This window comes from Lepus europaeus, chromosome 19 (assembly GCF_033115175.1).
Source record: "Lepus europaeus isolate LE1 chromosome 19, mLepTim1.pri, whole genome shotgun sequence".
Taxonomy (NCBI): domain Eukaryota; kingdom Metazoa; phylum Chordata; class Mammalia; order Lagomorpha; family Leporidae; genus Lepus; species Lepus europaeus.
Genome location: NC_084845.1, coordinates 49007542 through 49079630, shown reverse-complemented (window position 1 = coordinate 49079630; position 72089 = coordinate 49007542).

Genomic DNA, 72089 nt, shown 5'->3' with positions numbered 1-72089 from the left:
CTGAGAAATAGCAAAAGGACATAATGCCCTATATGACCATAGTAAGACTTGGCAAGGGGTTGGTTGTTTTTTGATAAGACAAAGATAATTATAGAAGTTTAATGATTTGTTCAGATTGCAAATGTGGGGGATGCACTTCAGTGACCTTGCTATTTTATTTTGGATTTGTGAATAATGAATAATTTGTTTTAGGGCATTCAAAGGGTTTAAATGTCACATCTAAGACTCTGACCTTGTCATTTTTAAGTGCCTGGTTAGATAGAATAATCATTAGAAAGGCCAATGGGTGCCTCCTTCAAATTAAAAGGTTTTTTATAATATATTTGAACTTGAAAATATTTCCATAATTGTTTTTGAAAATATTTTAAAGAGCTATTTCTTTAATAAATGTTAAAGATAAAATTAAAATTTGTACTATTATACAAAACGAACCCTGTGGTGAACTGTCTTACAAATGTCACTTTTAATGTAGTCTTCTGTTGAAAAAAAATGTACTTTAAAAATTACATAAATATTTTAGTTGTAAAGATAGTCATTTGTCCTTATTTGTTTCATTTCATTGCAAATATTTTCTTTTTTAAAAATTATTTACTATTTATCCAGTTTACTTATAGAAAGACTTGCAACAAAACAAACAAAAGTAAAATCATGCCATTGGAAATATTGATAAAAGGACTAAAGGCAAACAGCTTAACTGTTGAGAAACATGGTAATAATGGTATCAAAACCTTTTATAAAGATGGCTGCAGGTAAGAAATTAGTATAAAATTCATTACAACCTATTCAAAATGAAAGAAGGTAAGAAGTATTATATCTTGTTGTTATGTTCTGATAATTTTAAAACCAGAGTTCATGTTTCCATATTCTGAGATCTGAGAGCATTTTATTACACAGATTCTTATTTACCAGTTAATGCTGACACACCTCTTAGAGCCCTTTTAGTAGGCTGGTGCATGCATCCCATAGGGGCTGACACCTGCCTGTTTCTCTGCAGGATTTCCTTTGACAAATAGTAAGGACCTAGGCAAGAGATGCAGGAGAATTTATGTTCACTTCTTACTGGAATGTCTCATGTAAAACAATCTCTTGCATTTTAATGGGCAACTTTGTAGAACAGGGGATTCACACTCCAAAGTTCCTTGTGAGGTGAGGCTGGGACTTCTACTGAAACTACATTTTGCCTACTTCTTTCCCCTACTCAACTTATTTCACTTAGTTTCTTAACAAGTTATTCTTGATAATATTTCCTCAATAAATCATTTGCTCAAGAATCCTTCAAAGACAGTACAAATTTTTAAAAGAGAAGTAAATAATTTTCAGTAAAATGTTATTTACAAACTTTTGAGCATTTCTGCTATTTCTTGACCCTTCCCCTAATAAAATCTGAGGAAATGGTATTAATTCATAATGTTTAAAAAGTTCAGTATAAAATACACTTTATTTTGTTTCTAATATTTCCATAGATTTGCTGTACTTGACATTTATTTATTGACTCTATCTGTCTGTCTCTCTGTCTATCTATCTATCTATCTTTGTGAGGGCCTAAGACATTTTTCTGTCTCTGAAAAATGAGAAGATTGTTATGGATTTGTCCAGGAGGAAAATCAATCTGAATACAGAGATCAAATCACAGTGAGAAAAACTAGGGTGAAATGAATTGACAGTGAGGGAGGAAGTGGGTTCTGATCAGAAAACATGTGGAAGGAGACCATGAGACTAGCGTTAAATCTTAGGAATCACCTCCATGTGGCCCAGGATGCTTAGCAAGTAAAACAATCTCAGCATGTTCCATTTTTTTCCACCATCAATTGAGGTGAATATAATACTTTTCTGTGTGGATTGTAGCAAAGATTGAAAATTACATTGCTGCAGTCTCTCATAAAATGGTTAATATTAATAAATATTATCTCAATCATTTCCTGAAACACCTCTTCACAAAAACACCTGGAATACTAAAGAGTAAAGGAGCCATTACAGAAAGTGGTTTTGAAATGAAAATCTATATATGGGAAATATTAACTAAGTCTTTGAGGAAAAAGGGGGCATCTGTATGTGTTATTATAAAAAATGTATTTCATCATCAGCCCCATTTGCTGGTATAGTTTCTTTTTTTTTTTTTTTTTTTTTTTTTACTTTTTGACAGGCAGAGTGGACAGTGAGAGAGAGAGACAGAGAGAAAGGTCTTCCTTTTGCCGTTGGTTCACCCTCCAATGGCTGCCGCGGTTGGTGCGCTGTGGCCGGCGCACCGCGCTGATCCGATGGCAGGAGCCAGGTGTTTATCCTGGTCTCCCATGGGGTGCAGGGCCCAAGGACTTGGGCCATCCTCCACTGCACTCCCTGGCCACAGCAGAGAGCTGGCCTGGAAGAGGGGCAACCGGGATAGAATCCGGTGCCCCGACCAGGACTAGAACCCCGTGTGCCGGCGCCGCAAGGCGGAGGATTAGCCTGTTGAGCTGCGGCGCTGGCTGCTGGTATATAGTTTCTAAAACCCTTGAAATCTCCAGCCTGGTAACAGTGTCTTTGGTATGGCAATGAAGTGATGGGTTGCTGGAGTTCTCTATATAGCAAAAACCAAAGCATGAGTAGAGGGCTGGGCCTTTCAACCTCACTTCCAAACCACCTCTGGGCTAATGGCTAAGTTGGTCACCAATGGTAAATTATTATATATATATATATATATATATATATATATATATATATATATATATAAAATGAAGCCTCCATAAAAATCCAAAAAGACTAACTTCAGGTAGCTCTAAGGTTTTTTTTTATTTTTATTTATTTATTTTAATTTTTTTGACAGGTAGAGTTAACAGACAGTGAGAGAGAGACAGGGATAAAGGTCTTCCTTCCATTGGTGCACTCCCCAAATGGCCGCAACGGCCAGAGCTATGATGATCTGAAGCCAGGAGCCAGGTGCCTCTTCCTGGTCTCCCACAAGGGTGCAGGAGCCCAAGCACTTGGGCCATCCTCCACTGCTTTCCCAGGCCACAGCAGAGAGAGCCGGGCTGGAAGAAGAGCAACCTGGAATAGAACCGGTACCTATATGGGATGCTGGGGCCACAGGCGGAGGATTAGCCTAGTGCTCCATGGCGCCAGCCTGGCTCTTAGGTTTTTACAAAAGAATATAGTCACCTGTCAAGAGGATGACACACTGGACTCCACGGGAAAGGAAGCTCCTGTCCTCAGAAGCTCCTGTCCTCAATCTACTTGTGTTTTTATCTTATAACTCATTTGTATTCTTTATAAAACCACTTGTAATAAATGGGTAAACATACAGTTTCCCTGAGTTCTGTGAGACTCTGGGGAATTAGTGGAACCCAAGGAACTCCCGTTTACAGCAGATCAGTCAACAGTTGAGAAATCTTGGATTTGTGGTTGGCATTGGATGTGTGTTTATGTGTGTGTATGTTGGGGGGGGGCAGTAGATTTGCTGAGACTAAGATCTAAAATTAGGAGATCTACCTCTCAGTAGATAGGGTCAGAACTGAGTTGACCTAAAAGACACACAGTTGGTGCTGGCTATAAAACTGCTTGCTTTCTTAGTGTATGGGGAAAGCTCTTGCACATTTGGTCACAAAAGCATTCTGTGTTGTGAGAGTATAGGAGAAGCAAAGATGGTTTTGAGTTCTTTCTGTTTAATGTGTATGCATTTGTAAATGTGTGTATTTCAGTGTGTGAAGGAGGAGGAAGGAAGGAAGGAAAAGACAATTCTTGTATGAGCTGGTTGTTTTTTTCTTTGTTTGTTTTGTTTTGTTTTTTAGTGAGATAGTAAACTCTTTGTTCAGCAAATGAAACTACTTATATCTAGTTCTAAGTGAAAAGGCTATGGTGAAAGGTACCTGACTAGTTTTACATCAATGGGAAAGACAGAGAATGAATGAATGAATAGCTAAGCCTGAACAGGTTCCAGACTATTGCTGAGGACACAAAGTACTTCATAATCTCATCAATCGCTTATGTAGAACTCGAAAGAATAATGAATTAAACACTTTCCAAAATTTCTCTCATGATTTGCCTTTGAAAAAGAAACTCCAGGAGAACATTCTTGGAAATATAGCATAATTTATATGTGGTATTTGCAAGGCATGTTAGCATGTTGAAGGCACTGAAAATATCCAGTATTAAAGGTAAACTGGAGGTTGACTGTTTACTTTATAGTTTGGGATAAAAAATTAGGGGTTGGAGTTGTCGTACAGTGGGTTAAAACTCTGTCTGCAGCGCTGGCACCCTATGTGGGCACCAGTTTGAGTCTGGCTGCTCCATTTCCCATCCAGCTCTCTGCTGATAAGCCTGGGAAAGTAGTGGAGGATGGCCCAAGTGCTTGGGCCCCTATACTCACATGGGAGAGATGTGAAGAAGCTTTGGCTCCAACTGTTCCACTGCTTGGTGAGTGAACCAGCAGATGGAAGATATATATCTCTCTCTCTCTCTCCTTCTCTATTTCTCTGTAACTCTGATTTTCAGATAAATAAATAAATCTTTAAAAAATAATATTACAATTAATTTTAGAATGATTGTGATGGAAGAGTATCCCCTTCATTATATGTTTTAGATCCTTGAAACCTTACAAGGTCCCCATAAGGAAAATATTCAGTCTGGTTCATCCCAGTTTCAATACAGAGTCTAAGAACAGGGTGCTTAAGTGAGATGTTTTGGACAGTAGAGCTTTAAGGGAAGGAAATGAGTAATCCCTGGCACCTCAGTCATGGAAAGTGATAGAAATATGCAGCATACTGTATTTATAAAGGCTGTCAATTTCCTTGACTGAGATTTGAAAACTTGTTAACTAACTGTTTAACAGTCTTTCAATTCTTTCCCGATATCTCGTGGTCTATTTGCTGACATAGCATAGTTTCAGTATGCTATGTTTATGTCTGTTATCAAAATTTTATGATGTTCTGCAGATGCTTGTTGCATTGCATCAGTGTTGGTAAGTGGTAAAACCCTCACTGTGGGATGAGGGGCTCAATAACCTAGGAGCCAATGAAAGCCTCCAGTAGAGCAGATAGATTGATCAGTGAAGAGGATAGTATTAGGCTTTGTGGTAGAAGCTATGATCTACCAAAAAATGAAGAGTTGAGCATATCTCTGAGGCCTAAAGGGTAGTGCTCCTTTGAGTATCATATCAGAGCCCTTCCAGGGGTAAATGAGGGAAATGCCAACATCAATCAAGTAGTCTGCATGCATAAAAGGTTGACTTTTAAATGACATAGCTCTTTGTACTTAGCACTTGTAGTTCACATGTAAAGCTACTGCATCTGCTGCCAGTCAGCCCTGATACTGTCACCTCAATCTTCAGAATCAGATACAGTAGTTACTTTTTATTCACCTGGGTATATTCCAAGAATCCCAATGGATGTCTGAAACCAGGCATAGGACCAAGCCTTCTATGAATACATGCTAATTTTTGTTTCTTTATCTGTTTCTCCAAATGCCCTGCAGTGTTGCTACACAGCAATAAGAATAATCTTGTGTTCCTTGTTTAATGCCCTGGTACTTCCTCTGCATCATAGCTTTTGTGCTTTGGGGTCACTGTGAAGTAAAATAAGGCTTACTTGAGGACAACCACTGTGACATTACAGCAGTTTATAAGATAATCAAGATACCTACTAAGTAACTAACTGGCACATACAATGTGTGTACTCTGGACCCAGGAATGAATTCAAATCTGCCATGGGATGGCTTGGGAGAGCACAAGATTTCTTCACTCTACTCAGAACTGGGCACAATTTATAATTTTTATTTATTTCTGTAATTTTCCATTAAGTATCTTCACATCACATACGGCCATAATTGAAACTACCAAATATAAAACAGTAGATAAAGAGGGACTACTATACCTTACCATCCCAAAACATCCTCTCTCCACATGTCCACATATATGTTTCTAGCTCTCTGATGACCAAGCTCTGGAAGGTTAGACTCATGCACTAAGTTTGTTCACTTTATCATCTGAAAATTGTTCAGTTTTGACTTGTTAATCTCAGCTAAGTGAAGCCAACTAAACTTATGCTTAAATGTTTAAAAAAGCCATTTGACTTTTTATTTGCAAAAACAGGAAAACAGGAAGTCTATTTCAAGGTTATTTTCTGTCCTTGCCCATCTGTGAAGTCTTTCCAACTCTTTTAGCTAAGAAAGATAAAAAGCAATTCAATCTAGCATATCTTTTCTTAGGACCCCCCACATGAGAGTTTAATTATATTTATCCTAGAGTTTTTCAGACTTATTTTGGCCTTTTAATATTCCGTCAAACTGAGGTTCTGCAGAGCATAATCTTTTAAGTGCTTGACTGCAAGGTGCATTATTTGGTATTTGCATCTTATAAAACTACATAAGGTAAAAAATGAGAGCAGATAACTAAAATTTCCCATGCCTCATTTCCCCCATCTCCTAAATTGAATTAATAGATTCTGTCATATATTTTTCTGTCTGTGACCTTGAGGAGTTCTAAATAGAAATGACCTGTAAAAAAGTTTCTATAATTTGTATATTCACTTTCTGTTTCAGACAGGAAAATTAAGGTTTTTTTTTTTATATATAGAAGGTGCTATTCCCTTAGTAAAGTTTTCTTTTAATCCTTATTAAATCTTGAATTACTGTTCAGACAGATTTCTATTAGAATGATTTTATTAGGGAAACTGAGGGAAAGAGTATTTCCATATTCATGCCAATCTCATAATTGTTAAAGAAAGAATAGATAGAATGAATCGGATTATATCCTAAGGCTCTTAGTGAATTCCAAGTGTCAGTAATTTGAAGTATGTTCAAAACTGAAAACTCAAACAAAAACAGATTTTCCAATCCATCTCTAAAATCTTTTCCTTGTTTCCTAGTGTTAACACTCCTACAGGTAGAATTGTGACAGCAAAGACTCCTTTATCCCAATAGCTGTATATAACAGTATTTTGGTGAATCTGAATGTTGAAAATTCTTATGTCCACTATATATGTTATGTAAGCTAAGATATTATTTTTGTAGCAAAGTCCCTAATATTAATGTCGTGAAGAAATGTGTTATCTTCCTTGAGTGAGATGAGTGATATCCAGACAGGTGTTCAAAGAACCATATATTTTTCTTCATCAGACTTCAGTATAGGTGCTAAGACACATCCTTGAGGGACAAAACTTTCTGACAAGGAAGGCAAGTAGCAGGACCACTTTCATTACTCAGATAAATGCTTGATCATCTGGAACTCTAGACATATTTTGAAAAATCCATAATGACTCCTTTTGGCTCATGTTTAAACAAACTGGGTTTCATAGCTGGTGTTTTTAAAGATAACATAAATGATTTTAAAGAATAATTAACTTAATCTGTAGTTCTATCAGTTATTTTCCTAGAGAAGATCAAGAAAAATATGTAGGAGAATGAACTCTAAACAGGAAGGTTTCATGATTTAAGATCAGTCTCCTCCAAAGACCTAAAATTAATTAGTTTAGATCCCCAAAATATCCCACACTGAGGAACTAGTTTATAGACTGAGATCTAAGAAGTATCATGCTCTGCATTCAACTTTTAAAACTGTAGGCAAATCTTGGCTAAAACTTGAAAAAATTCAGAAAGGTCAACAGCATGCTGACCTTTAAGTGCAGTATCAATGGGAAAATTAGATCTTAGAATCATAATTTTGAAGTTGTGTCATAACTCAATCATTTCCTACTTATGTAACATTGAAGTTTGTAGGCATTGGTAACTTATCCCACTGTCCTCATCTACAAAATGAAGGAAATACAACCGCAGAAGATGAAGTTCTAGCCTATCACTCAATAAAATACAGGCATTATCAACCTTATTAGTTTTTTCAATCTCATTAAAACATCCCTTCCTTTATAAGTTTACATGAAAAAGTCAACGTACCACAAAATTCAAATTTTCCACAAGTTTCAAGATACACAAAGTTCCTTGAAAAAGGATAGGGATCAAGTAAGAACCTGGATTGCAATGAGTAAATCAAGACAAACAAAGCTACAAAGACAAAGGAAAGTCAATGGAGGTATGTAACACCTTACTGTGCAAACATTACTTTCAAACAGAAACATTTTTAGAATATATTTTTAATTTATACATAATAATTGTATATACTTATGGGGGTATAGTGTGGAGCTTTGTTGCACACAAAATGTGTGCTACTGTAAGGGTAATTAGCATTTCTACATTCTTAAACTTCATCATTTCTTTGTGTTTGTATCTTACACACTCTTTTCTTCTAGTTCTTTGTACAATATAAGTTGTAAACTCTTGTCAACCTATGTGTTGAGGAACACTAGAATGTATTTCTCCTACATGACTGGGTTTTGGTGCCCATTGTCCAAACTCCCTGTATCCTCTCACCCTTACTCTCTAGTGATCATTATTCAACTCTCTTATTCTATGAGACCAACTTCTTAACTTCTTATGAGGACATGTGGTATTTGTCTTTCTCTGCCTGGCTCATTCTGCTAAACATTCTGCTCAACATTCTCTACTTCCATTCATTTTGCTACAAATGACAAAATTCATTTTTTAATGGATGAATACTACTTCCTTATATATATATATATATATATATATGTATACATATATGACAATTTATTTATCCATCTATCCATTGATGAATACCTCATCATTATTTTATTTTATCCCATGATTAAGATATAGTTCCAACTTATGGTTATCTAAGTGATTATGAATGATTCAAGGAGGTGAAGCCATGGTGCCAGCCATTATTTTGTGTTTAGGCATTTGGACATCCATTCTCATCCTTAAAAATGATTCTTATACCTGAAATTGTTATAATACACTCAATTATTAAAGCAGTTTTTATGAATTAGAGCATTTTTCTATTTGTTTTTTTTGTTTGTTTGTTTGGTTTTTTTGCTTGTTTGTTTTTGACAGGCAGAGTGGACAGTGAGAGAGAGAGACAGAGAGAAAGGTCTTCCTTTGCCGTTGGTTCACCCTCCAATGGCCGCCGCAGCCGGCGCGCTACGGCCGGCGCACCAGGCTGATCCCAAGGCAGGAGCCAGGAGCTTCTCCTGGTCTCCCATGCGGGTGCAGGGCCCAAGCACCTGAGCCATCCTCCTCTGCACTCCCGGGCCATAGCAGAGAGCTGGAAGAGGGGCAACCGGGACAGAATCCGGCGCCCCGACCGGGACTAGAACCTGGTGTGCAGGCGCCACAGGCGGAGGATTAGCCTGTTAAGCCACGGCGCCGGCCATGTTATGTATTCTAGTTAATAAAACTGTTGAGACAGTATACTCGAATATCATTTATTTGAATCTCTCATTTCATTTTAGTTTCTATTCTCTTTTCCCTGTGACCTAACATTGTACACTATAGTCTGTCATATTTAATACACCTATACTTGTGACTTTTATTTTCCAATGTCTCTAAGTCAAAGTTCCTATTACTGACCACAATTTTACCTTTTCCTAATTCAGTGCAGACAGGTAACACTGAAAATCAGCTGGTTTGGCTCTGTACTATAGCTTTTCATTATGATATTGTGATGTAGTGTCTGGTGTGATGAGAAAGATCCTTAAACACATGTATGCCTTCCAGTTATGACTTCCCTGTTTAGTTTCCAACATTGATTTGATTAAACATAGCATAACATGTCATTTGAACTTTCTTTCTTTTAGGCCATGCTCAGTTTTTTTATTGTTTTGTTTTGTTTTTTGTTTTGTTTTTTTTTAAAGCAGTCTAAGTTTGGACTAACTCTCAAAGACTTGCAATTAGAAATTTCTGGAATGAGTTCTGTTTAACTTTTTCATTGTTTTTGGTTGGATCTTTACAAATCTGCTTAGACCTTATTCTACATGGATTGGACTTATCATGAAGGGCCTGAGCTTTAGAAATAATAGAGAAAGGACTCAACCTCCAGTTTGGTAAATGAACAATACAAAAGAAAGAGGTCACATAATTTGAAATTATATTTAAACCAAACAACTTCTTGTTACAAAAAAGATTGTTAAGTACTAAACCAGTTTCAATGAATATTTATACTCCTGGATACTGAGTGTTCCTCCCTAAATTTCCTGAAATTACATTTCATTTTAATAAATATGTCACCTTTCCCACCTTACTTTTAAGAATCAACAAGTTATGGTTCAATCCTGGAATAATTATCAAGATTTATGTTTTAGCAAGAGAAATTCTGATTTCATGAAATTAATCGTATTTGATTTTTTTACAACTATAAAAAGTATCCTGTGTCCCCCAAATTGTCTGAACACCTCTCTGGAAATGGTTCAAAACTTCTACCACTGCCCAAAAATAAATATGCTTTTATTTTTAATGAAAGTTGACTATATACTATTTCATAGTGTATGTAAATATATGGTATGTTCCTTGGACATATCTCATTAATGTAATGGAAAATGTTTGAAGGCAAGGACCATGGGAGGTATACCTCCATAGTTTTATACAGTATTCTATACAAAGCAAACCGTCAACACATTATTACTAAAATGAAATAACAGTAAGCCTATTTTTTACTTTAGGTAGGTCTCAAATTAGATTTGCAATTGTCACCTAAACTATACTTCATACTGGAAAACATTTCATTTTCTTTTCTTTTTCAGAAAACAATTAGTCATTAGGAATGTCAAACCCCCAAGGGCTGGAAAAATTATTTAAACCTCTCCACATGTGGTTTGAAACAGATTTTTCTAACTGGGGCGTCTAATCAAGCACACTGAATGTCTAAATGTATTTTCTATTAAACAGAGACTGCTGTAAGGCCAACTGCTTCACACCCATGTCTTAGGACTCATTAATTAACTAGCTGCTGTGCAAAATCAATTCTAAAGAAATAAGTTACCTCAAGATAATCCAAAAATGGAAACATCTTTTAGGACTACAGCCTGTCTCCTTATCACATTGTAAAATGGTAATAAAACTGTAAAGTTAGTATCTTATGAAGTAGAGAAGATCATTATGACCAAGACTGTGTATCTTTTAAGACACTGATTTCATTTCCACAGATTTTATCTTATTTGTTGAATTGGTTGTATCAACCAGATTTTCCAACTTGTTTTATTTTCTTAATTTTATACTTCGTTCATCTAAAATGTTACAACCAGCTACATAGTAGGAGTTTTAATGAGTAATACCAAATAAATGTACCAGGAGTGCCCAAGTTTACCTTTATCTTTTTTATAATGCAATATTTCAGTCTTTACCTAAGCTGCTATTTTTTTCCATCATAAATCTAGAGTTGTATCTGTTAGTGAAACTTTTTTCTCACACAGACATACAGACATGAAAGCTAATTCCTGTGTTCAAATCTAATCAGAACAGACAAATCAGCATAGTCTTCTCTTACTGTCTGGAAGATCTGGAAAGAAAGGTCATTATGCCCAAGTGTCTCACTGACCAACCTGGGAGACTTCATCTCAGAAGTCAGTCTTACGGCTTGTGTGACTCTGAAATCATAGTTTTTCTTCTCTTTCTTCCTTGATCATCCATTTTACTGTAAACTACAATGTATTTTGATTCCAGGAATATACCCTAAACTGAAGTTCTCATATCTGAGACTTCAGTAACTGAGTTTTTTTTTTTTTTTTTTTTTTTTTAGAAAATATGTGTTTTATCCTTATAAAGCTTTAACAATCAAATAAAAACTGTTCATATTCTGGAGTACTGTGTGAAGTTTTCTTATATGTGTACATTGTGTAATATCCAGTCAGCATAGTGATATTTAACCTTTCAAGCATTTAACACTTCCGTTTTTAAAGAAGTATTTTTTATTTATTTGAAAGGCGGAGTTAGAGAGAGAGGAAAGGTAGAGAGAGAGACATATTCCATCTGCTGTTTCACTCCCCAAGTGACTGCAGCAGCCAAGGATGGGCCTGGCTGAATTCAGGAGCCAGGAGATTCACCTGGATCTCCCACATTGTTACAGGGACCCAAGTATTTGAGCCATCTTCCATGGCTTTCCCAAGCACATTAACAACAAGCCAGTTGGGAAGTGGAGAATCCAGGACTCAAACCAATACTCATGGGATGCTGATGTCACAGGCGGTGGCTTAAGCAGCTGTCCCACCACACTGGACACTTAACATTTCTTTATAGTGAAAGCATGCAAAATCTTACCTTTTAGCTTTTTAAATAGAGAAACATACAATATATTAACATTATATATAGTCATCCTAGAACTTCTTAATCCTATCTATCTATAACATGCAGGTAATTGAGGTGTCGGTAAGTCTTATTTGAGTCCAATTTTGGCATGTGTGTGTGTGTGTGTGCTGCATGCAGAAATGAGAAGATTAAAGAGTGAATCTGAGTCCTCACAGGTCAGCCATTCCTGGAGTCTTACTGTAATAGAACACTAAGGCCTACACAATGGAAATTCTGATATGTTCAGATGACACTCACAATGCAGCATACTGATGCTATACCCAGAAACTCAAACAGCTGCCAACATACATCACTGCCTTTATCAACTAACTTTGAAATCATATTTCCTTTCTCCTAATAATCATTTCTAATACTGTGCCCACTTAAAAAGCTTACTATTCAAGAGACAGAAAAACAAAGTTACAACAGAACATATAATGTGATACCAGATGGGACCCACTTTCTAGAATGGTGTTTTTCTCATTCTTTGTCCTCACATTGGCATTTAACTCTCCTAGACACAGAGGTGTGAATCACCATCACCATGTGTTATCAGCCTGAGAAAAGTGTGAGCTGCTTTTACATACATTAATGCGTTTATAAGACAGTATACAAAACATTATTGCTGGGTGCTTTTGCATATATTATCTCATTTATCTGGAAATATACAAAGCACTTTTATATGCAAAACTCCTCAAATTTGTAGGAAACCTTGTTTCTTAGCCTCATCTATTCACTTTCCTTGTGTTATTGTCACTCAAGCTCAACAGTTAAGATTAGGAATTGCTACTGTGTGGGCTGTGGCACAGCGAGTTAAAGCCCTGGCCTGAAGCGCCGGCAACCCATATGGGCGCTGGTTCTAGTCCCGGCTGCTCCTCTTCGATCCAGCTCTCTGCTGTGGCCTGAGAAAGCAGTAGAAGATGGCCCAAGTGCTTGGGCCCCTGCACCCGTGTGGGAGACCTGGAGGAAGCTCCTCGCTCCTGGCTTCAGATAGGCGCAACTCCGGCCGTTGCGGCCATCTGGGTAGTGAACCATCGGATGGAAGACTCTATCTCTCTGCCTCTTGTCTCTCTGTGTAACTCTGACTTTCAAATAAATAAATCTTAAAAAAAAAAAAAAGGAATTGCTACTGTGGAAGGTACTGTAGGGAGGCAAAAAGGTAAAAAGTAGAGTAGAGGTTTGGATGGCAGAAAGGTAAGAAATATTTGAGACACAGGAGTCAGAAAGTTTGTGAATAAGTTAGAGAATAGGAGTGAGTGTTTTTGGAAGGAGGTGCAACTTTTCTTGCTTATTGCTTTTCAAATGGGATTAGGAAATGTATGATAATGAGCAAAGATTAAAATATTTCATTCAGGGGCCAGCGCAATGGTGCAATAGGTTAATCCTCTGCCTGTGGCGCCAGCATCCCATATGAGTGCCAGTTCTAGTCCCGGATGCTCCTCTTCCAATCCAGCTTTCCGCTGTGGCCTGGGAAAGCAGAAGACAGCCCAAGTCCTTGGGCCCTTGCACCCGCATGGGAGACCAGGAAAAAGGCACTTGGCTCTTCGGATCGGCACAGCTCCAGCCATTGTGACCATTTGGGGAGTGAACCAAACGGAACAACAACCTTTTTCTCTGTCTCTCCCTCTGTTTGTAACTCTACCTCTCAATTAAATAAATAAAATCTTAAAAAAAAAACTATTTAAAAAATATTTCATTCATATCAAGAATTCATGATAATTTACTCTAAAGTATTGATTATCTAAGAATACCTAAATCATCATAGAAAATAATATGTTATACATGAATGTCAGCATAACTCTTGCTAGTATATATGATATGACCATATATATCAGATATGTTACATATAATAATTTAGATTTTAATTCAGTATTTTAAAAAAAGTTTATTATAGGAAGACTTCAATAGCAGCATATCTGTATTAAGAGATGTAAGTTCCTTTTCTGTACCCCCAAATATCAGGCCTATGAAGTTCTTTATGATATCCCCCAACCTGTTTATCCAGTTTCAATCTGTTACCCCAGACTTTGCTGCAAATGTCAATATCCTAAAATGCTAAATCATTCTAGGTAACTAAACAAACTTAGATCTATCTCTCCATCTACTTAAATGTTTTTTCCCATGCCTAAAATTATTTTGCCTTCTTGCTCGACTGGAAATACCTATTTATATTTGAAAGCTCAATTCAAGTGCTACTTTACCTTGGAATCTTTCCTTGAAACCTTGAAAAACACTGAGGTTCTTCTATGCATTTATGCACACATCATATAATAGATCAATTTCAACCAATTAACTGGTGTGCAATGGCTTTAATAGTTACTAATCTATCTTCCTCTTAATGTCTAATCCTGAAACATGAACATTACATTCCTATCCTCACATCTTTCATATCTGATTCTGTCTGTGACATACCAGAAGGGCTTCATGACTTATTTTCTAAATAAATAAAGATCATCTATGCGTGTTTATGTATGTGTGTTTGCATGTAAGTATGTAACAGAGGACTTATAAAAGTTAACTAAACAAGGAATTAAAACATAAGACTACTTTGGTGCAAAAATATTTTTAAACCTATATATTATTTTTCCTTGATACATGTTTCCACAAATTTCTTGAAGGCCCTCCTTGTGGATGGATGGATGGATGAATGGCAAGTCCACCAGTGCAAGTGGCTCTTTCTGACCATAGTTTTTTAGGGAGCAGCCTAGTGATAAAGATGCCTGCCTCTTGTATTGGAACACCTAGATTTGACATCAAGCTCCTGACTCCAATTTCCTGCTAAAGCAGAGGTAGCTGTTATGGCTCTAGTAATTGGGTTCCTAACACCCATGTGGGAGACTTGGATTGAGTTTAGTACTCCCAGCTTTGGAGCCAAGTGTTGACAGCATTTATGGAGTGAACCGGTTTAGATGGAAGCTGTCTCTCTCTCAAATAAGCAAATAAAATTTTAAAAGAAAGTTTTGCAGAATGTGAGATTACTTATTTTTCCCTCAAGAATAGATAGCCCTAAGGTACTGTTATAACATTTTTAACTTGTTCACTGTGCAAAAATGATAGATTTCAACATTATGAGAAAGCGAGAAAAAACAAGAATAAGAAGTATTCTTATTTTCCCTGTCATAGCAATCCCTTGAAATTAAACTTAATTCTACAAAATTCTGTCTTTCTATAAAGTAAACTATTGGGCATTTAAATTTTCATTTTAAATTATTTCAGACTGCACGAGTATTTTTTCTCCTGTAACTGAACTGACATGTGTCTCCTCACCAAAAAGTGTTTTAAAACAGTATCCCCAACTCTTCAAATAGCATATGGCTCTTTTCTTGGAATTAATAATCAATCCTAAAATGCAATTAATAACTGAAAATTACACTTGGGATGCTCATTTCAAATAATGGTGATATACACTGCAATCAAGAATTTTATTCTTTTTTCCCTGATGCATTTTTTTCTCTCTTAAAAATATTGTTTTATTGCCTCTTCGGAAAAAAAAAATAAGTACTCATTTTCTCTATGATTCTTAATTAACTTGCTTTGAAAAACCTTTTTTTCCCCTAACATTCTAGTAATTCACAGTAATTACATGCAGAAAACTGATGTGAAGGTCATTCTCCAACATCTGGAAATGGAAACAGAGATTCCTGCTAATTAGAATAGCAGGGGTGAAGCAAAAATCTACTTTGTAAGCAGATATTTGACAGTGGTGTGGGGCAAGGGAGGGATAATGTACAGAAAAATAGGCCAGAGTGTAACGGTGTTAAGACAAAAAGGGGAGAACAAGTCATCAAAAAAAAAAAAAAAAATGATGCTGTAGACAAAGAAAAGGGATGCTCTTAAAATAAATATTACCCTCCAATTCAGTCTTTACTCCCAAAGAGATGAGGTGCATCTGTAATGATGAGAATGGAATCAGGAGGATTTTGGTCTGTTGGAGACTGTCATGCTGATGTGTGGAACACCAGTAACCCCTCCTTCCTCAGTCCATGACTTTGTTCAAGGCCCCAGGCAAGCCCAGATTCCCAGTGGCTAATGGAGGTGTTTTTCACTTCTGGGCTGTACTCTGCCTTTAGTGCAGCAGCTGTTGTTTAGTGATAGATCAGTGAAGCAAAACATTATGCAGCAATGAAAAATAGGTCTTGAGTCACTGCTCTGTTCTTGCCCTTTGTTGTACATTAGTGACAAACCTCTGGGATTCATTTAGCTGTAAGCATTTGTTACTGAGGGGCAACTGTCTTTCAGACAATGATGATGGAGTCACCTTTGGAACAACTGCAAATGAGAAGAGATCATTTTCCAATATAACCTCACAGGACTGCTTTAGATAAAATGATTCTTGTTCAGAGAGGCTGCCCAGAGAGTGGATTATATTCAACAATTACAAATGAGGAGTTTAGACTTTCTTTCTTTTTCTTTTATTTTTTCCCCTCTCCCTAGGAAGTTGATTGGTTTAGTTTCTAGGATTTCTAAAAGAATTAATTTAGAAGATAAAGGGATCTAGAATAATATGCCAATGGTTAAAAGTTTCAAGAAAGATTTTGTGTAATGATATCCAAATATGTTTTGTCGTATCTTATTTTATTTTGCTTGATTTACTTTTATGAAAAATTTTTCTAGTTATTAAATCTAACACACTCTATTGAAAATTAAGCTTTTGACCACAGTCTTATAATTCCCTAAGGAAAACTGCACGTTTACCAGGAACACTTCCCCTGGTTCCATCTAAAGTCAGCGACTTTGGTACAGTCTTTCAGATCTCAATGTAAGTAATTTCCATCTCAGCCTTGGAACGACGATCAATACTTTGTGATTTCTTCCACATAATTTAATCCATTAGATTTATTGGCAATGCCAATGCCCAACATCAAATCTTTAATGAAAATTAAGATTAATATTTGGCCAAGTAACCTCAAATCAACAAATGTCTGAAGCATTTGTGTTGTGTGAACATTGATTTTTTTTTTTCTCTGAAAAACAATCTCTCACCATGGAAAACACTTTCTTGAATCATATTCCTTTCTACATAAATAAGAAGAAAGTGTTTTGAAAGAGGCTTTGGGAGCAGTTTCTTTGGATATCACCTATGTCTACCTAACAATGAACTTGCATGTCAAGAGCATTTTCCCTTTTGCATACACAGTCCATTTCTCTCCCCAAATATCTGACTTGCAGCATACATTATTGTGTTTCGATTGCTTTGCTGTGTAAAATCCAACAATTTTCATTATACTTAGTACAGTTTTGACAAATATATGTATACATGGTGGTATGATCACTATGGCAAACCTAATAGCTCATTGTCAAGTCTCCAAAATACCGCAACCTGCTCATTGAGTCCTGACGAACCCAGATCTTTGTATCACAATAGTTTTATCCTCTGTAAAATTTTAAATGCATGGCCTCACACAGTACCCAATGTTTATGTCTGTTTTTTTCTGTAAGGCATAATATCCTTGAGATTCCTTATATACTTGCATGTATCAGTGTTTTTTTTTTTTATTTCTATGTGATATTTCTTTGTATGATACCATGGTATTTTTATCCATTCAAGAAAGATTTGATGAATATTTGAATCCAAGTTTTCACAGGGTTTTTGCAAATTTTTATGTATTTAATTGAAAGGCAAAAAGACAGAGACAGATATTCTATCAGTTGGACAATCTAAGTGGGAGACCTGAGTGGAGTTCTGTGCTACTTGCTTTGGCCTGGCCTAGCCTTGATCTGTGTAGCCATTTGGAGAGTGAACCAGCAGATGAAAAATCTCTCTCTGTCATTTGCCTTTCAAATAAATAAAATAAATTGTAAAACAAATGCTTTCCCTAATTTAAGATCATTTACATGGTTTTTTTTAAAGATTATTTTATTTACTTGAAAGGCAGAACAAGAGAGAGAGAGAAAGAGAGAGAAATCTGCCATCCACTGGTTCACTCTTGCCAGAGCTAGGCCCGAGTGAAGCCAGGAGCCTGGAGCTTCTTTCGGGTCTCCCATTTGGGTACAGGAACCCAAGGACTTGGGCCAACCTCTGCTGATTTCCCAGGTGCATTAGCACAGAGCTGAATTGGAAGTAGAGCATCCAGGATTCAAACCAGCATCCATATGGGATGCAGGGACACAGGCTGCAGCTTTAGCAGCTACACCACAACTCTAGCCCCAAGAACACTTAAATTTTCTATCATATTTTCTATGGTAACTTTTATATTTTTCACAATAAAAATTAGGCTTCTGATCCATTTTGAGATTTTTTTCTTACATGCAAAAAACAGGAGTTGAGTTTTACAATTTTTTAAATATTAACATGTAAATGTTACAGAAGCATCCTTGAAACAATTATACATTCCCATTGAATTGCCTTAGCACCTTTGTTGAAAATCAATTAACTATAGGGGCCGGTGCTGTGGCACAGTGGGTTAATGTCCTGGCCTGGGGTGCCAGCATCCCATATGGACGCCAGTTCAAGGCCTGGCTGCTCCACTTTTGAACCAGCTCTCTGCTGTGGCCTGGGAAGGCAGTGGAAGATGGCCCAATCCTTGGGTCCCTGTACCCACGTGGGAGACCCAAAAGAGGCTCCTCACTCCTGGCTCCTGGCTCTGGGTCAGCGCAGCTCTGGCCATTGCAGCAAACTGGGACATGAACCAGCGATGGAAGACCTCTCTCTTTCTCTCTCTCTCTGCCTCTCCTTCTCTGTGTAACTCTGACTTTCAAATAAATGAATCTTTAAAAAAAAAAAAAAGAAAATCAATTAACTATAAATGTTGGGTCTATTTTAGAATTTTCTATTCTGTTACATCATCCATATATCTACCTTAATGCCAGTAGCGTGCTGCCAAAGTTACCATCACAGTATGTCATGAAATCAGATAATCAAAGCACTGGAATACAACAATCAGTCTGTTAATTTCTGTATAAAAACATTCTGGAATTTTGATTGTGATCCAGTTGAAGCTGAGATATTGATTATGACCCAAAATTTCCTGTTTTACTTAGGTCTATTTTTTCTGTCACATCTTGTAATTGTCAGTGCACAAGTCTTGCACATTGTTTGGTAAATTTTCTCTAACATTTCATAAATTCTCAAGCCACTGTAAATTAACTTTAACTCTCTCATTCATTGCAATGAGATAGAACTGTCTTTCTTTTTACCTTTACTCACAGAATCTGACAAACTCCTAAGATCTAGTAGAGTTTTTAGGAGCCTTAAGTATTTTATATGAATGTGAAATTTACAAATAAAGCCAATCTGTATACCTGATTTTCAGTCTTTATCCTTTTTATTTACTTTTCTCATCTTTTACTTTTTACAGTACCCAGTACAGGAAGAGGTTACTGTCATGTTCATTATCATAGGAGGAAAGAATTAAGTTTTCCACTAGTGAGGTGATTTTAACTGTCAGTTTTTCATGGATAACCTTAATTAGATTAAGAAATTTATATTCTTATGTTGAATTTTGTCAACTGCTTTCCCCTCAAATAGTGAAATAGTATATTTAGCCTATGAATGTGGTGAATTCCATTGCTTTTTAGTATTTTTTTTTTTTGGGCAGGCAGAGTTAGACAGTGAGAGAGAGAGAGAGAAAGAGAGAGAGAGAGAAAGGTCTTCCTTTGCCATTGGTTCACCCCCCAAATGGCCACTACGGTGGGCACGCTGCGCTGATCCAAAGCCAGGAGCCAGGTGCTTCCTCCTGGTCTCCCATGCAGGTGCAGGGCCCAAGCACTTGGGCCATCCTCCACTGCCTTCCCAGGTCACAGCAGAGAGCTGGACTAGAAGAGGAGCAACTGGGACAGAACCGGCGCCCCAACCGGGACTTGAACCTGGAGTGCCGGCACCGCAAGCGGAGGACTAGCCTAGTGAGCCGCGGCGCTGGCCTGCTTTTTAGTATTAACCCACTTTTTCTTTCCAGAACAAAACTCACTTGGCCAAGGTTCATCTTATTTTTTTTTAAGATTTATTTTATTTATTTGAAAGACAGAGTTACAGAGAGAAGTAGAGACACAGAGAGAGGTCTTCCACCCACTGGTTTACTCCCTAGATGGCAGCAATGGTCGGAGCTGCGCCGATCCGGGTCTCCCATTCGGGTGCAGGGTCCCAAGGACTTGGACCATCTTTTACTACTATCCCAAGCTACAGCAGAGAGTTGGATCAGAAGAGGAGCAAGCGGGACCAGAACTGGCACCCATATGGGATGCCGGCGCTTCAGGCTAAGGCGTTAACCCGCTGAGCCTCAGTGCCAGTCTCAAGGTTCATCTTTTTTATGTATTACTGGATTTGATTTGCTTATATTTCACTAAATAATTTTTTTATATTCATGTGTAACATATTGAAGTTTTCTTGAATGGACTGGCAAATATTTAGTATGTTATAATAAGCAAACTTCTAGCTTCTGTAAATTTGGTGCTTTAATATTTGCTCTAAATGCCTATGCTGAATAAGACTTGTTATGGACAACCTAATAATAGGCGTGCATCACCTTGCCTCACCCATCTGCATCCCTTGTCCCTCCTTCCCTTCTTAGGAAGGTTTGCCCCTGGCAAAGGCAAACTTGCCAAATACAAGCTATCCAATATTTCAGTCATATCCTAACAATCCACTGTATCAGCCTTTCACTCTTGGGCAACATCCTACTTCCGAAATCACTCAAGGACAGGTACCAGACAACAATGACAATCTCTATGCCCCCAGTGTCCACTGACATTATTCAAACTAGCTATTCCCAAGCCTGCTTTTCCTACCTTACTTGTTCCTTCCTGGAGAAACTGTAACAAAGCTGTTACCCACACCTCCTCCCTCTCCCTCTGCCACCAAACCTCAGTGCTTCCCCATGTTCCTACCCCGGTTGTGAGGCAGGCCCGATCCTTTTTGGAATTGTAACAAATTGTCTCATCAGTAGGAAATATCTCTTGATCTACTGATTTTGCTATACTTTACATTTTGTTGTTGTATTTTAAAACACAGTATATTGGTAGGGAATTAAAAGTTTTCTATTTTCTAAGGAGGAGCACATCTAATCTCTATCATGGCTAGGAGGAAAGAAAGAAACTACTTTACCACCACTTCAAAGTTCAAGAAAATGATGCTCAGAGAATTTTTGAACTATCAAAGTTATAAAACCACTATGTTTTATATTCAACTATGAACATATTTTTTTCAGTATTCTTATTTTAAAAAGCAATCTATCTACCATAGATTCATTTATACTGCTGTTTTAGATTCCTGAATCTGCTACAATAAACTCTCTTAAATTTGTCACTTAAATACCACACATTTATTCTCTTACAGGTCTGGATTCCAGGAATCTGAAATTAGTGTCAATGGATCCAAATAAAGGTGCCGGCAGAACTCACATCCACAGTTGCCTGGAGGCTGTAGGGAAGAATCCTTCCTTAACTCCTTCCAAGTTCTGGTGGCTGCAAACATTTCCTGGCTTGCAGTTACTTCACTCTGTTTTTCCAGGTTAACCTTTCAGTTCTTTCTCTACTGTGCCTTCACAGAGTCTTCTCCTATACCAAATTTCTCTTCCTTTCTTTTTTATAAGTACATTTACACATAGGTATTGCCATGACAATCCAAGATAATCTCTCCATTTCAAGTTTCAAAATGCTCTACGTTTTGTCATGTAAGAGTCACAGTTTATAAGCACAATGGCATAAATACCTTTTGCAAGAGTACTTTTTCAGGGTAGCACAACTGCCTGGTTTTTACGTTTTGTTTTTCTTACACTTACCCTTCCCCATTGTCACCATTACCTACAAAATAAATTTTATTGACTGCCTGAATAGGTAAAATACACAGTAGATAAATCTTTGTAGATTTTTCCACCTTCTAAACTGTAAGAGGGAACAGTCAAAAGGAAGAAGTAAATTCTTCAGTTTGAAAACAGGAAAATTTGTGTCTCCTTCTGAAATGTATCAGACATTATATGAGGGCCGGCGCTGTGGCATTGCAGGTAAAGCTGCCGCACTGCAAAAATCTTCTCTAAGTTTTCAGCAAAATGAAAGCCTAGTACATAGTAGGTAGTAAGCAAATATATGCTAAATATAATAAGGAATGCATTAGTGACTAAATGCATGAATGATTAAAGTGTGGGATACTGCTTTCTGTAAGGTAAGAATATCACATGCACATTCACAAGCATATGTGGCTGACTGTGTAACAATTATTTCTCTAAAGCAGTGATTCTGGTCCCTGATTTTTAAAATTTCCAGGAAATTAGCAATTTACATAAAAATTGTCAAGGTATCTTCAGGTAGACATATGACATACTTCCAAAAAGTAATATTCTTAAACAGAATATATAAATGCTTCCCAGCTAACATTCAGTATTTGTCCAACATTGTTATAGTTATGCGTCGTATATGGGATGCTAAGAATTCTTAATAAATCTAATGATTTGCACTAAAGTTCTAATGGTCTATATATAATTAACTGTGAGTTTTGAAAGTCGTGTTTTCAGGAACCACAAAAAATGAACTCACACATGAAATGACTAGTCAGTTCATGTTTATAAACAGTGTGTGATAGAAACATCTCTCTTGACTTACTGTAGTCTGGAGATAAGACCTTCTGATGGGCACTCTGACCTGGTCAGAAGATCTTGCACAGTCACTTATTGGGCTCATGTCCTTGTACCAGTTGTTTAATCTTTTTGTCAATCTAAATGGTGATGAAAATCTAAGGCTTACAGATGTCATAGAGCTGCTTTTAAAAAAAAGTAGAATCCAACACATTACCTGACTTTGTAGAACTAAGATTTAAGTGCTTCTGTTTCTTTTATCCTAGGAATATTGTACGGTGTCTGAAAATATGGTTGGTATATATGTTACATAGAGGTGTTTGTAAATGATTATATAGATATAAGCTATGATTTTCTGTCACTCCTAAGGATATTTTGGTGGTGGTGGGAGCTCCACGTCTCTGAATTTCTTCTACCATAGGTAAGAGAGTGAAGGTTCAGAAGAAAAGAAAAAAGAACAAAACACAAACATATAAGAAAATGGATTTGCAAATCTGGTAGTCTATTTAGTGATAACTAAAAAAAAATCACATAAAGTCTAAGTCTTTGATAAAGAAGCACAGTGAGAAAAATGGCGGAGCAGACACAGATACTAAATTGAAAAGGCAGAAGCCCATTGTTGAGGAAAAAGACCCACTTCTCCCTCTTCAGCTCAGAATAAAATGTACATTCAACTAAGGGGCTTTTTGTTTTTGTTTAAGGCCTCTTGTTACAGTTACTCCTCACATTTGGTTGGTTGTACTCAAAACAACACCCCCTTCACTCTACTGACTCAGATAACTTCCATCCTGACTGATCCATGCAACCACAAAATCTGCAGAATACCACTGATGTATGCTCCAGTCAATGCAGCCATAGCTCAGAATATGTAAGCACCTCCCGAGCCTGCTAGCTGTTGCTGTTTCTTGAGGCGTAGCTCTTGACAGCCTTTCTTCTGTGAAGTGAAACTTCATGTCTTTCCTTTCCCTTCCCTTTTCTTCTCCCCACCCTTCCTTAACAAAGTAAAACTTTGCCAATAAATTGGTGACAACCAATCTTGGTTGTCTCACATACCTTAGCACACCAATACATGTCACCCATAATATAAGTGGCATATGGGAGTAAAACCCAGAAAATGGATAGAAACTGGGTGAACCAGAGGCAGCACAGAGCAATTAAAGACAGGCATTGCAGTGCAGTGTAGGATTTAGAGGCTGGTCATGGCTAACCTACAATGATGGAAAGATCTTGTGCTACTGAAATACTGCTGGACTGCATTGAAAAGTTAAGGCATCAGGGTAGCTGACGTTATAGATTAGCAACCACCATGAAACTCTGTTTAGCTGGATTTATCTCTGATAGATTAGAAAAGATGGAATTTTGGAGAGTACTGAAGAATAGTATTCCTTTCAAAGTTCAAGTAGCACAGGATAAAATACTTGATGGGGAAATATAATAAAATGTTTCTGTTAAAAGAATTCTCTCCCCCTTTTGTTTCCCTATACAATCTCCTTTACAACTTGAAATAGATAAGCTCTTGTAGAGACATTTTGAGTGGCAGGTTTTGTTGTGCTATTATAGATGGTGGGGGGAAATATCCCCAGTGCAGGTAATGTTTGGTTAGCACATAATGGCCATGCAGGTGAGCAAAGAGTGGGAGATCAATAAGATATCCTGTCATTGCAAAAGCTAGGATACAGGGTAAGTTTATTTTCTTCACCACATGGATTTCAGGTTCAATTCTCTGTATGAAAGGTTTAAAAAAATCCTAGTGCAATAAGTTGCATTGTGTGTGTGCTCTGAAGGGGAGAAACTAACCAAGAAAATGAACAGTTTCCAAATTTAAAAAATGACTATGAATGGGCTATAGTTCTAAGATGAAAATGTCAAAAAAATTTAATACTCAATTACTGAAATAACAGGCCAGTTTTCATAATTTAAAAAAAAAAGATTTTTTCATTCTCAATAAACATTAAAATTCACAGCAATTTATGTGAGGATATGCATTTATAGGCACATATATACTTTTATGCATGTGTATGTGTAAAAACATATTTATTTAGTTTTCTGTGGTTAAATGACCCCAACTGTGGTGAAGCTTATTTATTTACTCTTACAGATTATTAAGTGAAGGATAAATACATGAATATCATGGCAATTAATGTACTTAGGAGAAGAGTTGTTAAACCATCTCCTTATATTGAGGTCATTTATAATTTCATTAAGTGAGTTGAAAACCACCAACATTTTGAAAGTCATTTGAAATACTGCAAATGTGATTCAGACATAATTAGAAATTTTCCTAGGCCTATCAATCCTGTATTCTGCTAAGGTATGTATAGGAAGCTGTGTAAAAAAAAAAAAAAAGAATACATGCTATAAAACGTCAGAGTTCTCCCAGGGTGTGGCCACTTGTAGAATAAACAAAAAGAAATGGCTTCTAATACAGAGGTCAAGTAGATCTGAGTCTTCAAACATTTGAAGATTATCCCTCCCATAATTAAGTGGGAATTATACAACACTAAGTTTTGTAGTTTTTTAACATGAAAGTAATCACAAGGAGAAAAATAAAACCAATGAAATTATGAAACATTCTAAGAAAACAAGTCCTCGCTATTAAAAATTGTCAATTCCATGAAGAAAACAAAAAGTATAGAAAAAACTTTGACTATGACCCTATCGGAATAAGATTAAAGTCAGCAAACTATAAAGGCTTCCATAGCCATGGCAACTCATGACTAGAGCCTAGGGAGATTACTGACGCCATGAACAGGAGTGTCAAATTGTTAAGTCAGCAACAGGAGTCACTGTGTACTTACACCCCATGTGGGATCTGTCCTTAATGTGTTGTCTAATGTGAAGTGATGCTATAACTAGTACTGAAACAGTATTTTTATACTTTGTGTTTCTGTGTGGGTACAAACTGATGAGGTCTTTACTAATTATATACTGAACTGATCTTCTGTATATAAAGATAATTGGAAATGAAAAAAACAACCTGGTGTTAAATTGGAAAGGCATAGAAAATTAATTTTTTTAAAAAAAACTATTATGTAGTATCTCTGTCTTTAATGTGCTGTACACTGTTATTTAATGCTATAATTAGTAATCCAATGGTAGTTTTTTCACATTTTGTTGCTATATGGGCAAACTGTTGAAATCTTCACCTAATATGTACTAAACTGATCTTCTGTATATAAAGAGAATTGAAAATGAATCTTTATGTGAATGGAAGGGGAAATGGAGCGGGAGGGGGGAGGGTTGCGGGTAGGAGGGAAGTTATGGGAGGGGGGAAGCCATTGTAACCCATAAGCTGTACTTTGGAAATTTATATTCATTAAATAAAAGTTTAAAAAAAAAGGATATTTTAGCTAAAAATATACTCAAATAGACCATGTGATCTTTGATTGGACCCTGGATTGGAGAAAAAAATATGAGATCCTGAGGCAGCAATTTGTGTGCAGATAATTTATGTTGCAGGTGATCCCAGGAAGAGAAGGAGACTGGAGAGAGTGAGAGAAAACAGATTGCTCCTAGCAATGGTAGCTTCAGTGGAGCTGTTGACCACAGACACGTGCTTTTCTATTCCCCTGCAAGTTCTCTGTGGGAGAGTTGGATCAGAAGTGGAGCAGCCAAGACTTGAACCAGCACTCATGGGATACTGGCATCACATGCAGCAACTTAACCTGCTGCACCACAATACTGGCCCCCATGCCGGTGCTGCAGCTCACTAGGTTAATCCTCTGCCTGCAGCACCGGTACCCCAGGTTCTAGTCCCAGTAGGGGCGCCAGATTCTGTCCTGGTTGCTCCTCTTCCAGTCCAGCTCTCTGCTGTGGCCTGGGAAGGCAGTGGAGGATGGCCCAGGTCCTTGGGCCCTGCACCCGCATTGGAGACCAGGAGGAAGCACCTGGCTCCTGGCTTCGGATCGGGGAGGGGGGTGAGCCAACGGAAAAGGAAGACCTTTCTCTCTCTCTCTCTCTCTCTCTCTCTTTGTCTAACTCTGCCTGTCAAAAAAAAAAAAAAAAAAGACTGGTCCCAAAATGTGATTTTAACAGAGAGATTTAAAATAGACAATTATTGATTGTAGAAGGTTTAAGAATGAAATGAATGAAAATTTGAGAATTTACAAAGCAGCAAAATGTAATACTGGGTGGGTATTGTTTGGAATTGTTAATCCTAAGTTACAAGAGAAGCTTGAATTTATTTCATAATTAATGATAACCATTGGGTATTTTCAGGAAGGTCAGAAATTGTGTATATGATAAATAATGGTATGAGATGTTCTTTCTCTCCTTCTATGTAAGTATGTGCATGTGTGTGTGGTATGGTCAGAGGCTCATTTGTAACACTGATACTTAGTGCAGGTTATTGGAATATTATAGAAGTGAGAATAGAAGTCCTGAATTTGGACCACTAGCTGTCAGGGAATTCCAAATAAAAACCACAATGAAGTTTCACTTAACCCCAGTTAGAATGGCATTTTTTGTTTATCAAATCCCCTTGTGGTCATAATTTCGTGTCTTAAAATAAGTTTGTCAGTGAGGGCATTACAGAATTTTCCAGAAAATTACATATTACAGTAGGTATAAAAGCATATATATTTATTTCCACATATTCATCTCTTCTGAACATTCCTATAAGTTCAAAACTCTAAATCCATCCATTCTCATAGGCAAATCAGGTCAGGCTCTGTGAGGCAGAGAAACCTGCACTTTCACTTCTGTGAGTTTTCTACTCAGCTACACACCAACTAGATATACTTTTTATCAATTACTTACAGAAGGAATTATCCCATTTTGCAGATGAATTTCATGTCTAACAAGTGTAAATGGACTTGCTTAGTGTCACACAGTCACTCAATTATAAGAAATGCACTTTTATGACACTTCTTTGAACCACAAAATCCCCTTCACATTTATCACAAGAGTGCTTTTCAGAAAGGTTTTGGAGAGGGTACTTTGTAGCATTTGGAAAGTGTATGAGACACAGGCTAATTATTTTGTTATAATTGAAGAATATTCATATGAAATCTAAATTCCAATTGTTATGATATCTCTTTGGCATACCAACTTTCTGACTTTGACATGCAAAGAGACCACCATCACCATGGCCATTCACTATTTACAGGTCAGTTCAGTCTGCACTGATGCTAACTTAAACAATTAAATATGTAGCTGATAGCTGAGCTATTATCATGATGAGATTATGTCTTAGAGTTCTCATGTTAATGTGCTCATCTCCTCACGTTCCTCATCTCAGTCTTGGTAATCTTCATTCCTTCTTTTTTTCTTGACTATTTCATCCTCTGCCTCTCTCATTTACCTAGTTATCACTTGGAACAACGATGTCTGTTTTTTGATTGTTTTTAGGTATGCCATGCTTTGGATTGTTCTGTTTTGACATGCTCTGGATGCAATATTATAGAAAACTTATTGGTCAACTCCAGACAACTGTTTTACAATTATAAAATCAGAAGATATCCATGAATTCCAAGATTTTTCATTAATCAAAACTACCTTTAGAAAGAAAACTACTTTCTGTAGTTCTTAAACACTGAATTGTTTTGTCCAGGAACGAATCTATCTTACAATTGGAATGGAATACATACTGCCTCACCTCTATTTCTGAGTACTCCCTAGTACTTTGATGAGTGCTTTAACTGCTCTAGGAACAGTTCTAGTGACAGATCACTTCTAATCATACTCAGCAGCTGAGTCCCTCTTGAGTGAAATCACAACTTCTCTTGGGATATGCTAGAAATTATCTCCTTATATTTTGTGACTATTGAGGTCAATTTACAATTAGGAATATCAAAGAAATAAGTCTAATCTTTCTAATCAGCTAACATCCTTGATGTTAAAAAAAAAAAGTTGAAAAACTCTTTCCTTTTTCTATATGATTGTTCTTGAAGTCAACCAAACCATGTGACTTACTAAATCAAGTTGCTTTAATTTTTCTCCTATTCTTCCCTTCACACCCTCTGTATTTCATTCGTATTCCTACATTTCTAATGCTCTTTTATTTCTTTTTTATTTTTATTTATTTATTTATTTATTTATTGACAGGCAGAGTGGACAGTGAGAGAGAGAGAGACAGAGAGAAAGGTCTTCCTTTGCCGTTGGTTCACTCCCCAAATGGCCGCTATGGCAGGCGCATTGCGGCCGGCGCACTGTGCCGATCAGAAGCCAGGAGCCAGGTGCCTCCTCCTGGTCTCCAATGCGGGTGCAGGGCCCAAGGACCTGGGCCATCCTCCACTGCACTCCCGGGCCATAGCAGAGAGCTGGACTGGAAGAGGGGCAACCAGGACAGAATCTGGCGCCCCGACCGGGTCTAGAACCCGGTGTGCCGGCGCCGCAGGTGGAGGATTAGCCTATGGAGCCCCGGCACCAGCCACTCTTTTATTTCTAATCCCTGAATAGGAAAATATGCTCATTTAAAGGTACATGTACATTATAATTTCTGCTTGAATATAGTTTCCAGCTAAAAAATTGTAGTAAAGCTTATTGTTTTGTCTTATGTCAAAGGCACATGATTCAATTAGTGATATCTGTCTGCATTCTATCTGCTCCTAAGGTCCCTTCTGAGGAAAGACCAGTACTAGTGCATTAACAAAATGTGAGGAATCTTCAAAAAGTTAAAGGAAAATGCACTCTATGAAAAAACTATGCATGGATTATGAAGTTGTTTTTCACCAAAATATGCTTTTTTAAAAATTTTTGTACCAAATTATATTTATTTTTTAATTGTTTTTTTTCCTCTTTTTTTTCCATTTATTAAACTTTTATTTAATGAATATAAATTTCCAAAGTACAGCTTATGGGTTACAATGGCTTCCCCCCTCCCATAACTTCCCTCCCACCCGCAACCCTCCCCTTTCCCGCTCCCTCTCCCCTTCCATTCACATCAAGATTCATTTTCAATTCTCTTTATATACAGAAGATCAGTTTAGTATATATTAGGTAAAGATTTCAACAGTTTGCCCCATATAGCAACACAAAGTGAAAAAACTACCGTTGGAGTACTAGTTATAGCATTAAATAACAGTGTACAGCACATTAAAGACAGAGATACTACATAATAGTTTTTAAAAATTAATTAATTTTCTATGCCTTTCCAATTTAACACCAGGTCATTTTTTTTCATTTCCAATTATCTTTATATACAGAAGATCAATTCAGTATATAATTAGTAAAGACCTCATCAGTTTGTACCCACACAGAAACACAAAGTATAAAAATACTGTTTCAGTACTAGTTATAGCATCACTTCACATTAGACAACACATTAAGGACAGATCCCACATGGGGTGTAAGTACACAGTGACTCCTGTTGCTGACTTAACAATTTGACACTCCTGTTCATGGCGTATGCTTATTTTTTAAAATTACCCACTTGTTCTCATGTTATATTACAAAGGGAAAATATGACAGTAAGAGAGAAAGAAAGAGAGATAGGGAGAGAGAGAGAGAGAGAGAGATTGATTGAGATTCACTATGGTTCACCAACTAAATGCCCACAACAGTGGACTGGAACAGGCTGAAGCCAGGAGCCAGGAATTTAATCTGGATCTTTCATGTGGATGGCAGGCACCCAAGTATTTGAGCCATCATCATTATCTTTTGAAGTATTTGTTAGCAGGGAGGTAGAATAGGAGTAGGGCTGGAACTCAAACCCAAGCACTTTGATATGGGATGTGGAAATTCCAAGTGGCATCTTAGTACTGCTATACTAAAAACCCACCCCAAAGTAAACTTCACTTCTAATCCCATTTTCCATAAACTCTTAGAAGTACCCTCATAATTTGGATTAAGGTCTGAGGTTGGTTAAAGTGAGAGACTTTGTCGAGCTTAGTGATTCTTATTAGTATCAACTGGAGGGACTGATAAAACCAAGAAGGTTGAGCTTCATGCCCAGAGTTTCTTGGGTATTGTGGGCGATTCCATGAGGCTGCCTGCCTAGCTCATGCAGTTGGCCTGACTGCTGCAGGCAGTGGAACCGCAGGCACATTTCCCCCAACCCTGCCTTCTGCCAATCAGGTAAACTGCTCCCAGGTGTGGCCCAGGCCCATCTGGAAAGCCGCCCTAGCTACATGACCTTCAAGCTGATCAGAAAGGCATACTGATGCCAGGGTTGGTCTGTTCCATAGAGTTAGTGTTCCCCTGAGTTAGTTAAGCTCCTTCTGCCTGCCCTTTAAAAGTGGATGTAGCTGTGAATAAAGGGGACATGTTCACCAAAGCCTGTCCCTGGTGCTTCTTATAGAAGAACACCATTGCCCTGCTCTCCCCAACAGTGCAGCCTCCCAGGAAGAGTCTGCAGGGTATTACATTAGGTATGGGATGTGGCCACAGTTTCCATTTCTAATAAATCCCTCAGATGGTGACCATATGGGTGCTGGTTTAAGTCCCAGCTGCTCCACTTCCAATTCAGCTCTCTGCTAGGGCCTGAGAAGGCAGTGGAAGATGACCCAAGTCCTTGGGCCCCTTCACCTGAGAGCTAGAAGAAGCTCCTGGTTCCTGGCTTTGGATCAGCAGAGCTCCGGCTGTTGCAGACAATTGGGGAGTGAACCAGCTCTCTCTCTGTCTCTCTCTCTCTGCCTCTCCTTCTCTCTGTGTAACTCTTTCAAATAAATAAATATTTTTTTTTAAAAAAAGAACTTATATTATTAAAGGTTCATCTTACTTTTAATAACTAGGAATAATACACATTATTATAAAAATATTAAAATCAGTTAACAAAAAATACAATAGAGGCAGGCAGAAGAACTTAAAATCAACTTTAAAAATCAATAATAGGAGCAACAGCAGAATCTCAGGGTAAGGGAATGAACTTACTGTCACTGAAGTTGACCATGTGGGCTTGGGACAGTCACCTAGAGATAAAAGCCCAGCATGCACAACAACATCTCTCCTGTTGGCCATCTCTCCTGTCAGTACCTAAAGGTACTGAAGATGCATGTAATGTCTCCTCTCTATGGAGTGTGGAAGCTGCAGCAGTTGCTGAGAAGTAAGCATTCATGAGCTTCTCGCATTTCAGTGGCAGAGGCAAGCGACAGAGCTCACACAGAGTGTGTTAGCTCACTTCTATAACTCCTGCAGAAAACCTATCACAGACTGTTCTGGTGTGTGACAGAAACTATTATCTTTGTATCTTTCTCTCAGTGCCTATGGCAGTGAGGTTCTTTGAGCCATCTCTTTCTTAAATTTCTTGGAGGTCCTTAAAAGTAAAAGAAAAAAAAGAATTGACTACTGCTTGTAGGGTAGTTCAAAAAGAATTACCTCCCAATTTGTTTCCTTGGGTATGACTTTCAGAAAGAGTGTCCAACCTCTTGGTGCCCATTTTCAGGAGCTTATTCAGTGTGAGAAGTGTTCTAAATGCTGAGAAAATTGGTGATGCTACTCAGAAAGATATCTAAGAATGTGGATGCGCAGTGATCTTGAAAGTAATACAACATGTACTTTGCTCCAAGTTTATATAAAACATTTTTAAGTAACCTCAAAATAGTTCACCTTTTCCTTCTCCTGATATAAAATGAGAAATGGAAGAAAGGCCTAGAGAGGAATTCAGGTATTGGAGCCAAAAACAAAACCTACAAAAATCAATACTGTATATGAATACTTAGCATTCCAGTTGTGCTTGGAATAGGAAAAATTTGTGCACTAATATTTTATAGCTATGTATGTCTTCTTGTGACTTTTACTGTTCAGGGTATGATAACAGACTTGTCTTTACTCAGGAATGACATTTCCCTCCAGAGTGTCAATCTCTCATCATACACCAGTGACAGCACCTCTGGAATGCAAGCAACATTTAAGTAAAAAAGTGGGTTTGTTCTTTTAATGGTGCTATTTTATAGAGAAAGTGATGTACAAAATTTCATGTCATGAAAGACCATCTTTTGTTCTTCCATCCACTGGTTCACTTTTCAATTGGCCACAATGGCCAGAGCTGAGGCAATCCGAAGCCAAGAGCCAGGAGCTTCTTCTGGGTCTCCCATGAGGGTGCAGGGTCCCAAGGATTGGGCCATCTTCCACTGCTTTCCCAGGCCCTAGCAGAGAGCTGGATCAGAGGTGGAGCAGCCAGGACTCAAACCAGTACCTCTATGGGATGCTGGCACTGGAGTTGGTGGCTTTAACCACTATGCCACAGTGTCGGCCCCACTGTAAGGATTTTTTTAAAAGGAATCTTGAGGTAGCATGATTATTAAAAAAGCTAATTGTTGTAGCCAGCGAGGTGGCATAGTAAGCTAAGTCTCTGTGGTGTTTGCATCCCATATGGGCACTGGTTCATGTCACAGCTGTTCCTCTTCTGATCCAGTTCTCTGCTTTTGGAGTGGGAAAGCGGTTGAAGATGGCCCAAGTGCTCAAGACCCTATACCCATGAGGGAGACCTAGAAGAAGCTCCTGGCTCCTGGCTTCGGATCGGCCCAGCTCTGGCTGTTACCACCATGTGGGAGTGAACCTGCGGATGGAAGGTCTTTCTCTCTGTCTCTCCCTCTCTCTGTCTGTAACTCGGCCTCTCAAATAAATAGATAAAATCTTTTTAAAAAGCTAATTGTTGAGTTATGTGATAAAGGATGTCATCTAAAATCACTAACTACACTGAAATCAACTGTAAAAATCAAATGCATGCAATTGGTAACAGCTTCAGGATTCAAATTAAGTCTGAATTCATAAGTTTCTTCTGTAGTTCACTTGTTCAGCATGGATAGAAATTCAGGAATTCTCACAATCCATTCACTAAATTGACTCAACTTATTAAAGTGCTATACTAAGAACTGTCATCTTATCATGTAGGATACAAATGAGTAAGAAGTTGTTGTCTTAGACATTATGGGTTGCTTTAACAAAATACCAGACAAACATCTGTCTGTCACAGTTCTGGAGACTAAGGAATCTTAGATCCAGAGTATGATAAATCTTGCTTCCTGCTTTGATGACAATCAACTTTTGTTGTATATCCTGATGTTGCAGAAAATAGCAAGCATTTTTACAGCCTATTTATAAAACAGTATTAATCCCATTAATGAAGCTGCCACCTTGATGACAGAATTACATCCAAAAGTTCCCACCTCCAAATACTCTAAGCTTTCAACATATGAGTTTTGGAATCATTGACAGGCAAAGCCTAATCAGACCATCTCAATAGCTGCCAATACTTTTAATTAATTCCATCATCAATTCTAAAACATCCAATGTCTCATTGAAATGTCATCTAAATCAGATACAGTTGATGATTAAGATATGATTTATCCTGAGGCAAATTCTTCTCCAGCTGTGAGCTTATAAAACCAAATAAGTATGTGCTTTTAAATACAATTGTGGGATAGCCATAGGATAGACATTTTCATTGCAAAAGAGACACGGGGAACAATAAAGGGTATGTATTTCAAACAAGTCATTGGAATATTCCATAAGAACTGAATTTGGCTCCATGCTTTGCTCTTTGGACCTGCTAGGATGGTGATCTCACCTTTCATACCCCCATGAACAGTGTCCACCTCCAACAGCTCTAACAGGTAGAATTCCTGTGTCTACTGTTCTGCCAGCCAGGGATTAAGCCCCTACAGCTTTGGAGAGCTCCATTCTCAAGGATGTGGGTAGTAAGAGACAATATGCTCATACGAATGTCACCTTACCCCACCACCACCACGGGAGATCCCATCATGGTCTCTCTCTCTCTTTCTCTTTCTCTCACTCTCTCTCTAGCCATCTGCAAAATGGCTTGCAAAACCAGATAAACAAAAGGCCTCGAGGCTTCTGGACATCCCGTGGTGCTAAGTTCCCTTGGCAACCAGACTGGATAAAAGCCCAGCCCTACATGGGGCCTGTACACAGTGTCTTCAGAGACTGTGTTGTGTCTTTGGAGATTGTCACCACCTCTTTGGTTTAGTAAAGCAAACTGTTTCTGTTGAGGTTGGCTATGTCTCCTTTTTTTGTCTCTCCTATCTGAGGGCACAAAAGGCCAGAATCTTGAGCTATTCCAAACCTAACAGGCAGTCTGTTCAAAGTAAGGTAATTCCCCACTCCTTTTGAAACCCAAGAGGCAGCTCTGATGTTTCCAGAGTCAAATTATCTTTAGGGCCATTCTTCCCTTATTTTAAAGAATAGATATGTTGTGTAAAATGCACTATTTGGTAAAGTTCAGCATGTCTGCAAACCGTCCTGTCTCCCTTCCCTTTAATTAAAATGAGTGGTTTCCCTGCTGGGATAGTACATTAAGTCCATAGTTTACTTCCATACTAAATTTCTTTGCATAGTTGCTTGGCTACATATATTCTCTTCCAAGCACATTTTTCTCAAGTTTTGTAACATAAATATTCTGAGAAATACTCAAATATTTAAGTTCTGATAACTTTTTGCTTAATAATTTCAACTTTGATTCATTTCTCACTTTATACGTTAAGTAGTTAGGCAGAACAAACCAGCTCCTTCCATAGCTGGCCTAAAAATCTCTTCATATAAGTATTCAATTTTAACAGCTAGCAAGTTGTACTCTCCACAACACTGGAAGATGAACCCAATTCAGACAAGTTCTTGCCACATTATGAAAAGGACTGCCTTTTCTTCATATTCCTCCCTTCTGTCTGAAACTCCATTATATTAGCCTTTTACATCCCTATCTATATCAATATGCTATACGTCATTATTTATATATTCTTTTCAATGACAGAAGGCTTCTCTATAGCTCTTCTCTTTCCTTTTCAGGTCCTTATCAGAATTGCCTCTGAAATTCCCTTCATTATATTCTCAATTTCTTCTAGCACTCATTTGAAAACTTTTTCAGTTTCTTATTTCCTAGTTCTGAAGCTTCCTCTATATTTTTTTTTAAAAAGATCTATTTTTGAAAGGTAGTATGAAGAGGGAGGGAAAGAAGGTGGGAGAGTGGGGTAGAAGGGTAGAAGGGTAGAGTGAGAAGGAGAAAGAGAGAGAGAGGGAAGGAGGGAGGGAGGGAAGGAGGGAGGGAAGGAGGGAGGGAGGGAGGGAAGGAGGGAGGGAAGGAGGGAGGGAGAGAGAGAGAAATGAAAATGAATCTTCCATAAACAGATTTACTACCCAAATTCCCAAAACATCCAGGGCTGGGCCAGGCTGAAAGCAGGAGCCACAAACTCCATCCAGGTCTCCAAGAGGGGTGACAGGAAACCAAGACTTTTGGCCATAATCTTCTTCCTTCTGGATCTATTACATGGGAGCTTGATCACAACTAAGTAATAGCCGGGACTCAATCCCAAGCACTCTGATAGGGGATGTAGATGTCCCACAGAGCGGCTAAACCTACTACAGTGTAAAACCAGCCCCTTCTTCCACTTTTAAGACATCTGTTACAGCAGTGCTCAATTTCTCAGTATCAATTTCTGTCCTTGGGCTGCTGTAACAGCGCACCATAGACTGGGTATCCTATGTAACAATCTTGTCTAACTTTTCCAGTTCTGGAGACTGTAAAGCCCACGATCAAGGTTCTAGCAGAACTAGTGTCTGATAATGGATCGCTTTTTGGTATGAAGGGCTGATTTATTGTCTATTGCCAAATGGAAGAAAAAGAGATAGCTAACTCTCTTGTTTCTTCCTAACAGGGTGCTAACCCCATTCATGAGGACATCACCCTCATGATTTTGTTAACCATCCAAAGCCACATTTCTAAATGCTGCCATATTAGAATTATGATTTCAACATATGAACTCTAGGTCATACTAATACTATGTTATGTTTTAACCCACAAAAGTCTTATGACAACAAGTGTATTGTGGGTTTTTCCTCACACCAACCAATTTTCTTTTACCAGTTAGCATCCTACAATTCAATTCAACTCTGACAGAATCTACCTGGAGTTAGCATCAGACTCCACAGTTAAGGGTTCAGTCACAACATACTGCTGTCACTGCAGATGACAATCATGATTCTTGGGACTACAACGCTTCTGGCCAACAAGTTATAAATTGTAGGACCTCATGATGCCCTCTTCAAGTTCAACAATTTGTTAGAACTCAAGGAAAAAAACACTTCAGTTAAATTATTCAGTGTTTTATGAATTATAATACAAATGAGCTAATGAACGATCAGATGAAGTACTGTGGATGAGCACTGAGTCTCTGAACCAGTGTACCTGGATGCATTCTTTAATTTAGACTCTGCCTGAACGCTTTTATTTAGTATTTTTTTTAAAAGTGCCATTATGTAGGCATGTTTGAGTAAATCATAGAATGTGAATAGTTAAAACTTCAGACTTTCTACCCTCCCAGAGGTGGATACAGGGAGGAGTGGAGCTAAAACAGCTCCAACCTTCTAATCACATAGTCGGTTTCTCTGGCAACCAGTTCCCATCCTCAAGCTATCTAGAGGCTTGCCAAGAGCATAAACTAACTATGGTTGAAAGGGGCTTATTATGAATATTTTAAAAAAATCCTATCATTCAGAAAATTTTGGAAACTCTTGTGGTAGGAATCAGTTGTGAACACCGAATGTTATAACAATAGATGCTCCTATAACTCTTATTCAAGAAATTATGAGGGTTTTAAGAGCTCTGTTTTAGGGAGTAGGGATGTGTACCAAATATATATTTCTTAGTACATCAAAATATTACTAGAAGGCACAAACATGCACTCAGTCCCTTGTAAATGCATAGTCTAGAATGATCCTGAGTATAAGAGCTTCTAACACTGTAGAGTTACAGAGCATGATTATTTAGGTGCATCATTATTTTCATCAAGTAAGTAGGTCCAAGCCCCATCCACAGTTGTTATTAAAGGTTTAACTTACACTGGAAAACTTTATGGTTTTTATGATATCAAAATGGAACATTTGAATCAATCTCTCAATCTATTCATTGATCTGTCAATCTACTCTTTTTAAAAAAAAATTTATTTATTTGAAAATCAGAGATACATAGAGAGAGAAGGAGAGGCAGAGAGAGACAGAGACAGAGACAGAGAGGTCTTCCATCCGCTGATTCACTCCCTAATCAGCCTCAACGGCCAGAGCTGAGCTGATCTGAAGCCAGGGGCCAGGAGTTTCTTCCAGGTCTCCCATGTGGGTGCAGGGGCCCAAGAACTTGGGCCATCTTCTACAGTTTTCCCAGGCAACAGCAGAGAGCTGGATCAGAAGTGCAGCATCTGGGTCTTGAACTGGCACCCACATGGGATACCAGCACTGCAGGCAGTGGCTTTACCAGCTACACCACAGCACTGGCCCCCAATCTATCCTTATTGTAAATAAAGTCTCTCCATCTTATGAATCTTTGACCTCAAGTGGCCATAACTATGGTAGAATTCCTGCCAGCACCAGCATCACACATTTCATAGATGGGAGACACGCTGGAGGAAGTACTGGCTGTTCTAAATTTCTACAACTGGAGATAATGTTGAAATTTAGTCTCTGGAACTACAAAGCTTATGATCTTCACACTAAGAATGCCAATGCTCAACACAATTAGCACAAAATTTATGCATTCAAGGTTTTGGTCTTTGGAAAGCCAACTGAAAGGAGGAGAATAAATGCTATTGTGTATTGGAATGTCTTACTGCCTGCTTATCTAGGGATGACTTAACCTCAAAAGTAAGGCAAAATGCAGCAAATATAAAATAAGAAAGATATGATGCCCTCACGTTATGCTTATGATAGAAATAAAAACAAACACAATGTCATATCTCAACTGACAAGTTTAAATAACTCTTAAATTATTACATATATTTGATGTCTTCTATACTTTCTTAGTTGAGTTTTCCTAAGATATTGGTCAAAGGGGAGGAAATATTCAACCTGAAATCCTTCATGGTGTAAATTAAACTGTGATTTTTAAAACCAGATTCATTAATTTGAGAAAATTCTTAATATAATCTATTATTTTGCTGTTAGTTATATGTAGAATTTTAAAATCCATATTGGAATTCCATTAACCTGCCAATTAATAAAATAATTAACTCATTACTTTAATATAATTATCTTTTTGCTGTGTTCTTCCAAGTGAACACGTATGATCTTATCTATGTTCCTTGTAAGTAATTCTCTTTGAACATAATTTTCCTCATTCCTATAAGTACAGCACAGATAAGCTTCTCAAAAATTGTCTCCCCACCCTATCTAGGATAGTCAGTTTCCCAGAGCTAGGATACCTCTAATAAGCAAGGACAAAATAATGTGAAGCAAGCAGCCTCAAAGAGGATTTCCATATGATTACAGCTCTTTTCTGACCTGAGATGTAATACCACACTTTTTTGTGGGAGGTCACAGCTTCTCAGATAATATTGTCATGCAGCATAATCAGCAGTACCATGAAGAAAATATGATGGGTTAACAGTTCAGCTTCCTGGATCCAACTCTCACCTGCTTTTCTGATATCCTAAACATACTGATTCGACTGGCTTTGTATTCCAAAACTGATTTTTGGACAGGAATGAAGGAAACATAATGCTCAAGTTTGATTCAACACATATAATAGAAGCTTCACATAGATATTTAGGGATAAAGCTAAATGGTCAGCAAAGGGTCAATGCTGTTGTCCTTTAAGAAACAGGGAAGACAGTCCTAACAACTGTTTATTGACCAAGTTTAAAGGCTTAGTGTTAAGTGATCTATCTTTATAACAATATTTATTTATTCATTTGCAAGAGGGAGAGGGGGAGGGGAAGAGGGGGTAAGAGGAAGAAGAAGAAAGGGGGGAAGAGAGAGAGAGAGATTCCATCTGCTGATACTTTAATATTTGTGACTGGGCTGGGCCAAAGTATGGAGCTGAGGTCTCAATGCTGGTCTCTCGTATGGGTGTCATGGACTCATTTACTGGAGTAAATAATCTTCCTCCAAGGGTGTACATTAGCAAGATGCCAGAGTCAGGACCTAGAGTGCTTCAATATGGGACACAAGCATCTTAACTAGTAGATGAAAGACCTGCCCCTAAATTATTTGCTTTGAAATGTGTCAGATTTCACAATAACTTTGTAGGTCATGTATGTTTATTTATCATGATATTACAAATAGAGCTGGGAAGACTCAAAGAATGCAATATGCCCTATACAGCACTCTGGCCTCGGAATCAGCCCTTAAGGCATTTGGATCTGGCTGAAAAGTCCATGAGAATATTTCAGGCATGGAAAGCCAAGACACTCTGGCAAAAAAAAAAAAAAAAAAAAAAAGAAATGACCTAAATGAAAGATTTCTGCGAGTGAGATCCCAGTGGAAAGAACAGGTCATCAAAGAAGGAGGTACCTTTCTCTGAAGGGAGGAGAGAACTTCCACTTTGACTATGACCTTGTCTAAATATGATCAGAGTCGGCGAAAACAAAAGGCTTCCATAGCCTTGGCAACTCACGACATGAGCCTAGGGTGATTACTGATGCCATAAACAAGAGTGTCAATTTATTAAGTCAACAACAGGAGTCACTGTGCACTTACTCCTCATGTAGGATCTCTGTCCTTAATATGCTGTGTATCGTGATTTAATGCTATAACTAGTGCTCAAACAGTATTTTACACTTTGTGTTTCTGTGTGGGTGCAAACTGTTGAAAGCTTTACTTAATATATGCTAAATTGATCTTCTGTATATAAAGAGAATTGAAAATGAATCTTGATGCAAATGGAAGGGGAGAGGGAGCAGGATAGGGGAGGGTTGCAGGTGGGAGGGAAATTATGGGGGGAAAAGCCATTGTAATCCATAAGCTGTATTTTGGAAATTTATATTCATTAAATAAAAGTTAAAAAAATAAATAAACTACAATTTAAAAAAAAAAAAGTCTTTCCATAAAAAAAATACAGCTTGGAAAAGTGACATAATCTTCCCAAAATGATGGAGCTACTCGTTGATAGACATCTGGGCAAGAATATTTTTAGGCTTCTTTATAAATGGCAATATCGAGATTCTATCAAGTTCACAGCGAGGAGAATCTAAGTCTATTGAACCTCAAAATCCATCTTTAAATTATTTTTTAAAAAGTCACTTTCCTCGTGTGTGCATTATGGTAAAGTGAGTTGAGCTGCCACTTAGAATACCCATATCCCATATCAGAGACCTGATTAAATCCCAGCTCCTCTGCTTACAATACAGCTTCCTGCTAATGCACCCCTGGAAATAACAGAAAATGACTCAAGTTATTGGGCTCTTGCCTTCCACATGGAAGACCCAGACAGATATCCCGGATTCTGGCTTTGACTTGATCTATACCTGCCTATTGCCAGCATTTGGACTGTGAACCAACAGATTGTTTTCTCTATGAGTCTCTCTCTCTGTTGCTTTGCCTTTCAAATACACAAAAATAAATAAACATTTAAAAAAATCAGATCCCTTCTCCATTTCCACAAACACATGCACATGCATGCACATACACATACAAGCATCCTATAATACATTACTTAAAAAATCAATAATTGGGGCTGGTGCAGTGGCTCACTTGGTTAATCCTCCGCCTGTGGCGCCAGCATCCCATATGGATGCCCAGCTCTCTGCTGTGGCCTAGGAGGGCAGTGGAGGATGGCCTGGGCCCCTGCACCCGTATGGGAGACCAGGAAGAAGCACCTGGCTCCTGGCTTCGAATCGGCACAGCGCCAACGGTAGCGGTCATTTGGGGAGTGAACCAATGGAAGGAAGACCTTTCTCTCTGTCTCTCTCTCTCACTGTCTATAACTCTACCTGTCAAATAAATTAATTAAAAAAATCAATAATCATAGGATTGTTTATCTTTTATCCATAGTCCAGATGATGACAATAGCATTAAAACAACAGATTTATTATTTGACAATTAAGTCATAAGTATATAATTGCCATAGAGGCCATTAAGTCATTAAGTATTTATCTGACTTTTTTATATTTTAGAAACTTAGAGAAAAATTCTACAATCTTAGATCCTCAGCAGTAAATTTACAGATCCTTTAGGTTTGCCTTGATTGATATCTTGGTTGTAAAATAAAAGAGAATTATTAGCTAGTTCAGTGAGTTGAACATTAATGACTATATATTCTTAATATTTGGCTATTACAACAGGATACATTGTCGGAAACATAAGGAGATGAACCTGAAGTTAAGAAAACTGGGGCTGGCACTGTGGCATAGCAGGTAAAGCTGCTGCCTGCAGTGCCGGCATCCCATATGGGCACCAATTCAAGTCCCGGCTGCTCCACTTCCAATTTAGCTCCCTGTTATGGCCTGGGAAAGCAGTGGAAAACGGCCCAAGCACTTTGGCCCCTGCACCCAAGTGGGAAGACCCGGCGGAAGTTCCTGATTCCTGGCTTCAGATCGGCACAGCTTCTGGCCGTTACAGCCAACTGGGGAGTGAAGCAGTGGATGGAAGACCTCTCTCTCTCTTCCTCTCTCTGTGTAACTCTTTCAAATAGATAGATAGATAGATAGATAGATAGATGGATGGATGGATGGATGGATGGAAGGAAGGAAGGAAGGAAGGAAGGAAGGAAGGAAGGAAAGAAAGAAAGAAAGAAAGAAAGAAAGAAAGAAAGAAAGAAAGAAAGAAAGAAAGAAAAGGAAAAAAAAGAAAAGAAAAGAAAAAAGAAAAGAAAGAAGGAAAGAAAGAAAGAAAACTAATGGGGGCTGGTACCGTGGCATCGCAGGTACAATTACAGCCTGCAATGACAGCATTCCATATGGACAACAGTTTCTGTCCTAGATACTCTACTTCTGTGTCAGCTGCCTGGCAATGGCATGGGAAAAGCAGTGGAAGACGGCCCAAGTGCTTGGATCCATGCTATCAACATGAGAGACTTGGAAAAAGTTCCTGCCTCCTGGCTTCAGCCTGGTCCAGTCCTGGCCACTGAGATCATTTGCAAAGTGAACCAGTGGATGGAAGATCTCCATTCTCTATCTCTCCCTGTAACACTTTCAAATAAATAAATAAATAAATAAATAAATAAATAAATAAATCTTTATATATAAATGAAGAAAATAGAATAAGTAGCTGTTAGACACAATATTTATAGGAGAAATCAAGAATGCCTTGATTCATCTGAACTTCAGCCTTTTTCTTGTCTAACTTGATTCCATGTTGGTGTCTTGGGAGATGCATACAAATTTAACTTCTTTGCCGTTTTGCTCATATCTTCTTTCAGATTATCTCTGGTAGACTTCATTATAAGTTCCTTACAAGTAGGAACTCAAATAAAAAAAAATAGCATATTTATAATCATTCTGAGAGCAAAATCAAATGGTGTTTCTGTTGGACAGAGTCAGGGACTACTTGCAGGGATGGAATATTGACATTCTTACTAATATCAGAGCCATGCACCGAAGCAATAGTAGTTATGACAGCACTGTTGCATCCCAGATGCAATGTTGCCATCAAACTTCACTGGAGATATAATGTCTATATTTACCATTGATGGTGAAAAAACATGTCATTGCAAATAATCAGAACACAAATGAAATGCATTAGCCAAAGGGAATAGCCTTGTGTATTGAGACAGGATGTTTAAAGCTGAGGCTGACATTTATGTCTATCTAACTCTAAATCGCATGTCATACTAACTGGGGACTTCAGAAAAGTTATCAAACTAGTCTGTCTCTCAGGTTTCTCAGCTCCATAGTGTCAATACAAAAGGAACTAGAGAAAATTTTAAAATTCTAGCCACTGCACTGTGTGTGTTGTATGCTAATACTCTAAAGACAGTACCTGTTCTTAGCATCATTAGAATATATGTCTAATAGCTTCAGGATAAATTAGAGAAAGGCTAGAAGCCCTAGATGGAAGCAGCTTCAGAATACCAACCTATGAACATCATTGAGTTGTTAATAATTTAGTCAAATATAGAAAAGATCAACTTTTATATGAGTTGGTCTGTTTCCACTAAAACATGAGCTTAATTCTACAGTCCTTCCCTAGAGGGTACATCTTTAAAGCATTTCTTTTCTACTTAATCAGGTCTGTGTTCCAAGTTCCCAGGTGATTGAACATTTTTGGTGACTCAAACAAGATATCTCAGTGTCATTTAGAAACAATTATGGTCTAACAGCAGTTAAGTGTAGTTTTTTTTTTTTTTTAAATGAAGTGAAACTGTTTCTCCTGTGCATTAAGTGTCAGACAAAATGGTTGTTGGTTAACCTCAAGTTAATGAAGTAGCTCTCTTTTATCAGGCAGGTCATGGGGAAAAAAAATAAGATGTGAAGTAGTATAGTATGTCATTGAAGATTTAGCTGAAGGGATGCCTTCCATGAAATGTGCCTTCCCATAAAGCAGGAGGTTATCATGCTCACATGGCCTGACAGTTTGCAAGGATAGTTTTTTTGATGGGAACATGTAAAAGAAAGTGCTCTTGGAAGGTGATCTTCTGCAAACCACAGGTTGATAGGACTGTTAGATCATCTGTTACAAGGTAATTTGGAAGAAAAATTAAGATATCAAGAAGCAGTTAAGGCAACACAAAAGCAAATTTCTGCAGTTGACCTTGGATAAAAATATAGACTGTTGTACCAACTCTTCCAAAAAATGTTATATTCAGTATTTATCAGTGACCTCTGGGCACGTCAATGAGCTCATAGTGATTTCCTTCAGAATATACTTCACACTTGCAAAGTCTAAACAATGTCAGAGAAGCAATACAGATCCATCATAAAAAGCTATCATTCTATCAGGTGAAATTACCTCTTCAGGACAGAAAAAGTACTCACATGGAACAATTCATCTCTGAGCTCTCTCTTCTTCCATATTAAGCAATATGAGATCCAACATAAAATGTGGAATTTTTAGGAGGATAACTGTGTATTAACAATAATTTCAGAATTTATTAAGTGTAAGTTGATGACAAAAATGAATCATCCTTTCTTCCTCATGGCTTTATAGAACCTCTCTCTCCTAATTACAATATTCAGACACCTTTTCTTCTATGGTGTATCACCTAGCTCTGGGATTTAGAATTATTTTCCAAATTTCTAGGAGCACTATGTGAAGATCTGTTAGCTGCCAGCACCCATTGAGAGACTGACTTAATTAAAATAAAAATACTTCTTTGCCCAACTATAGGGCTCCTTTAAGAGAAATCCTGCTGTGAATGATCAACCTGAGGGTACAAACTCATCACAACTCTGAAAGAAACTCCCAGACCCAAAGTTCCCTCTGAATTTGTCTACCCTGGGGACACACTGGCTCTCAGTCACTTTGGCCAGATCATGACTCTGATCTTTCTCTTCCACAATGTCAATCCTCAAATCACTGCCTGATAAATATCCTGAAAGTTAGCCTTCACTTTGTAGGCTGTCTCCAGCAGAACCCAATCTACAACACCCTCTTGGAGTTTTCACAGATTTTTTGTTTGTGTGTAGCTGTGTTTCTATTTCAATTGTTGTATGGTAGCTCCTGGCTAGGCTTGATCTATGTTCTTGTCTCCAAATGAGAAGGAATTCACAGAAGAGACGAAGGTAAAAGTGAACAAAGAAGCAAGATTTATTTAAAGCAAAAGTACACATTCAGGAATGATTGCAAGCAAGCCAGGGAAGAGTGAGCTGCAATCAACAAGATTCAGAACCTTCTTCTCATACCATCTGGAGGCTCAGGCAATGGTTTCTGCAGTGAGACCAAATTGAATAGTCAAATGAGGACCAGTTGAGCACCACCATTCAGTAGCCCTGTTTTAGACATTCTGACGGTGTAATGGCATGAAGTAGAGATGGGAGTGGACGTGTTGACCATATTGATTATATTATAATGATGAGAAGGTCATCGTGGAGATGAATGCTGAAACACTGGGTATCTAACTGGTGCTACTTCTTAAGGTGAAACCCAAGTAGCTAAAGCCTGCATACGTTGGTTGGGGTTGGGTATGGGCAATGCACACAGTACATGTGAGGCTACAATACAGGTGCTTGGAATTCTGAATATCTCTTTGCTAACTACCTCCCTGTCCACATCACAATGATCCACTGTATTTTCATAATGATTTATATCTTTCCAAAAAGTTGGTTTAATTTTCCTGAATTCTCTATGAGGTGTGCATTATTTTCATATACTAAATGAAGCTTGGACAGGTTAACAGCTTGGACAAAGGCAGCATTAAAACCTAAAATAATATTATTTCTTACATAATGAACTCATATCCCACAATATTTGATCTTACACATATCTATTTAACCCAATGGAAAGAAAGACCATCACTTCTCCATCCTTTATGCCTACTGATAAGTGCCTGACCCAGAGTAGGTTACTCTCTTTGGGACTTTTAAATTATATATATATATATATATATATATATATGTATATATAAGAAAATTATATAATCCATTATATAATTATGTAAATTATATAATACATATGTTATATAATGTATAATTACATAATATATAAAATTATATAATTTATATATAACAATTTAAAAATTATTGGGTCAAGCATTGTAGCACAATGAGCTAAGCTTTCTCCTGCAGCCTGTCATCCCATATCAGAGAGCTGGTTCCAGTCAAAGTTCCTTCATTTCTGATCCAGCTTCCTCCTAAGGCACCTTAGGAGACCTGGGTTGAATTTTTGGCTGTTAGCCCAGTCCTGTCTATTGAGAGCATGTAGAGAGTAAGTCAACAGATCTCTCTGTCACTCTGTTGTTCAAATAAATAAATAAATCTTAAAAAAATATATATAGCACCACCAGCATTGTGGTATATCAAGTAAGACTACTGCCTGTGTTCCCAGAATCCCATATGGCACTGGTTTTGAGTCCTGGCTTCACTTCCAATTAAGTTGGTGGTGGCCTGCGAAAAGCAGTGGGAGATGGCCAGGTGTTTGGGCCACTGCCACCCATGTAGGAGACCCAGACAAATTTCATGGTTCTTGGCTTTGGCCTGCCCAGCACTGGCTGATGTGGCCATCTGAGGAGTGGACAGCAGATGGATGATCTCTCTTTCTGTAACTCAGACTTTCAAATAAATAGGTAAATCTTAAAAAAAATATTAACAGTAATTGTACCCATTTATTGGCTACCGCATAACTTTTCAATATATGTATAGTGTTCTATGTGTACTTGAGAACTCAGGAAAGGTAGTAACCTTATTCAATTAAAAATCTTGCCATTAGCAAAAAATGAAGTTAAACTTGAGAAAGATTAAATAACTCCTTCAACCTCCACACTTTGTAATTGATGAAGTAATTATTTGAATCAAGATCTACTTACTCCTTGAGGAGAAGAAAAGGACAGTAAAAATAGAGAAATAAAAGGAAATAAATGGGGAAAGAAATACTGTACTTCCATAAATATATATATGTCTGAAATATTTTAAATCAGTCCTTAAATTTTCATAAAAAAGAGAATCTTAAAACTTTAGTTAATCATAAGCATCCCAGAATCCTTATCATATCAGTTCCTTATTTCTCTCTACTCAAAATGTGCACCTCTCTAAAGAACATGCTTCTCCCTGGATCTCACAATATGCGTGTTGTGATCACCAGAATCCAATTTGCAGAGTTCTTACTTCCTCATTAGATACATATCATCACTTAATGCTCACTGTCAAGAATTCTCATCAGGTTTTTAGAGGTTTTCTACATTGCCTATAGGGTATTCACAATGTTGAAAATTAGCAATCGAGGTACTTTCTTGACTACAGGCATGGTTACAAGACAATTAAAACAACTATCCATGGGGACAATTCTAGGAAATGTGATGGTCATTTCACTGCAGAGTTTTCTCAGTATGAAACAACCTCTATCATGCCATTTTCCACTCCAAGGGGGATGAGGATCCTGATGGATTGTAACTCAAATCGGAAGACTCATTTATTGATGAGACCTGGTTAGAGTGATAAAAGTGTTTGCTTATTAAAAGAAGTTTAGTTTGTATATATTGCCAATCTCTCTGCAGTGTTTTCTACTCATATATTCTCACTGTGTACTCAGCCTATAAAGCATGCCTAACTGTTCAAGATAATGACTAAAATGACAACTGGAGTTTGACTTATACATAAACTGAAAGAGAATTTGTTCCAAAATTTTAACATGAAAATAAAGGAATGATCTAATTGTCCTCCCTGGGTGTTTTCAGCAAACCAAAAATAAGTCTTCCTTAAGGAAATATGTAGGCCTTCATATTTGACTCCTAAAAATCTCAAAGCATGCTACTTGGGAATACAGACAATTAATTAGAATTCTATAATGTTCTTTCAAAAACAATGGTAGTCTACAACACAAACAGAGGTAGACTTTTACATTGGATGCAAAATCAGCAAAAAAAAAAAGTCATGGTTGAAATCAGCAAAAAAAATTCATTGTTGCTACACTGAGCAAAGATGTATATAGTAAACGAACATATATATCCTTAATATCAAACCTTGAATAAAAAAGGTTCATAATTTATTTTATTAGGCAATAATTTATTGTAAGTTATCAAAATAATACATAGTTTGTTAAGCTCAAAGGATCTACAAATGATAAGACAGAAATCCCTGCCTTCTAGACACTACTCACATAATCACATATTAGTCCATTTATTCCTAAATAATGTGAGTGGCTAGCATTACTATATGAGGCAGACACTACCTTGCTGAATGAGAAAAAGCACTGATGCAGATAGAGTTGGTATTCTGTCTATCTAAATACAATAAGAGAGAGAGTCTCTAAATAATAATGACATTTACTTGGGAACAGTAGGGAATTGCAGTGAAAACATACATGTTATAGTAAACTAGGGGGATATTCAAAGAGGTTGAGACAAAAAGAAGCTTTAAAGCTGTAAGTGAAGAGGATTTCACCTGATATTTTTAAACAATAATTTTTGGCCACAATGCTTAATAAACAGGGTGTCATTAGCTGGAGATTGAAGAGACAGTTGCAGCAGATAGCTTTATAGAAGCACTTTCTATATAAATTTGAAGTGGCCTCTGTAATATTGTAGTTTTGCCAGGTTTTTTTCTGATAGTTATTATTAGGCAATCATGCATAAAAATTCTTCTTATATAACCTCCTGGCTTTATTTTTGTTTGTTAAAGTTGACAAAAGCAACTCCATAATTTGAATTTTGATAAATTTTATATTTCTTTTACAATTTTAATGAAAGGGCAAAAATAAATGAAGACTAAACAGCACCAAGTAAAGATGTCTTATACATAGTGACATTTAGTTTTTATAATAATATAAACATTAATATTGACTAATTATAAAATATCTACATAATGTGATAACTACAATGAATACCTTTTATAAATGTTGTCATGGGGGAACATAGGTCTCTGGAAGTACTGAAAGTGAACCAAAGAGATAGTGACATGTAATCTGAGTCCTTGAGCATGACTTTTCAAAAAAAAAGGGAAATCATTGCAGGGAGAAAAGGTACTTTTTAAAGATACAAAGTGTAGAACAAATGGAGTGTTTGTATAAGTGCAAGTAGTTCAGTAAGATCACCATCGCACTTCCTCCTTTTCCTCTGTGTCTCTGGTGAATGTGACACCTAGAATAAACTTCATGACTGCTCTAAGCAGGTGTGCTTCGCTGTGGAAAAACACAAGGTTATGATAAATAACATTTATTTTGATTATAAATGGCAAATGTAATATTGCTCTTAAGTCGACTAGACATTCCTATTATTTTGTCATCCTACTCTCCGTAATTACTTCTTCACACCTTCTCATCTCTCAGCAAAGCTCCCATACCAGTCTTCTTATCCTCAGTCTCATCTAACTATTCAAGTCATAATCTGCTGAGAAAATAGAAACTAACAGAAGCGTCATTCCTATTTTCACCGCATAAAATAACCAACATGCCTTTGTCCCTGCCTTTTCTTTCTTTGAACAGAACATCTGTGTGTGTGTGTGTGTGTATATATATATATATATATATATATGTATTTATATGTGGGTGTGTCTGTGTGTTTGTGCTGGTGTATTCTATAAATATTTTTCTAAATCTCCTGAATATTATGACATCTTGTAATACCTTTTTGATTGAAGGGAAAGACAGCCCTTCCTGGATAGATAAGCAGAGGACCCAGGTAGGAACCTGTTTTCAGTATGTAAAATCAGTAATCCAGAGCCAGATATCCTCTGTCTTGTACACATCAAAAGCCATCATTTCTCTGTCTTAATGACCAAGGATGAAGTTCCAGGCAACTGAGAACCACCCTTTAAGTCCTAAATCAATAGAAATGATTAAAAGGTAACCAATCCTAAAGTATTCATCATGTCCTGCCTTGACTCTTTAATGGAAATCTCGATTAGTTCAGTGACCTAATACTCCCTTTCACCTCCATCTTCTGCCCTGTAGCCCTTGGAGGCATGCCATGCTCAAGTCTCAGGACCTGTAATTATAAGAAATTTTGCTTTTCTGAGCCTCTTCTCTTGGGACTGTACCTGACTTACCATGAAATGAAATACAAAACAATGTATGTAAAGAGAGAGATACTAACCAAAAGTAGAGACAAAATTTTCTGAAATAATCATGTTCTTTTCATTTGCACCTCTTTGTATGAGTCATTGTTAAATCAACTTTACTTGCAAAGGTAAAATTTAAAATTTCTCTCACTTGCATAAGCCTAAGAAATCATGATAGATCCTAACTTATGTATACTCATGACCAATTTTATAATCACAGCCTTTCATTGTTGTCCTCATTTAAAATGATATTTGTTTGGGAGGCAGAGAAATAGGGACAGAAAGAGAAAGCTACCATCTGTTTTGTTCACTCACCAAATGTCTACTTTGGGGCTGTGCTGGAGATGAAGCTAGAAGCCAAGAACTCAATCCAGGTCTCCCCCATGGGTGGCAGGATACCAATTACTTGAGATGTCACTGCTGCAATAGGGGTATGCATTAGTAGGAAACTTGAACTGGAAGCAAAACTAGGACTGGAATCCAGACAATCAAATATGGAATGTGAATATCCCAAGCAGTGTCTTTAATCACTGTACCAAATGCCTGCCTGACTTGTTTGGTGTTTAGGTTAATCTGGGCCTTATAGAATGGGATAGGAAGTTATTTCTCTGCTTCTATTTTTTGGAAAAGACCATGAGGAATTAACATCTTTCTTCCTTAAATATTTAAAAATATTTGTTAGTGTTTGTATGACCATCTGGGAATAGTACTTTTTGAGGAGATTATTAATCATTGATGGGGAATGTCAGCAACATATGTTGGGGAATGTCAGCAACCAAAAACAAAACGACCTGCATCCAAATCCTTAATTTGCCAGTGTTAGTCAATATGATGGTCTTTTTTCATTTTTTCTGTGAAAATCAGAATACATAACTTCACATGGATTTTTATGAAGAATATATATATATGTATATATCTGGATATGACACTGAAATATACCATAAGTACAAATATTCCATGTTACATACTAATTATCTGATAATTTCTATTGAAACGATGCTTATCATACTCAGTGCAAAGGAGATTCATACAGCTTTTTAAAAAAATTATTTATTTGAAAGGCAGAGTTATTTTAAAAGAGAGGAAGAGAGAGAAAGAGAGAAGAGAGAGAGGTATCTTTCATCCACTTGTTCACTCAAAGAAGGATGTACTTTTCTCTCAAGAGAGGAGACAACTTGCACTTTGCTTATGATGTTGTCCAAATACTGATGGAGTTTGTGGACTCAAAAGGCTTCCAAAGCCTAGGCAGCTCATGTCAAAAGCCTTGGGTGGTCACCGACATCATACATAAGAGTGTTAATTGATAAATTAACAACAGGAGTCACTGTGCATGAACTCAATGCAGGACCTCTGTCCTCAATAAGTTGTATTATCAAAGTTAACTGTATAACTAGTTCTCAGTTTTGTTTGTGTGTGTGTATGTGTGCAAATTGTTGAAATCTTTACTTAGTACAGAGTTGGTCTGCTGTGTACAAAGTTAATTGAAAATGAATCTTAATGGAGAATGGGACTGGGAAGGGGACAGTGAAGAGGACGAAGGGTGGGAGTGTGGGTGAGAGGGCAGGTATGGTGAGAATAATAATTATATTCCAAAGTTATACTCACGAAATTTGTATTCATTAAAAAATAGACTTAAAAAAGATGTAATCAGAAAGGGAAAAAAATAAAATATCACAGTGTACTGAGTTGCTTAGTAGAATTTTTGGACCATGTATGACCAATACTTATATCTGGGAAGTAACCTGAATGAGAGCATTTGAAACTTGACTATATCATTTAGGAAATGGGCACTGGACAAGGATTTTCAGACTTTGCTTATAATGGTTGCACTTCCATTTGTGAATTTCAGATCCAGGGAAAATCATAGGAAAAGGGGGAATGTTAGAAAATATCTATCATGAACCTTCTCTACTTAATGACTGAACTGATGTTACTTAAATGTTTGTGTTCTTTTCAGTCTCAGACGTTCTGAGTTGAAGTGGCTGCATTAAAAATGACCACATTGGGCTATTATTATTTTCTCAGGTTCTTTTAGGAGCTAGGGCATACTCAGTGATGCTCATTTCATTAACATTTTAGCTTGGAGTGCTTTGATGTGCCTTGAGTGCACTTCTATCCTAGACTATAGCTGAAAAAGAGGCAATGTGTATAGAAGTGACTCAATTTACTCTTTTGTTCTGAAGTGACTTGTCAGATGACTTGACATTTCCCCTTTCCATTTAAAATGTCTTGATTGCTTTAATCTTGCGCAGGGAAAATTTACAAAAGAAAATGTTACATAACTGGATTTATACAGAAGCAAAAGTGACTTATTTTGAGGATACGGCATATTTAAATATATGATTACCACTTTGATTCTAAGATCTTCATTTTCAGCTACTTAGCCATGGTTGATATAACATTATCACCTCCTTAAAGTCTTTCTTGAACATTCTGAATGAGACTGTCACTGAAAATATTTCTTACAATTGCTACACCACTCCCTCACCACGACCATTCACTCTTAACTTCTTTCCTCTGATTTTTCTCCATAGAACTTAAAATGTTAGTGTCTCTGTTTCTTTTTGCTTGGCTTTGTTTATTGCATGAATCCCCCTAAAATGAGCCTTAGGTGATCAGAACTTTTGCTCAGTAATCTAGCTCCCATGTCTTGCATAATTTTTGCTACAAACTAGCTTCAAAAAAATATTGAGGCCGGCCCCGTGGCTCAACAGGCTAATCCTCTGCCTAGCAGTACTGGCACACCGGGTTCTAGTCCCGGTCAGGGTGCCGGATTCTGTCCCGGATGCCCCTCTTCCAGGCCAGCTCTCTGCTGTGGCCAGGGAGTGCAGTGGAGGATGGCCCAAGTGCTTGGGCCCTGCACCCCATGGGAGACCAGGAGAAGCTCCTGGCTCCTGCCTCCGGAACAGGGCAATGCGTCAGCCGCAGTGCGCCGGCCTTGGCGGCCATTGGAGAGTGAACCAATGGCAAAGGAAGACCTTTCTCTCTGTCTCTCTCTCTCACTGTCCACTCTGCCTGTCAAAAATTAAAAAAAAATTGAAGGAATAAATAAATAAATGGATTTTTTTACCAATGAAAGTTATATTTATCCAGTTTATAAGCATTTATTAATTGACTACACTGGATATAAAGACACATTAAAATAATAAATTCAAGAAATAATAGCTAAGGTCATTTAGCATCTACTAAGGAGCAAGTACTATGTAAGAGGAATTATTCATTAATTTTTCATAATACCTCTACATATTATAGTATTATAATGCTGATTTTCATATGAAGTTTTTGAGGAAAATAAGGATTAATCAATTAACTCAAATTCATACATTTTCATATATGACAGAGTACATTTCAAGCCTAAACTCTGGCCTGTGATCTTATTCTTTATATTCTCATTGAAGGGATTTTTGACTCAACAAGTTAGGTATAGAAGGATGGCTCCTCTGTAAGATACAGGCCATACATGATAAAGCAAATATTTACGATCGTAATCATTGATGGAAAAATGACAGCCATTCCTTTAAGGTCAGGAAGAAAACAAGGATAACCACTTTCACCACTCTTAGCTAACAGACACTGACAGAGAAAATAAAAAAAAGAAATAAAAGGTATTCATATTGGAAAGAAAGAAGTGAAATTTTCTGACTTTGCAGATTATATGATCTCCTACATAGAAAAACCCAAGGACTGAACCAGAAACTTGTTCAAACTAATAAATTGCAGGATATCAAATCAGCATACAAAAGTCAGTAGCATCTCTATAAACTAACAACCACCTGAAAAGAAAATCAAGAAAAAAATAACCTATTTACAAAAGCATAGAAAAAAAAACCTTTTGGGAATAAGTTTAATCAAAGATGTGAAATATCTGTACATTGAAAACTATAAAAAGGATGAAAGAAATTAGAAACATAAATAAATGAAAAGGTTTTTCCATGTCTTAGGTTGGAAGACTATACCATACTAACAAAAGCAATCTACAAATTCATTGTAATCATTACCAAAACACAAATCATGTTTTACAGAAATAAAGTAATCACCCCAAGTCAGCATTTTTTCAAAAAGACGACATACAAATGTCCAAGAAATAAATAAAAGAATATCAATAATCATCATGGAAGGCAAATCATAACCACAATGTGGTATCATTTTACATTTATTTGAATGACTAACATAAAAAAGTTGGCAAAGCTGTGCAAATATATGTTACAATGCTGATGAGAATGTAAATATTATGTACATTCTCCCAAAACTAAAGGGAATAAGTATTACATAATTAAACTGTCCCACTTCTGGGTATATATACAGAGAATAAAATAATTAACTTGAAGAGATATGTGCCCTTCCATATTTATTATAGCATATACACAATAGCCAAGATATGGACAAGGCCAAGTTTTCTTGATTGAGTAATGGACAAATTAAAGTGCACTCTTTCTATCACAGACACACACACACATACACAAACACACACACACAAGCTATTTATTCTTAAAGAAGGAAACAGTGCCCTTTATAACAGTATGGATGTGGATGTACCTGGAAGATAAGTGAAATAAGGCAGACACAGAAAGACAATCATCTCATGTATATATAGACTTTAACCAAGTTGATCTCACAGAGACAGACGTTGGTTGTCAGGAGCTCAGGGCGGAATGGGGAATGCAGAATTCCTGTTAAACAGAACAAAAAAATTCTCCCCCCCCCAAAAAAAAAAACCTTCAAAAAGAGCTAAGACTAATAAATACCACACTGAAATATGGTATATGACTAAAAACAACATAGTACAAAGATTTTTTGGTATGAGAAATAATTAATTGTGGGTATTTGTTTTTTGGAAGTTCGTATGTTTGTGATCTTTCTGAAGATATAGATTTGGCACGTTTGAAAGAAAATTTCTGGAGCTACACAAACTCACATATTTCAGGAAAACTTGCTATATGGTAGGCACTCCAAAAATAGTGCCCAGAGAAGGCTGGACTTGCCATGTCATCAGCAGAGTGTTTAGAAAATTGACATTAAAGAAGAACCAATCTCTTCTTTTATGTATCTAAGGACAGTTAATAATGTCAAATCACCAATTAGAAAGGAATGCATTTGTGAGTCCACATTTAATTGCATTAATTTAAGTAACTTGAAATAAACAGAAATAACAAATGGTTTAGTCACCACTTTTTCACTAAACAAATCTCAATACTTATAACTACTAAAATCTTAATTATCAACTGAGAACTACATGAACCATATTTATTTTAGTAATATATATTTATTATAGGCTTACTAAATTATCTTCAGCTCATTTATTTGCATAAATTTTAGATTATTATCTAAGAAGTACATTCAGAGAGACAAGAAACTGAAAAAATATAAAAAATCTTATTCTCAGTCTGTTCTGCTAAGTGGAGGTGAAGTAAAATTCAACATTTTTGGACAAACTTAGATGCTGCTATAGTTATGAATATCTAAATAAAATTTGAACATGATTGATTTGCAGATGAAATGTTCGAATACACTGCTTCTCAAAATTTATTTTTTCAATGACAATTTATCTTTATTCGATTACTAGCTCATATTATATTGACAATTTAAATATATATTACATATAAATTTAGAAGTACACTTGTTCTAAAAGTAACAACTTTTGCCTAAAGAATATAGCAATATGTGGTGCATTCTAAATGGCATGAATGGTTACTTACAGCTATCAATCACTGATGTTTCCATTTTAACTAGAGTTGCAGGTTTTTTAAAAATTTCTCCTTCTGTCAATTTTACCTTTGGATAGTTCCCTGAGCCACCCTATGCATAACTGGGATTTATAGCACAAAATAAATTTCTTTTGTTATCAAAAGTACTATATGAATGAATTAATAATGTATTTCCACAAAGTATTTCAGGAAATATATAGCTGAGGAGCCCAGCTTGACTAAGAAAATGTTGTTTTCAAGAGAATGTATCATGAAAAAATTCAACTATTTCCACTAAGTAGGATTATCTTTCTTTTTTTGTTCTTCCTTTCTTAAGTATCAACTTGTGGCTAAGGATTTCTGTTTGCTGGGTATCATACTAGAGAGAAAGTGTATTTGATAAAGACTATGTTACATGGGGCTGGCGCTATGGCGCAGTAGGTTAATCTTCGCCTGCAGCACCGGCATCCCATATGGACACCAGTTCTAGTCCCGGCTGCTCCTCTTCCAATCCGGCTCCCTGCTATGGCCTGGGAAAGCAGTAGAAGACAACCCAAGTGTTTGGGCCCTGAACCAGCATGGGAGACCAGGAAGAAGCACCTGGCTCCTGGCTTCAGGGCGCAGCTCCAGCCATTGCAGCCATTTTGGGGAGTGAACCAACAAAAGGAAGACCTTTCTCTCTGTCTCTCTCTCTCACTGTCTGTAACTCTACCTGTCAAATACATAATTAAAATCTTTTTTTAAAAAGACTATGTTACATACATACATAGATACTCAGATAGAACTCATCAATACACAGGGCTGACAGGGGCACTTTTCTTAATAGTATATGCTACAGCTAAAACAGATGAATCATAGCTATCATTTAAGCTTGGGTCTATGGGCTTTTATGTGTTTTTGATTCATGGTTACTTAGAAGACTTACCTCCTGTTGAATGATTTTAAAACATGCCTGCACACACACACACACATCAGTAACAATATATGTTAACACACTGAGGCTTATATACCAAGTCTCCAAATTACTCTCCAGCACAGGATTCCTCCTATTGATTGGCTAATTAATACATGTAATAACATGGTTTAATTATTCATTGCATTTATTATTTGCTGTTGCATTTTGAGGCATCTCTCTTGGATAATATATCTAATTGCTAAAAACTACAGAACAATTTCTTCATAGAACTAAGTATGAAATGATATAATGATGTATAAACCTACTATACAAGATTACCAGATCTCAATGTTACCCTACCTTAGTTTTCAAAGTATCTTTTTCAGGATTTGTTTTACTGCCCTGTGAGCTTTCTAGATCTTCTATCAATATGTATTAAATATAGGTTGAATATGAGATCTTATTGTACTTTCATGAAAGGTTTGTCTCTGCTAATATGCAGATAAGTTACTAAAACTCATTTGATTAAGGAGGATCCTAAAGTTATCAAATGCTAAGAAAGGGACAATTGTTTTTCAAAGGTTATATACACAAGACAAAATTTGATCTTTCCTGAACCCAATTTCTTTTAAAAAATGTTGCCAGTTTTATAATTTTCCAAATACATGTTATCACACATAAGTTTTATGAATTAATTTATATGCTAAAACCTTCTTCATGAAAGAAAAGGAATTAGGAGATACTTGAACATGTATTAATTTAAGAATCTAAGGTCAATCCATGAGAAATTATTCCAAGCATCGACTTTCTTAGGATTGCTTTAATCTTCTATTTTTCCCATCCAAATACCTACTATCCAAAAAATTACTTTGTAAAAAGCTGGATAATAGAATAACTTCATAGCCCTGTAAAATAATTGTCATAATGTGTCTCATTTCTTTGTGAAACTAAAGGTTTAATTTGCTTCTGCTATAGCCTAATTTCTGTTTGAACTTTTAAAGTACTGATCCTCAGTAGGGAAAACGCAGGCTACATGTTAAAATGTCATCAAATCAGTGTTCTATTTTAAAACAAAGACATATATTCTAAGTCCAGTGACAACAATCAAGCACTCCAGGGCGTGCTTTAATGGACCATTAGTTTTCTTCTTGGGTGGTTGAAATTCTTTGGCCTATAGCCTTCTGCTCCCCCTGAGTCCATGGGCCTCTATTAAACCCATTAAAAATCCTCTGGATTGCGGTTTTTGTCTAATGTGATTATTATAAGAATGTCTAAGTTACACATTTATTCACCAATTTGCAATAGTATTGGTATTTCACTTGCCTAAATGTTGACATTGGGGTCTTCACAAAATACAGTGCTGATGATCAATTAGAAAGTAAAAAAGTTGGCAAAGCTGTCCATGAAGGCAGGAGGAAGACAGATGTTTGAGTTACCTACATTAGAGAACTTCTCACACATGCTAAATGTATAGTAGTTTGAACAGTTTTGGCAGATCTCCATGAACCATGGAGAGTTTTATACTCTTCCCAGCTTAGTTTCTCAAAGTATCTCCCATCTTTCTCCTCTGTGATACACTGAACAGCTTCGTATGTGTGTATGTGTTTCTTCCTTCCCACAATACAAACACATTTAATAATACTGTAATAAATTAGAACCCTGTAATAAGAGAAAATTTACTAAACTGACTAACTTCCAGTACCAAAAACAAAAGAGGGAAGGAGTACAAGGTCACTTTTATTTTCCAACAAACTTCTCTTGAAAGAAGCATCCTCTCCTTAATTAAGAATAGTTCTCGTGGAACTATATATACAATCCTCTTTTTCCACTCAGTGACAGAGTTCAAAGGTCAGGTTTGTGTTGCAGAGAGTTAAACCACTGCTTGCAACACTGGCATCCCATACCAGAGCGCTGGTTGAGGTCCTGATTGCTCTGTTTCTGATCCAATTTCCTGCTAAGGTACCTAAGGAAGGCAGTAGATGACTCAAGTACAAAGGCCTTTGCCACCCAAGTGGGAGAACTGAATGAAGTTCTGGAACCTTGGCTTTTTTGTGGCCATTTGAGAAGTAAACCAGTGGGTAGAAGATATATATATATATATATATCTTCCAACCTCTCCCTCTGTCAAGAAACAAAGGATGGACGGACGGACGGATGGACGGACGGAAGGAAGGAAATCTAACAAAACAACATATGGTGGTGATTATATGACTGATCTGTCTGCATACAGTGGTTAAGTGTTAGGATGGTCCAAAACACAACAGAGCCCCTTCTCTGGATTTAAACACCTGATAATATGAAGCAAGAAGTAATGTCTCTGCTTTTGAATTTTAAGTGGTGACATGCAGCTTTAGGATTTTCAGAGGCATTTTCTTTCTTTTTTTTTTTTTTAAAGATTTTATTTATTTATTTGAGAGTGAGAGGGAGAGACAGAGAGAAAGGTCTTCCTTCCACTGCTTCACTCCCCAAATGGCCACAACTGCCGGAGCTGCGCTCATCCAAAGCCAGGAGCCAAGGGCTTCTTCCTGGTCTCCCATATGGGTGCAGGGGCCCAAGCACTTGGGCCATGTTCTACTGCTTCCCCAGGCCACAGCAGAGAGCTGGATTGGAAGAGGAGCAGCTGGGACTAGAACCGGTGCCCATATGGGATGCCGATGCCGCAGGCAGAGGATTACCCTACTGAGCCGCGGTGCCAGCCCTTTTCAGGGGCATTTTGTTGTCTTTGTTTTATGTGTTGGTTTTACTGAAGATATCAATTTTTCCATTATTCTGTGCTTAGATAAGCAGGATTGATGGATACATTAGATAGGTAGGTAGGTAGACAGACAGACAGACAGACAGATACAAAAAATTTTAAGAGGGATTAGAGAGAATGAGAGGGAGAAGGGAGAGAGTGAAGAAGGGAAGGTGAGAGTCCTGATGAGTTTATGTGAGAAAGTGGACTGCAATGCACCTGAGGGAAGATCTGCTTTTGGATACTTCATTTTACTTAAACTGGCTAATTACCTCTTCTGCTTAAGTTACACATTCTAGTTTTCTTTGCTTGAATTGATTAAATATTGGTTACTATGTTAGATTTAGACCCACATACACCCTAGAAACCTTTAGTTTTTACTTAATTATTAGCCCATGAATTTTTTTATCCTAGTGGCTCTTTTATCTCTTTCTTCTGTTATTAGATATCTGCTCAATATTACACACATTTTCTTGTTTGTACAGTTCTGATGCTGTCCAAACTTGCAACTGCAGCCAATAATGGGATGCCCTTTGAGTCAATCAATGTTTAAAGTCCTGGCCAGTAATGCTCTTCAGTACCAGAGGAGTGATGAAAAGTGAGTCACATAGAGCTCTCTTGAGTGACATCGGAAATCATTGTGTTAACTACACTGGAAGCATGAGCCCAGTTGATTTTTCTTTGGAGTTAGTTGAGAAATATGTCACAAATGGCCACATTAAAGCTGTAGCAGGAAGAAGAGAAGAATAAAGGCAAAGAAATGTATTCAATGATGTAATAGCTGAAAATCTCACCAGTTCACAGCAAGATATGGACATTCAACTATAGGAGTCCTGGGCCAAAGGAACTCAAATACACATGACCAGAAGAGATCCTCACCACCACAAAGAATTACAATCAAAGTCTTACTAGTGCAAGGCACAGTAAGTGAATTCTAAAATTTCCAACACAAAAGCACCAGGTTACTTTTAAGTTAACCCCCCCTAAGATTAACAGCAGATTTTTTCATCTGAAACATTAGGAGTTAGGATATATCACAAGGCATGAAAGAAAAGAACTATCAGCTAAGGCTACTTTACCCAAACAGCTGCCTTTCATTAAAAAAGGAGAAATAAATTAGGGTAAGTATAATGCATTCTGGTGTTTTTGCAGCCCAGTGGAGGTGGCTATAACTCACAATGTATTATTTTCTGTATAAAGAACTACAATAGATAATTTGGTAGACTATAAGTATACAGAAAAGATAAAAACAAATGAGTAGGACGATCGCTTTACATGATCAGGCTATATTGTACATGCACTGAAATGTGTGTAGGTATCACTGCAAAATGACCAAGTATCGTGTGTTAATCCAAAATTTAAAAATTAATTTTAAACAGTGAACATTTTTCCTCTGTAGGGAGGAGAGAACTTCCACTTTGACTATGACCTTGTCTAAATAAGATCGGAGTTGGCAAACTCAAAAGGCTTCCGTAGCCTCAGCAACTCATGACAAGCGCCTACGGAGATTACTGACGCCATAAACAAGAGTGTCAAATTGTTAACTCAACAACAAGAGTCACTGTGTACTTACTCCTCATGTTGGATCTCTGTCCTTAATGTGTTGTCCAACGTGAATTAATGCTATAACTAGTACTGAAACAGTACTTTACATTTTGTGTTTCTGTGTGGGTGCAAACTGATGAAATCTTTACTTAATATATACTAAATCGAACTTCTGTATATAAAGATAATTGAAAATGAATCTTGATGTGAATGGAATGGGAGAGGGAGCAGGAGATGGGAAGGGTGCGGGTGGGAGGGAAGTTATGGGGGAGGGGAAAGCCACTGTAATCCATAAACCGTACTTTGGAAATTTATATTTACTAAATAAAAGTTAAAAAAATAAATGAAAAAAAAACATAGCTTGGACTTATGACAATTTTTATCAGTCCTTACAATTAAAAAGCCAGCATTTGTCAATTTATGAATCCCCAAAGTTAAAAAAAAAACACAAAAACAAATAACAAAAACCATAGAAAAAAGTATGCCATAGTTTGGTTTAGTTTGAAACTTTCACCCAGAATTTCAAGTGCTGGGAGCCTAATCTCCAGTTTGGTGGTGTTGAGACTGCAGAATCTTTAAAAGATGGGGCCTCATGGATGTTTATTAGGTCATGGGGCACTGCCATTGGAAAGCATTAATGCTGATCTTACAGACTGGGTAGGCTAGTTCCTTCAAGAATTGCTTGTTATAACGGCTTGTCTGCTCGCTCTTTTGCTTCCTCTTGCATGTAATGTCTTTTTCAAATGCTTCTGTCATTGTGAGGCCCTTATCAGAGCTCCTGAATCTCTAGAACTATGACCTAATAAGTCTCTCTTAATAATTATTAAAAAAAAAAAAACAGTAACCAAGGAAATGCAAGACAACAGGTAAAATATTAAGGAAGATTACTGACAGTTATCCTATGTGTAAATTATTCATGCTGTAGTTTGCATTTTATGATCAAAATAAACAAAATTATATTTCCCTCATTTAAAAAGTTCAAATAAGTTTATTTGTGACAAATTGAGGAAGAAGTAGAAATTAGAAAAAGGGAAAGAGAGAATCTTCCATCCCCTGGTTAACTCCCCAAATGGCCACATAGCTGGGACTGGCTCAGGCCAAGGCCAGGAACCATGAACTCCATGCTGGTCTCCCACATGAATGGCAGAGGCCCAAACACTTGGACCATCTTTTGCCATTTTCCCAAGCACATATAGCAGGGAGCAAGATGTGGAGCTGAGCAACTGGATCCTAAATCAGAGCTTTGATATGGGATGCCAGCATCACAAGCAGCAGCTTAACTTTCTAGGCCACAACCCCAGCCCTCTGATAGTTGATTCTTGCCAATTGTTACCCTTTTAATGATGTTCACTCAATCTTTCTACAACACTCTCCATTTCATCTAGGGCTTCTAAACAGTAATTTCAATGAGTAATAATGTCCCTTTCCTCCACTGTGGCTAAGTATAACCCTTTTACACAGTTATTATTCTATAAATACTCTGCCAATGAAGGGATCACTGAATTTAAATAACTCATAATGGTGATTAGTAAATTACGGGTAATATCTATACTCTACAACAAAGGACTCAAATCTTGAAACAAATCCTGCAATTGTTGGGGGATAAAAGGAGTAACTTAAAATTATTCTCTTTTTAAATTGCAAATTTACTAATATGCTACTGGTGTGGCAGGGCACATATATCCCATTTTGCATGCCCTCAGAAAAGACACACATTAAAAGTCATGTTTTTTGGAAAAAAAAAAAAAGAAACTTGATTCAAAATATTCAAGTAGAAAATCAACAACATGACCCTAATTGATTTCCTTATCCAAAAATGGGGTTTGGGGATCTATACGGTTAGGGTAAACAAAGGCATGACTGAGTGAAACTGGGTGTTAGAAAAGCATAAGTAAGGGCTACAGGAGTGTAGAAAGTTCCAGGCATGGCCTTCTACATAAATTGCATGCTTGAAGATGGCTGCCAAAACTACATCATGGGTGTGTCTGAGTCTACCCATGCAGACTATAGTTGCTATCTTGGTTTTGGATAGTTATGACTAGCTCTGTAAGTGACTTTCCTAAAGATCAGATCAGCAGAAACTTGGAAAAAAAAAAAAAACTACTATGGGATAGCTGGTTACTATGGAACAAGCTGGTAAATAACTATTATGGGATGTTAAAATGTAAGTTAGCTAAGGGAAGCAGTTAATGGTAATCAAGGGAGAGACACTGTCCTTGATGGTTTCATATAGATCAAAGATTACTACAGTTCTTTCTAAACTACATATTCAATGGCTACTTTCCCTGAGTGATTTTTCTTCATTAATGCATGGACCACATGAGTCTCTTCTGTTACTTTTTACCAGTGCACACCACTGGTCTTCTTTAATATGCTGCTTTTGAATACATGAATGAATGAATCAATCAATCCTATTTATGTTTTCACATTAGTACATTGAGCAATAGTTTAGTAGAAATGGTTTACAGTTATGTTCTCTTAAAAAAGAACAAAACCACATGTGGAATTAAATACCCCTTTCTGGACTTGAACAAAATTATTTTGTGTTATTATAAATTAGTATAATTTCTTATTATTTGACAATCTTTGACTCAAAGCAAGAACACTACCATAGAGAAATGAAATTTCAACTGTTTTAGTTGCAACTTATAAGAACAATATATTAGAACTATGTTTTAAATGAGTCTATACATTTTTTTTTTCTGAGGAAATGTTCTTCACAATTTTCTGATGTTATCATGTCCTCTGCTTTGAAATGACTGGCATTGTAGATAGTGATGGTTTTAGAAATTTCATGTGCTGTTATAAATATATGCATTTGTACTTTTGCATTGGCCTTTAATTTTATTTTCATAATCTATGTAAAATTCCTTAACATCATTAAAATTCTCTCCAAAACAAATCAGTTAGCTTTACTAGCAAAGAGCCCAACTATAATTTGCACTTTAATGGTCCTATTACTGAACTGTTTAGCCAGTTGAATCTTAGCTTGTTTATTTTTAATTGAAAAAGTCTATTTACTTGAAAGGCAAGAGAGAAGGAGAGGGAGAAGGAGTGGGAATCTCTCTCTCTCTCTCTCTCTCTCTCTCACACACACACACACACACACACACAGCTCCCATCCACTGGGACACTCCCCAAAGTAGCCCTGGCACAGTAGCCCTGGCAAAACCAGTTGAAACACAGGAGTCAGGAATTCCATCTTGGTTTCTCACATGGGTGGTAGGGACCCAAGTAATTGGACTACCCTCTTATGCCTTTCTAAGCATATCAGCAGGAAATTAGATCAGAAGGAGAGTAGCTAGAATTTAAACTGGCACTCTTGATATGGAATGTGGGTATCATAAGTTTCAACATAACCTAATATACCATAATATCATTGGTGAGGATTTTCGCAACATTCATCAGCTATAACAGTCTGTAGTTTTCTTGTAGTATCTTTGTCGAGCTTTGATATCAGGGTAATGCTGATCTCATAAAACAAATCTTAAATGTTTACTGTTCTGCATTTTGTTGGAAGCATTTTAAGAATATTCCTGTGACATTTTCTTTAAATGATTTGTAGAACTATCCAATGAAGCCATTTAGTTTTGGGATTTTTTGCTGTTGCAAGGTTTCTGTAACTGATTCAATCTTCTTATTAATTACAGATAGGTTCCTGCTGTTCATGTTTCATGATTAAATTATATCTATTTATAATCTATTCTTCTAGGTTACACAACTTTACAGCATATACTTGTTCTTAGTAATCTGTTGTAACTTTTTCTTTTGTGTGGCATCACTTGCAATCCTCTTTCACTTCTGACTTTCATTGAGTGTTCTTTTTTCCTTAATCTACTGAAGTGTCAATTTTGGTACTCTATTAAGCAATGCTATTTGTATTCTTTTCTTTTTTCCATTTTCTCCTTTTTTTTAAATGTCTGCTCTAATCATTATTATTTCATTCCTTTGCTAACTTTGAGTTATAATTTGTTCTTTTTCTAGTTCCTTGAGATGAATTTTCGGCTGTTGATTTGAGGTTTTCATTTTTTTAGAGATTTTATTTAATAATGCAAATTTCATATGTACAATTTTAGGAATATAGTGGTTCTTCTCCCCATACCCACCCTCCCACCCTGACTCCTGTCCCACCTCTTACTTCTTCTCCCATCCCATTCTTCATTAAAATTCATTTTTAATTACCTTTATATGCAAAAGACAAATTGTATAATAAGTAAAGATTTCAACAGTTTGCACCCACATACACGCAGTGTATAAAGTACTGTTTACAAACAAGTTTAGTAGTTAATTCTCACAGTACAATTTATTAAGGACAGAGGTCTTACATGGGGAATAAGTGTACAGTGATTTCTGTTGTTAATTTAACATTCTTATTTATGACATCAGTGATCACCTGAGGATTTTGCATGCCAAAACTATAGAAGCCTTTTGTAACCCCAAACTCTGTCAGTATTTAGACAAGGCCATAAGCAAAATGGAAGTTCTTTTCTCCTTTCAGAGAAAAGTACATCCTTCTTTGATGGCCCCTTCTTCCCACTGGGGTCTCACTCACAGAAATCCTTCATGTAGGATATTTTTTGCCACAGTATTTTAGCTTTCCATGCCTGAACTGCTCTCATGGGCTTTTCAGCCACATCCGAATGCCTTAAGGGCTGGTTCTGAGGTTAGAGTGTTACTTAAAGTAATTGTCATTCTGTGAGTCTGCTGTGTGGACTGCTTCCCATATTGGACATTCACTCATTTTAATTCTATTATTATTACCAGGCACTTGAGATCTTCATTTTTAATGTAAATATTTACATAGAAACTTCCTTTTTCCTTTGCTATTGCTTTTATAATTGTTAGTATTTGTTGTTTTTGTTTCATATTAAAGATTTTCTCTTTAAGATTTATTTATTTGAACATCAGAGTCACAGAGAGAGAGAAAGGGAGGGAGAGATCTTCTGTCCACTGGGTCACTTCCCAGATGGCTCCAAAGTCTGAGGCTGGGCCAGGCCAAAGCCAAGAGTTAGGAGTTTCATTTGGGTCTTCTCCCATGTGAGTGGCAGGGGCCCAAGTATTTGGGCCATCTTCTGCTGATTTCTCCAGGCCATTAGCAGGGAGCTGAATTGGAAGAAGAGCATACATGACTGGAACCAGTGCCCAAATGAGATGCTGTCACTGCAGGAAGTTGCTTTACCTGCTATGCTACAATGCCGGCCTTTCCAAGTATTTCCTAAGTTCCCTTGTGATTTTGTACTTCTGCCTACTTTTTACTTAAAAACATGCTACTTAATTCTATTTATGCTATTTAGAATTTTCTCATTATTAATTTCTAGTTTAATTAATTTCTACTGTGGATGGGGAAATGCCTGGTCTGATTTCACTCATCTCAAATTCATAAAGATCTCTTTAGTGATTTTTTTTCTATCCTAAAGAATATTCTATATGCACATGAAGAAGTGTATTCCAATGTTTTTGTGTGAGTGTTCTGTCACAGTTTGTTAGATCCAATTGTTCTATACTATTGTTCAAATCCTGTTTCCTTGTTGGTTTTCTGGCTGGGTTGTTCTGTCTGCAAGTATAAATGGAATCTGAAGTCTTTTATTAGTATTTTGTTGCTGTCTGTTTCTCCCTCAATTTCTTCCACTATTTGCTTACTGTATTTGGTAGCAATAATGTGCAGTGTGCACATTTTTATAATTATTCTATGTACTTAGTAAATTTGCTTTTTATAATTATGTAGTAGCCTTCCTATATCTTGTAAAAATTTGTGCTAAAGCCTGTTTTTTAAAGGTATATCTATTTATGTGAGTGACAGTGTGACAGAGAGAGAGGAAGTTTCAGAGAACAGGGAGATTTTCCCTCTGCTGGTTAACTACTGAAATGCCCGATAAGCCATGGCAAAGCCAGAAGCCAGGATCTCTATCCAGGTTTCCCATGTGGGTTCCAGTAACCCAAATACCTAGGCCATCATCTCTGCCTCACAGTTGTATTGGCAGGACTTTGGATCAGAAGCAGAGAAGTCAGGATTTGAATCAGTCTATGATATGGGATATGGGTATCCCAAGCAGTGGCTTAACACAATGCACCACAACACCTACCTCTTAAAGTTTATTTTATATCAGGTAAGTATGGCCACTCTTGCCATCCTCAGGTTCCTGTTTGCAGGGAATACTTTTTCCTTCTTTCACTTTTAATCCATGCATCCTTCAATCTGGCATGAATCGATCATACATAGCATATAGTTGGATCCTGTTATTTTATCCACTCTACAATTTATGTCTTTGGATTAGAGGATATAATCCATTTACATTTAAAATAATTACTGAAAATTACTACTTGTGCCATTTTGTTTCCCATATATTTACAGCTACATCTTTACTGGTATATCTTTACTTGCACAACTTTACTGGTCTTGCTATCTTCTTTTGAGTTTTGTATTGGCATGCTTTGATTTCTAATTTATTTTTGTGTATCTTTCATAGATATTTTCTTGGTTGTGTGATTTGCATGAAATATCTTCAACTTGTACCTATTTTAAACTGAGAACAACTTCAATCATGTACAAAAAGTCTACTTTACATTTCTGTGCCTCTTTTTTTGTTGATGTCAGATTACATCTCTATATTTGATATATCTATTAACATATTTATCATTTTTATGCTTTTGTCCTTGAAATTCTATACTAGAATTAAAAGTGATGCATTCACTAACATTACAACACTACAGGATTCTATATTTGTCTGTATATATATTTTTATTAGAGAGCCTTGATTTTTTTTAAAGAAATATTTATTTATTTATTTGAAAGGCAGAGTTAAGAGAGGCAGAGGCAGAGAGAAGAGATCTTTCATCCGGAGAGCGGCAAGATGGCGGAATAGGCAGGGAGCACACTATTAGTCCAAGGGAGAGACAGTTTAATATAAGTGGAGATACTGCAGGGTCAAGGAAGAGTAGGGGATGAAACAGCAGAAGAAACTCTTCCGGAACTAGTGATTCACAGTGTACCTGTGTGGAGAGCGTGGGAGCCCAAGTTCGGGACACCAGCGGCAGACTCAACACACCAGCGCTGGAACGCGAGGTGAGCCGAACCTCAATAGCCCGAGACACCAGCGGGCAAGCAGAAAGAGGAGGCTAGAGAGAACGAGGCTTGAAACTCCCTGGGGAAAAATTCACCAGGCTAACTAGAAGAGAGAGAGGAAAAAAATAAAAATGTAACCGATAAGGACACAAGTTTCTCTCTCTCCACTCACCTCTCAAAGGTGAGCAAGACAGAGCAGGCGCCATTTTGGACACACATCATAAGCAGGGCGAACTCAGGTCTGCACCGGCCCTGAGCCTAGAAGAAACACCTGACTCTGGGGGGAGGGGTGAAATAACAGGAGATTAGCATCTAACTTGGCAACCCAGTGGGAGACTGCAGGAGAATTGGAGCCCACACTGAGGGCAGCAGAGATTCCCTGTGTGGTCCTTGGGAAAGAGCTTCCGATCTCTGGCTCCTGTGGGTATATCAATTGCCTGCTAACTACCTCCAATTACGTTCAGCTGTGTGGAATTACTTCCCTTTTGAATCAAAAAAGAGAGATTTACCACACCTAACCTGGGAGTGTCATCTTTGACACACCCTCAACCCTGAGGAACCAAACCCAGCTCTCAGGCCACACTCATCTCAAGCCTCTAAGGCTCCACTGAAAGCAGACAGTCCACTTAATATAGAGCCATAGTGTAACAAGAAAAAACCCCACAGTGAAGAAACCAAATATCTCCAACATGCCAAACAACAAACGCAAAAACCAAGCTAACAAGAACAAGGAAGACACTATGACGCCCCAAATGAAAAAGACACCCCAATTCAAGATTATGAAGATGATGAGATAGAAGAAATGAAAGAAGCGGATCTCAAAAAAATTGATAAGAACATTAAGAAGTTCTCAAAAACAAATTCTTGAACTACAGAAATCCTTAATGGACAAGATAGAAGAGCTCTCTCGTGAAAATGAAATATTAAGGAGGAATCAAAATGAAATGAAACAAATAGTGGAACAAGAAACTGTGATAGTGATGAGAAATCATAATGAAATGAAGAATTCAATAGATCAAATGACAAACACATTAGAGAGACTTAAAAACAGAATGGGTGAAGCAGAAGAGAGAATATCAGACTTAGAAGACAGAGAACAGGAAAGGAAACAGGCAAACCAAAGAAAAGAAGAAGAAATTAGAAATCTGAAAAATAGTGTCGGGAATCTACAGGATACTATTAAAAAACCCAACATTCGGGTTCTAGGAGTTCCTGAAGGCATGGAGAGGGAGAAAGGATTAGAAGGCATTTTCACTGAGATACTAGCAGAAAATTTCCCAGGTTTGGAGAAGGACAGAGGCATCTTAGTACAGGAAGCTTATAGAATCCCTAATAAACATGACCAAAAGAGATCCTCAACACGACATGTTGTAATCAAACTCACCACAGTGAAACATAAAGAAAAGATCCTAAAATGTGCAAGAGAGAAACGTCAGATTACTCTTAGAGGATCTCCAATTAGACTCACAGCTGACTTCTCATCAGAAACCCTACAAGCTAGAAGGGAATGGCGAGATATAGCCCAGGTACTAAGAGAGAAAAACTGCCAGCCCAGAATACTATATCCTGCAAAGCTCTCATTTGTGAATGAAGGTGAAATTAAGACTTTTCATAGCAAACAGAAACTGAAAGATTTGTTGCCACTCATCCTGCCCTGCAAAAGATGCTTAAAGATGTGTTACACACAGAAACACAGAAACATGGTCACCAATATGAAAGAAGGTAAAGGAAGGAAACCTCACAGCAAAAGATCACAGGAAGCTCAATTTCTCTTTGACATAGAATTAAACTCTGATGCTCTGTTAAAGCAATGTGTTAAAGTAATCTATTATGTTCTCTTGATGTCTGTTAAATTCTAATTGTTCAAAAACAGCTGCATTTTTATTAAGAGCTATGGGTTATTTAAATATGTGCTTATTTTCAAAGATTTGAATAATCACCTTGTAACAATGATCAAATTTGGTCTATGTTATGTCATGATTTTAAGGAATCTTATTTCAACCAGATATTTTGGATGTTGAGCCTTCTTGGAATTCTTGACAGGCATTCAAAAAATCAAAGTTTCAAACAATCTGGTCTCTAAAATTTCCAGTAAATCCTGGACTTTGGTTTTTCCAGTTTGGGCCCAACTGAAAAAATCGAAGGACCTATGTCTCTCATCTTATAGAGACACCAACTAATCAGGCTATTTGGATTATATTAGAAGTACTGTCAAGATGTGATGTGGTACCAGACTTTAAGTTTCTATAATGGAAAATGCTATTAATACAAATGTTTGAGAATTAAAAAGTCTAATGATCTTGTGTTACTAGACATGATAGTTATCTTAATGAGAAAGCCCCAGAGGCCTAAAGGGTTAAATACTTGTAAAATCCTACAGGTGCTTTCAAAAATACTGTGAAGTAAGCAAGTGCCTCTTGTTGGTTGATGAGTTCATAATTTTAAACAAGGCGACTTAAATTCTTTTGTCATCCACAGTTATATATGATGTGCTGCTCATAAAACTAAAGCGTTGTTGGTTCTGTGTTTAGCTGTCCTCCTATAGGTTCCTATGGACTTTTTCCAGCCACTTCTATTCTATTCAGCACGTTGGGATGGCTCTGTAAGCAGATGAAGCCAATAATGTATTAACAGTACCAACTGAGAGAAAGTATGGTTAACTGAGGTTACTAAAAACAAAAAGCAATTCAAATCAATTGGCAATCTACAAAAAGAGTTAAAGATTTTAAAAGCTATTATTAAAATTGCTATATTGGTCTATTTTGCTATGTTATATGTGTGTACATATTGCATGTCCACATGGGGAAATTTTTTTAAGAGTTTTATTTTAAATGGCTTATAGATAAGATTGTCCATAAATTTAAGCTGCTAAAATCAATCAAAGATACATTTTAATTTGTGTGACCTGATTCTGTGTATCATATGTTTTAAACGTGTTGGTAGAAAGAAACTAAAAACATTTTAGATGATTGTGCTTAAGTTTACTGGTTAAACAAACTACACCATGTTAGATATTTAAGAGGTGTTTTCAAATACATGATTCTTAAAATTTATAGAAGGCATTGGACCTTCTGGTAAATGTTTTCTTAAGTTGTTATCTAATGGTTGAAACGGTTTGCTAAGTATTCATGTAATATTGCTATTGTCAGCAAGCGATCTAGGACTTGCTCCCTCATTTCTCTATTCTAAGCCCAACTTGTTCTTTCATTTTTCTATTCTCTTCAAGGTAGGAAACTAATTCTATTATGAAGGAATCTGTAGGACGCACAATTTAATCTTTAGACCTTATAAAAGAGATGGCTAACATTTTTCTGTAATAGCATAGCCAAAATAAGAACTTAAATAATAATCTCATAGCTAGATTCATTTCGCCATCAGTGAAGTATACAGTAAGTAGAAAAAACCTCCCTTTCAGACCAAAGGGAAAGAAAGTTTTAAAGTGAGAATATAATTTTCCTCATGGGCATTGTCTACCTTAGAAAAACTACTACAGAACATGCCTGTGACTATAGACTTGTAGTTCAGGCCACCGAAGATTAGAGATGGGAAACGGGCACTCCCTTGACTTGCATCCTCTGGTCTGCTTGAACACAAACCAGGAGGAAAAGAAAGCTAGGCATCAGAAGCAATGGGTGGCAGGCCTATTAATGGCTGATCTGTACAGTGATCTGCCCTCAAGGAGACCCAACAGGCCAGTCCACTGCAGTGGCTTTCAAGGTGGTAAGCATGGGCTTCAGCAGAAGTCAGCTTGTGAAGAGCCCTGGCAGCTCTGCCAAGAGTTGGATCACTGGAAATGGACCTGCCCTGGAGTCGAAGGATGCCCAGGTCAGAGCCACAGATCTTATTGGCTCTAAGCTGAAAAGCCCTTCACTCAGCCCAACTTCCAAAGTGACCACTGCAGCTGAGGGGATGGTCAAGTAGGGTCAGCAACATTGCAGGCAGAACTGTAAATTTCTTGTTAGAGATGCCCCCTGCCTTTACCTGGCCAGCTCTCCACCCAGGCCAGCCAAGTAATGAAAGTCAACAGAGTGCCTTCCCCTAGGAGGTTCACACCTCCCTTAGGATATACCCCATGTGAAGAGGTAGATAGGTCTGGGCCTCTTAACTTACAAGGCCTAAAGCCCACCAGATTATTATCAAGCCCCTTCTATCAGGTTCTATTTGCCTCTCAATCAGAAAAATTACTTGTAGCTTAGACAGCACCTTTCTTAGCTCCTCTAATAATGACTCTGTCCTTTGTTCTAGGCCCTGTCTAGTGTACTTGGGCCTCATTCCTTTGTAATCATAACCTCTACTCTACCACCAATGGCTCT